General features: G+C 35.7%; 1 protein-coding gene across 1 annotated transcript; it reads right to left on the reverse strand.

Moving 5' to 3' along the window:
• Positions 1-37,305: 37,305 nt before the first annotated feature.
• On the reverse strand, positions 37,306-38,546 carry LOC131601437 (metallothionein-like protein 1). The gene is made up of 2 exons (XM_058873244.1): positions 38,389-38,546; positions 37,306-37,782 (listed from the first exon to the last, which is right to left on the reverse strand). The coding sequence occupies exons 1-2, from the start codon at positions 38,436-38,438 to the stop codon at positions 37,605-37,607; spliced, it is 228 nt and encodes a 75-aa protein (XP_058729227.1). The 5' UTR covers positions 38,439-38,546; the 3' UTR covers positions 37,306-37,604.
• Between the last annotated feature and the right edge of the window lie 33,543 nt (positions 38,547-72,089).

A 72,089-nucleotide genomic window follows, 5' to 3' on the forward strand; every position in this document is an offset into this window, starting at 1 on the left:
ATGTCCGGAGGAAGAAGAACCGGAGGTACGTCCACCGCGAGACAAAGGAGCCAATCATTGTAAGCTATAGTTTATCATTATCATCTGGGGACGTCATTTCTAAAAAATCAAGATTAAAAATAATAAGATTTTTTTCCCAATTTTTTGTAATGACGTCCCCTGATGATAATGATAAATTATAGCTTACATTGATTGGCTCCTTTGTCTCGCGGTGGACGTACCTCCGATTCTTCTTCCTCCGGACATCCACCTCCTCCGTCATATGTTCCGGCCCCGGTTACACCTCCTCCGTCATTTGTTACTTACAGTAGTACACCTTTTGAAATTTGGAAGCCTTTTTTTCTCCCCACCACTCTCTCATCCCCACCTACCCGTGTTCAACAATATGTAACTTTAATTTTATGTAATATTATCGTTGTAATCTTCACCCGATTAAATAAAGCGAATTGTTGTTGTTTTTCATTTTATTCTGTCCAGACATATTTTCGGAGGTTCATTTCCGAATTCTCCAAGGGGGGTGCGTTCGGAGATGAACTTCCGAAACACCACATTTTCTGAAAAGTAAATTTATTTCGGAGATGCATCTCCGAAATCAATATTTTATATTAAAAAAAACACGTTTTCGGAGATACATTTCCGAAAACACATTTTTTAAGAAAAAAAGTACAGTTTCAGAAATGAACTTCCGAAACAACGGGTATTGTGGTAAATTCACCAGGGGTGGGCAAGAAGGTTAGGAGGTGGGTGAAGAAAAATTCTATATTTTATACTTGATTTTTAAAAAACATGTGTAAAATCAGTTTGTTTGCAAAATCTATTTTACACCTATTTTTTAAAACAGGCGAAAAATCAGAATTTTTTTTAAATCTTTGATTTTATAAAGTTTTTTTCAAAATTTCGATATAAATTCATATTTTTTTAAAATTATTTTTTAATTAGAATAAAGTCTCCAGAATGAGTGTGTCGACCCTAATAAAACATTACAATTAAATATATAAGTTTTTAATAATTATTGTTATTTTAATTACGGATCAAACAAAAGAATTAAAATATTTGTGGCACTGTTTACTGGTAATTTTGGTAAACAAAGACAAATTTGATTTTACCTAAGAGATTGAACTCAAAAATATCTGGGGACGTGTCGTGGGGAAAAATCGATCGTGATGAGACACCAGATGCCTTCTCTGGGCTCGATGCTCAAGAGAATGATTTTTGTTGTTTTTGTCACGACCAAACTTTTTATTGTTTCCAAAGTAGGAAAAGGAAAAAAGTTGCAATAACCTTAAAAGATATGCAAAGCAAATAACACAAAATTAAAAGCAATGCAAAAGTGGGGGAGAGATTCCGGGTAAGAGGGTTGGTTATACGAAGGGAAGGTATTAGCACCCAACGTATCTATAGTACTCTATAGGTTTCTTTGTTATGTTTGTTTCATTCTATGTTATGGTGGAGGTTCTTGTGAGATAGGTGGGACCTAAGGTGTTTGTTCGATTATGCTCGCAAAGATCATCGCAATCTTCTGCATACATATCCCTTAGAGGGAATCAGAGCATCTGTTGCTCGGGGTCTACGGGTGCTAAGGTTTGAGTGGTTTGAGGGAGATAGAAGTTTTGCTCGCCAAGGATACGACCTTGTGCCTATGTATTCTCAAAGGGATGTTGAGAAAGTCAGAGCAATCGTAGTTCCCACTTATGCTAGTGGAAGCAAAGGATAAGAGACAAATGTCATCTTAATGTTCGATGTATCTAATCTATATCATCACATACATCTGTTTGATTTTTGTTTGAAATCTTTTCATTATAAGCCCTGGGCTGTGCCACTTATGGCGCTTAGAATGATAAAGATGTTTTTTTGTTTAGCCAGCCTTGTGGTAAAAACAAGTTTGATTAGCCAGCCTTGTGGCAAAAACTTTTGATAAGTCAGCCTTGTGACAAAAAGTTTTGATTAAGCCAGCCTTGAAGCAAAAGTTTCGACGAAGCCAACCTTGTGGCAAAAACTTTGATTAATCAGCCAGCCTTGTGGCAAAAGGTTTGATTGATTAGTCAGCCTTGTGGCAAAAAGAAGTTTGATTGATTGACTGTGATGATATAGATGAGATACTCCTACCACAGAGATGATAAATGTTTAATCTCCTAGGGTATTTGATTTGGATATTGGGGATGCTTATAAGAAGCCCGTGGGTCCTTGTACGAAGCCCAAGAGGAGGCTATCCGAGGGTCCTTGCATTGTAAGCCCAAGAGGAGGCTATAGGAGGGACAAGTCGTTTGTACAAAGCCCAAGAGGAGGCATGGTATAGTTGGTTTGAGCTCTTAGAGCGATTTCACCGGGAAACCATACTCTATGTCCTAACCTAAACTAAGGAGATTCTTTGCACGAAGCCCAATAGGAGGCTATGGGGAACCTAGTGTTGTACTAAGTTGAACAAGTATATATAACACGATCACAAATATGAACAAGTGCGAACAAATATTAACAAGTACATGAATAAATATGAACAAGTATGAACAGTTATATATGACAAGGTGTGTGTATACAATGGAGTTTATGAAGGAAATATACCTGTAAGGATGATCTGTTTGTATACACGGGGGCTCGGGACTTATACTCGGGGAGAGGCCCATTGAGTTTATTCATGACTATGTAAATGTATATTTACAAGGGAGGTTGGGACTTATACCTACATGGAGGCCCATGGTATTTTTGAGAAGATTTAAAGAAAACCTTCATTTTTGATTTGTTATTCGAGGTCAAAAATCAAATTGATCGAGGTATATACAAAAAGGTGTATGTACGATGAAATACCTAATTTCATGTAAGGGAATGGGACTTATACCTATGTGGAGGCCCATATTTTATTTTATAAAACATGGTTGATTGTTTTGTTAAAAATGCGAGGTTTTGTCGTTTGAAAACAGTTTGAAAGTTTGTTGAAAAATAGTTTGAATTTTGACAAAAGTCAACTTAATTAAGATAAAAACAAATTTTATACTTAATTAAGACCTAAATGATTAGAGTTTGATCACAAAATATTTACAAGTGATTGAGTTTTGAAAATCAAGTGAAAAAACTATTTTTAAAGTATTAAAAAAACATTTAGTAAACAAGTCATAAAACACATCAAATAAATATTTTTTGTGATTTTTTTTTATATTCATAAAATATATATGTTAAATAAGAAGTGTACAAAAAATGAAGTAAAAATGAATTAATTTGATTGGTTAAATCAATTGATGAAGTTGTGTAAAAAATGAAAGAAAAATAGTGCTAAAAAAAGAAGGTTTGGTCCCTAGGAGTGTTGAACTCGTGACCTTGAGGTTACCATTCAAAAACTTAGCCAACTGGACCACGCGCGTGGTCTGTTAATACTTGCAACGAATTAAAATATATTTTGAATCAATTTCCAAACTTCAGTTTCAAAAATATGGCGCCAAGAACATATCCCTATTTTGATTTTGAATTTTCCTAAAACTGAACCAATTTGATCAAGTGAATAGCCTATCTTGCTCAATTTTTCACAAGGAACATGATGGTACCATTTAATTTCATTTATTTTTTCTCTAAGATCATTGATTCTCTGATGAACATGAAGAACCCTAATTCTAGGATTCAATCTGAAATCGTGTATGTGCAAGTTATGATGCAATTGATTGAGGGCTAATGATCCATATGTATGCAGAAACATGATGGTAAACCAATTTTTCATTTATGATGCATGAATGATAGAGTTTGAATTTCATGAAGCTTACCTTGAAAGTTTGCAAAACTGGAAAATGAATTTCGAGCTGGAGGTGTTACAGATGCTTGTAATGATCTGGATAGCTTCAATGATGATTATGGAACATGTTTGAACACTTGAATTGGATTGAGAACTTCTGGATCAAGAGGTGGTACTCGATTTGCAGTAGAGCCAAGTGAGGATCAAATTTTGTGTTGGAGATGTTTCAGATCATGGATGATGATTGGGATAGCTCATATATAGTGTATGGATGGTGTTTGAAGTGCTAGTTTGGACAGATATGGCCTGGTGTGGATTTTGGCATGATAAGGTTCATTTTATGTTCATATGGAGGATGGATAGTGATTCTGAGATTTGGGGTTTTTTGGGGTGTATGAGTGGATCAAACACATCCCATATGATGTTTATGATATGTTAGAATCATTACTTTGGCCAGAACTTCAATGGTTTGGAGGTTGGAAATTCTACCTCTTTAAAACTTAAGAAACTTGCAATTCAAGAAAGAAAGAGAAAACCTATGATTTGTGAGGTTTTGGTGTGATTTTAAATTAGGTTTGGACATCTATTTATAGGCCAAGAGTTCTGAATACAAAGCCTTGCAAGTTGATCTTTCTTTGGTGATTTGGCTTAAGAGATAAAATGAAATCTTTTACATTAAATGCTTAAGGTTAAAAATGGCTAACCATGGTTAAAATCTTCCAAGCTTCTTATCTCTTTCTATTCTGATCACAAACCAGAAATATCTTCCAATTATTGCATGTGTATGTCATTGCTTGTATCATAAGGTAAAATAGTTCATAACTTTGTGAAAATGGCTTGAAATTTCATGCATAATGGTCACTAATGTCAAAATTCAAAACCATAGCTATGCTCCATATTTTTTCATGCTCTTGGACATTTTGGAAAGCTCATGTTATGTACTTCAAAACCCTAGTTGAAAGTTTCTTCAAGACCTTTAAAGAAATGGGTGAAAAAGATCCATGAACTTTGAAGAAAATGAGGTTTTAAGTGAATTTTTCAAAAGATACCAACTTTGAAGCTCCATATCTCTTAAATGGTTGATCTCATGGAAAAAAATTATATGTGACAAAGTTGTTCATTGGATCAAAATCTACAACTTTCATGTTGGAAGTTTTTTTCAGTTTGTATGTGAAATTTTGAGATATTCCCTTCCAAAGTTTGGAAAAAACCATTGAAAACACTTGGAAATTTCTCTAAGTATGGAAAGTCAAACTTTTGACTTTTTGATTCTTGATTAATTTTCTTGATTTTACTTGATCAAATGACTTCAAATATCATATATTGATGATTTAAAACTTCAAAAGTCATGGTTGACCAAAATTTCCAAAAAGTCAATGGTGATCTTGTACAGTTGACTTTTTCAAACGAATCGCGTTTCTGGAGATTTCAAATGAACCAAGCTATCCTCGCCAAATGAATGGTATGAATGGATCACATTGAGTTATTGGAGGACCTTGAGCCATGGTTTAAGTTGTGGCACCATGTTCTGATTAAAAAGTCAGTTGTTCAGGTGAATTAGGTCAAAAACCCTAATTGTCGACCTGATGAAATTGATGACTGTGGATCTTGAATTGAGATACAATTTCCATTGGATATTGTAATAGGAATTATTTGAAGATGATTGAAACCTTTGAGTGATTCCCTGGAGCTTTTTAGGGTTTCCCAAATGTGATCCCTGATTTTAGTCCCTGATAGTTCAAAACCCTAGTCCGATGATTTGAAATTTCACTGTTGATCAATCCTTGTGTAGGAGATGTCTTAAGCCAATAGATTAGGTCAAAATGATGTACTTGGGGTCTTGAGGTCATGTCCCAAGCCATAGGTCAAATTCTGAGCAAAAGTCATGAGTTTGTTGTCTTCAGTCAAAACCCTAATTTAGTTGATTCAAGGCTTTTGAGCTTGTTGAAATGAATCTTTGAGGACCAAATGTTGATTATTGATGAAGATGAGATGAAGGGAGAACAAAACCCTAATTGATTGTTACTTGTACTAATGATTGATTTCTTGATTAAACCTTGCTGAGCACAAGTAGCAAACACAAGCTATGCAATTTGTTAGAGATGCAAATGATGCATATGCTATGATATGAGGTGGTATCTTAGGTCAAAAATTGGGGTATGACAGGACGGATTATGCAAAAATTGTTGGTTTGAAGCAAATTTCACAATGAATGTTTGGAAAATGAAAAATAATTGTAGTAAATGATACAATGAAAATAAAAGGAAATTGAATTTATAAATGGAACGCAAATGCATAATGATTCAAATTAATTGTTTCTCTTTAACACTTGGATACTTTGAGTATACAAAATTTATGTAAAATTGTGGACCTCTAATCCTATAAACACGACTACTTATATACTAGTTCTAATACAATCGCTACCAACAGTCAAGTCAACTTAACAAAGCTTGACATGTCTCCATTTCAATGCATCTTTCGTCTTTGAAAAACTTACACGTGTTTTTTAATAACTGTTTAATCTTATTCGATTACACTTTGCTTCGACAAAAATCTTTTATCTGTAGTAGCGTACAAAATTGAAAGTTCTCCAATTTCTACTAAGTCCCAAAACTTGAGCATATTTTGTCTTCGACACAACTTCTATTGATATTCATATTTTGACCAAAGATCCAAGCATACCTCGACCAATCATAATTTTTGAATAACCAGTTTCAACCCTATGGTTAAAAAATGACCATTTCGACTAGGGCATACCTAAGTCAATTCATCTCGTGACTGTAGGATTGTCTTTTAATCCTCACATTTTTCTTGTGTCGAAAATATAAGGTAACATGCACATCCACTCAACCAAGGAATTAAAATATTTGTGGCACATCGAATTAAAACATTCGTGGCACAACCACTTAAATAGTTATTGTCGTTTGGTTTACGAATCAAACAAAATAATTATCCTTCCTCCGGTCTTGAATATAAGCAACATAAAAATCAATGATCTTAAATATAAGCAAAAGTCACATATAGTTATTATATTAATCTTTTTTTCAAATATATTCCTATTTATTTTCACATTTATATGTTTTTAACGATTTTCAAGATAAAAAGTAGGGGTAGAATTAGAAAAATCCCACATTAATTACCGAAGTAATACAAGAAGAGTTTAAGTAGGATGACATTATTTACTCTAAATAACACTTCTCTAATAGATGACAAAGAATAAAACAAAACAATTTTGTAAAGAGGTTGGTAAGTCTAATTTTTCCTATTTATTTAAATACTTCATTCCTATATTTCTCCGCTCATAAATGATACTTTGTTTGGATAAATAAATATTTTAACGGTGATGGATAAGGATGAATGGTTTCTAATTAAACAAAAAAATATATTTGTCAATGGTGTTTGATATCATATATAATTTATATGAAGAAAGACCGGAACTTGCAAGACGGGGATTTAAATTGTCTTTAGCTAAATTCTCTTTTCAATAACTTTTCAAAACAGTTTCTCTCATAAAAAATTATTTCGATAAAAAATTTTGAAACTAAATTTAAAGCATAAAGGTAACAAGAGAAGGAAAGAAAAACACGCATTAATACTTATATTCTAATTCCCTTCTTTAATAGGAGAGCTACCTCTTGTCTCTTTACAACCCTTAGATTTCACCTTTGCCCATAAGGAATTTAGTCCACAACAACCAAACATGATTGCCAGTATTCTCTACGCCTTTTCAAGCTCTATGCATTGTTTAACCAAACTTATCATACTCTATATATTCTCTATGAATATGCAAGTTGCATGTATTCTTTCACCAAGTTGCATCATACTGCATTATATCTAACGAAGAGTGTTCAAATTCAAACCAATTTAAATAAAAATTATAAATTGATTTAAAAAATTGAGCACTGCAAAAAAATTAAATATTATTAGATATATTTGTCGGATGTGGATTTATAAAAACCACTCGGTTGGGATTAGATTTCGAATTAATTTTTTAAAATCGACCCAAATCGCGTATATATATTTTAATACATATTTATTTTTTATTAATATTTTAAAACTATTTATTAGCTTACTTTAATCTATTTATTTTTATTATTTTATTTGTTCAACCATAATCGATCCTTTTTATTTTGTAATATTAACTTTTTATAGACTATATGTTATATATTATACCAAATCTATTATTTATTAATATTTTTATAATCTTAATATTAAATATAATTTATAATTTGGAGATCCAAAAATTGATCCAAATTAAATCGCATGAAATTAGATCGAATTGGATCGAATTAGGTTTTTTTAATCAATCATCCAAAATCAAACCGAATTACAACTAAATTTATCATTGAATCAGATAATTTTTTACCTTAAAACTAATCTAAATCGAACTGCAAACACCCATAATTATAGCTAAAGAAACAAATGGCAAGCGTGGGGATGAAAATCCTAACAAACAAACTGATGCTAACACTCGTTTATGTTTTGTTTGGAAGTTTAGAGGATAAGGGGGGATATAACTAAAAAAAGAATGATTGAGTGAAAAAAATAATCTCACACAAAGACGAAGATTATGCCCTCTTGTGTCAATGATAAAGATAACAACATACAGTTGAAGGTGAAGATTCTGACAATGATGAAGATAGTGCTTTTAAAAATAAAAGACTATCATCTGATCAAAAACATTATTAGATATTAAATATAGGAATGCTACTTGAAGAAAAAAACATTTAATTATAGATAGATGATAGTTAATATGTGTTTTATCTAAAAAATTGAACCTAAGAATGTGAAAGAAATCCTCCACGATGAATATTGGGTCAATACTATGCAGGAATAACTTGTTCAATTTGAAAGAAATGAGGTATGTGAGCTTGGTCCTAGACCTAACTCTACAAATATCATTGGAACTAAATGGATTTACAAGAATAAGTTTGATGATAATTGAAATGTTACTAGAAATAATACACGTCTTGTTGCATAAGGCTATACTTAAATTGAAGAGGTCGACTTTGATGAAACCTTTGTGGATCTATATACTTGCGGGTAATGAAGATCATCATCTAAAGTTTTGATAACGAAAACACATGAGGATCTATGTGCTTACAGCAGACGACTCAAGACCAAAGTGCATATACAATCAGATACTATCTAGCAAAGTCTTGAAGCTACTCTAATGAAAGGTGTGAAAGGTCTCCAACTCATGTCTGTCGGTCTGTCTGAGTGAATCGAGTACTGTAAAAGTAAGGTAGTAGCTTAAGAGTATTAAGGCAACTCATACACACTTCAAAATATCTTTCTACCTTGAAAATGATTTTCTAAGCTAGAACCAAGTAATTAAGAAGCTATCTAAACAATTTTTTTAACCATCTAATCGATTGGAGAGATGTGCCAATCAATTGGCAAATTTTTTTATCTATCCAATCAATTAGGACACTTGTATAATGGATTATGAGTCTAATAATCGATTATGCAATCAACAAAGATAGCATATTGATAACTTGCAACGAATCTATATCCAAACTTCCTAATTGGGCTTCATAATTGATTATATTTAGACGGTCAATTAGAGAATTTTTCTAATTGATTAGATAATAAATTTGGCCCATCAATCTTCTCCTTTCTTGGTGTTTCCAACTACTATATAAGGGAGGGTGTTCCTCACTTCAAACCACACCATTTTTCAATATTTTCATATTTCTTTGGAATTTATCTCTCTCTCTCTCTCTCTCTCCCTCTTTAGAAAATAATTTATTTCACTTTAAAATTGCCTTAATGCTAGTAAGTGAAGCTTGTCATTTAAAATTGCCTTATGAGGAAGAATTTTTGTAAGTGTAGTGCTTGTCGTTTATATTCTTAAGGGCGTGATACTCTTAAGAGACCGAGTTTGGTTCTTGAGATCAACCTATTATAAAATCTATGTTCTTGGTTTATTAAGCTTTGCCGAAAAAAGACTTATAATAGTTATTGAGATCAACCATAAATCTCTAGACGGTCCGTTAACTTATCCTGGGAGTGAAAGCTATCGCTGGTTGAGGATAAGCATGTTAAAATCTCAAGATCAGATTGTATTAAGATTTGTGGACATAACCTTCAAAAGCTTAAAGTTTTTAGTGAAACTCTCAACAAAAACTCTTGGGGACAAGACTAGGCCAATGTTCGGTCAAACCTGTATAAATATGTGGTGCAATTACTCACCTAAAATTACTAATATGATCTTAAATGAGAAAAGGTTAAAATTAATCACGAATTTTAAATACCACAATTCACCCCCTCTCTTGTGCTTGAAGTCACTTGTCCAACAAGTGGCATTAGAGCCTAACTCCTGTTAATGACTAATCGTCTTAGGAGGAAAAATGACTTCAAGCCACTCACTAAACAAACCTCAATTATTTAATGGAAAAGGGTATTTTTTTGACAAGAGAAAATAAAGTTTTTCATAAAAGGGATGGACCGTGGTATTTAGAAGACTGTGAAGCAAAGTCCATTAGTTCGTACACACATAGTTAATGGTGCTATAGAAAATAAACTTGAAAAAATTGGACAAAAAATGATAAAGCAAATGTGCAGCAGTGTTTGAGAGCGAAATATGTCCTCTTTATGAGTTTTTGTGAGTTTCTCACTACAAAGCTGCAAAATAAATGGGGGACATCCTCCATATTACCCATGAAGGTACTACTGAGATGAAGAAGTCAAGGTCGGGCATATTAACCCATGAGTATGAAATCTTGAGAATGAAACCTAAAGAGAGCATTAATCAGATGCAAACATGATTTATCCATATCATGAGATATATGAGAACTTTGGAAAAATATTTTCAAACGAATAATTGCTTATAAAGATTATTAGATGTATATAATATAGTTGGCAACCTAAAGTCATTGTAACATGTGAATCTAAGAATTTAGCAACCATGGAAACACGCACTCTCTTTGGTAAATGACAGGAACATGGAATGGAACTCAAAAGGCTTGCAGATGATGGAGACGATAACAAAAATAATAGGAAAAGTATTTCACTTAAAGTAACTAACATAGAGGAAATGGAATCAGAAGATGAAGACTGTTAAAGTGAGATTAATAAATTTGTGAATCTCATGTTTCAAAAATTCAAGGAGTTTCGAAGACTCTACAAGAAAACTTCAAGACTCTAGAAGAAAAGTGAAGAAAGTTCATCATCCATTCCTATATGTCGTCAATATGCAGAGAAATGGTATATAGGACCAAACTACCTGCAAAACCTAAGAAGAAACTGAAATCAAAGAAAGTTCTAGAAATATAAAAAGAGAGCATACATATCCTAGGATAATGATGATTAGAATCTTCAGATAAAGAATAAGATCCTCTGTCTCATGACAAATAATGGGGTTATGGTTGAAGCTGAATCCATGCACTTCTCTAGTTCTAAAGATAACAATCTTGTACTAGCATCTAGAGCGTACCTTGGGGTCATTAAGGAGATTTTGGAAGTTGATTATGTTGCTTTTAAAGTGCCTTTATTTAAGTTCAAGTGGATTGACAGTAACACTGGTGTAGAAATCAATGAATTAGAATTCACACCAGTTGATATTTGAAAGGCAACTTATCAAAACGAACCATTTATCATGGCAACGAAAGCAAAACAACTATTTATGTCACCGATTCTTCTAACACTAGATGGTCAATTGTTATTGATGGAAAATGTCTTCCTGATAGTACTGATGAAAATCAAGATTTTATCTATGACACCCCTTGTTTCGTAATCCATATACGTCATTCTTTTGAAGAAAATGATTCAGATGATGTGCACGCTATTCTCCGTGATCATAAAGAGGGGATATGAAAAAACTAGTAAGTAACTGTTTTATATCACTTAGTAATTTATAATTATTCATTTTTTTATTCCTTTTACTAAATATTTAAAGTTGTTGTTGATTATCCTAATTGGTTTTAAATATTTTGCAAATTATAGGTGCTTAACGACCAGTGACAAATCCTAGCATAGAAATTTTGAACATCCTACAAAACTTTCTGTTTTGGTTATTGCTTTTGTTAGTTAATCATTTATTTTATTTTTGTTGTAAAATTATAAAGTGTGTGCCATTTTGAATTTGCATTTGGTGTAAACAATGAATATTTGTGGTACAATGTTTCTGTTTGAGAAAATGGAAAAAAGTATAATGTTTCTGTTTCAAGAATTTGCAAAATATGGTTCTATATTTTGTGATGTGCTTCTGTAATACAGGAACAAACGATGGTAATAAAAAATGTTAGTACCTCAGTTTTACAAAACACCGAGAGTTAATATTGGTCACGCCATCCAATTCTGAAAATAATAAAATGTAGATGTCGGGGTTCGAATCCATGTGCAGATAACTAAACCCCTCCTTTTTTTAATAACCGAAGGGTAAAGTGGTAGCTTTTCATGACACCCTTCAACACCTTGCTTCTATAAACGAGGTCAAATTCATTTCGTGTTAAAGCTTAAATGTGCTATTTGTAGTAGTGTGTCTTTGACTTTGTCTTTAATGAACAAGAAGAAATAAAAATTATTATTGGGTCTCAAGTGTTTAATCAATTTCAAATTTGTGTACCTAGTGATGTTTATTTTATGAAATGGTTTGGGTCACAACACATCTTGTAGTTTGATATTATGATCATGGAGTCCCTCTTGAAATAAGCTTGTTTTCATTTTACTGTGAAAATTATGCGGGAATAACAAAGTATAATTGGTTTTTTTATCAAAAAAAATCCACAAGGGTAGACAAGAGGGATGCAAGAAGAAACAAATGAATTGGTTATAAACTACTATTCTTTACTTTCTCTTTGAACTAAGATTACAAGTGTTACAGAATAAAAAATAACTTCTCTCACTCTAATTAGCATTTACACTACATAATGATGAGAGACTAGTGCGCTATTTATAAGAAAACTAACACATTAAACTAATGGGCTTTTTCAGACAGGTTCATTACACAAGCTAACTTAGGGAACAAGCTAACTTAAACAATTGAACTTCACAAAAAGGGCCAATTTGACTGCTAACAATCCTAGCATACTTCGACTTCGAATACAATATCTGAACAAACTTCGATGACATGCTAAGATCATGTCGAATTGTCGAACCAAGAAGTTACTCTTCAACCATACTAGAGTTTGATCCAATATCTCACAAATATCCACCTAGGAACAAACTCTATAACATCAAAGAACAAACCAGCTTTCTTCATGCCGCCTTGTCAACTGTATGTTGAAAGTCTATTGGAGTACTTTTAGATTATCGTTTCCACAGGGATTGGTGCGATATCACCGCCGTTCTATAGCTTATGTTGTCTTGAGTTAAAATTACTTTGGGTTTGGTTTAGTAAAAGATCATTCACAAGTTTAGTAGCAAAGATTAAAATAAGGAACGTTCCAAGTTTTAAAGAAAAGTATTAAGACTTGATTAAATCGACCTAAAATTGTACGTCTTCCTAAGAACATGCGTATGAATTCGTTATCAATCAATACTTCACGTATCGTTCATCTATACCGTTCGTTTCCGCAACGTTATAGCAAGATTTACTTTATTGTTCAACCAACGATTTCTCAACCGATTGAACAATACAAATAACATTTATAAACCGATACAAAATGATTATCAACCATTAGTTCTATGTCTAGACTTAATGTTTGATAGATGATAGAGTTAGATCAAGATTGAAATATTGTATTTCACAAACATTTAAACCATAGAAAGTTAAGATAAAGCAAACTAGATCATCTATATTGATTAACAACTTGTTCATACACAATATTCATAAGAAAAACATACAAAAAGTAAGGAAGATTACATCAAAGCTTTGACACCAAAGTGTTTAGCTATCCATTGACATGGTAGCTTGCACAAGAAGGAAGGAAGGAAGAACAACAAGCATCAACGGTGATTTCTCGACGATCAATGCTCCAATTCTTCGATTCTATGTTGCTACAGTTGTAATAGGGTTTCTTGGCTCTCAAAATGGTGTAACTCCACCCAATTTCTGTCTAGTTCCTTAAATTGGAAAACAGAAAACGCAGACCGCGCTTAGCGCCATGAAGCCGGCTAAGCGCGCTATCCCAAAATAGTCAAACCGCCCAACCGCGCTAAGCGGGCTCTAGACCGGGCTTAGCGCGGAAGTTTCTTCCAGAACTTCCATCTTTTCTTCAAAACCATGCTTAGCGCGCTACTACCGTGCTTAGCCCGGTACCTTTTTCTAGAATTTGGTGGCTTTTGGTCTTGAAATATCTGCTATTCATTTTCCATGGTTCAAGCTTCCATCTATCTAGCAAAACTACAAATTCCAACACAAGTTGCAAAGATAAGAACTATTCGACAATAAAATAAATATACGAATATATATATATATATATATATATATATATCCCAAATGATAATGAAAAATACTAATACTTTGCACAAAAAGACTTGAAAGTTACCAAAAATTACCCTAAATATTAACACAATTTGGTAACTAACAACTCTCCCCAAACCCTTGTTTGTCCTCAAACAAAAACAATGAAAATCTTCAAGGAACAACAACTTTTAGGGACAAATAGTCACATGAGCACAAATGGATGGTTTAAATTTCAAAAGTACATAAAGATCAATTCTTATCGCTCTCACAAAAATACCATGATTAAGAAGCTAGTTCTATAAACAAATTCTATGTCATAACTTCCTAAAACAAAATAAGTTCAAGAACGAATCACAACCTACACACTTCTCTAGTAAGAGAACCAAAAATGAGGATCCTAACACTCACTCAACAATGACGCCCACATCCAGAATTAATTATGCATTTATCTACAAAACATTTATATAAAAAGCGTAAAAGCATGAATCACAAAGGACTTTTGGGTTGTAGCTTGGCTTGGTTAACAAGGAAGTGTCATTTCTCAAGGCCATTGAAACGAAAGGTTCAATACCTAAGAGAGCATTCAAATCACAATTACATCAACACATCCCTATCAACCGATTATATTCTTTTATTGCTCAAGAGTTCATCCTTTTAATTTCAAGGAAACTAGCTATACACAAAGCTCTTTTCTTTTCTTTTCTTTTTCTTTTCTTTTTCTTTTCTCTCTTGAGCAATCAATTATTTTCTTATCCATACCAATACATCTTTTTTTTATTCTCCCCAACTTGAATATCACCACCACATAATTAAGAATGATCCCTATTCTAAGGCAAAAAGGAATCAATCCTAACCACATTTCATGGTACTCTTCAAGGTTAAAAGAAAGTCATCAAGATTCAAATAAAAAATCGGCAATGATACACAATTGCAAATAAGGAAATGATATTGATTGAATCTTGGCAAAACGGCTCTAAGTGGTTAGCAAATACTCACACACTCGCCGGGTAGGTTATTTTTGGTAGAGAAGTTATACTCGTAATGCAAAATAAAACGCCTTGATCACTTTCATGTTTTACACAATTTAATAAAAACGCAAGATTAAACATAATAAAAAAGAGTTAAGCACATATTATTAGTATCCTGCACAATTATATATATACAACGGAAAGTCTCCTCACACTAAATTAATGCACTAAAGTGATTCATAATTGAACTATTTTTGCAAAAGAAAATATTGACATCTAATGTGTTAAATTAATAGCATCAAGATCATGGTATCTTAAAGAAAGCGATAAAAATGTACCTTGCTTGTACAATTTTCACATTATATCATCACCTCCTCATTTGTTTGTGACTATACTCTTTTCTTTTTTTTCTTTTTCAACAAGGAAGTTCCTTCAAGACAATCACTTAGGACAAACTTAAATTAAACACAATTGCATATATATAAAAATATAAAGAACTTAAACTAAAAACTTAATAAATTAAAACAAACACCAAAAGGTGTTAAAATATCCAAAAGGCATAGATTTGCCTAAGATCCAAAATACCTCATCCTTTAAAAGGATGGAACAAAACATAACATAACTTAAATAAACAAAACTCAAATAACATAAAAAAAAAACTAGTACTAAACATAACTAATAATAATACTCATCAACCACCGACATCAAACTCATCATCATCATCATGAAGATTTTCTTCCACATTTTCATTATCATCCTCGCCATCTACCTCCTCCTCGGGAAATGGCCTGACCTCAGGCCAATTAGCATAATCCACCAAGTCTTGGCGAGAACTCCAAGGATGAGCCACATTGGGCTCCATCATCTGCAATCTCAACTGAGACATAGAGTCATGCAAAAACATGAATGCTCTCTGATGTGCCATATGAAATGCCAAGTTCTCCTCTCTATCAGGATCACTACGGCGACAAGCAGGGCGAGCAGCAGCAACAGGAACAGCAGTCAACCAGGATAAACAGTAACGCTCAATAAAAATATCGTCAATAAAGGTATCAATTGACACAAGACCCTCAGAAAGGAATTTGCACTCTAGCTTTCTTGCACAAATTCATGATAATACCAGGAAAGATCAACTTGCAAGGAGCACGATCACCATGGCGAGTACCACTCAAAGCAACTCTCTTGAGCTCATTCGCAATAATGCAAGTAATATCAATCGGCTCCCGCTCGATCATACGAGCAACCAGTGCAGCAGACTCAGCAGGCAAAGAGGAAGTGTGACTTCTAGGCCTCAAGTTATGAAGGACCACCGACATGAGAATTTGAGCATTAGTAGTCAACACTTTCCTAGAGAATTTATGAGGCTTCCCCGAGGGATTAAGATCATAAGAATGCCCCTCCATGCACAAAATCTCCCTAAGCTGCTCAAAATCAAAATTACCTCGCGCCAATTGCACATGATACCCACACAGCTCACCATCCTCAAAAGGTAAAGGAGTCCCTAAGAATTCCCGGATAGCCTGACGAGAAAAGTCAATCTCCTTTCCACGCACCCAAGTCTTGAACTCATAAGCAACACCTTCAACAGGAAATTCCTAACTTGGCACGACGTTAGCATAAAATTCTCGAACTATCTCCAAGTGAAACTTAGGTGCTGGCTTACAAAGTTTAAGCCAACCATACTCCTCAAGGGTGTTATAACAACACCTATAGCTTCCCTCAGGATTGATTCTTACAATCTGCTCAGGCCACCATGTCCTAACCTCTAATTTCTTGTACCTTTCCTCTTGGACATGTCCCACAAATTGGTTACGGTTATACGGAATAGCCCTAGGTGCTTGAGAAGAGCTGCCACCTTCGGTTCCGGTCTTTCGCTTCTTAGAGCCTAGAAATTTTGGTCCCATCTGAAATAATCAAGAAAACGACACCAGAAAACCAAAATGTTAACACAATAAAAAAAGTTTTATCCTGCCAAATTAAGTGCCAACAGCACCCATCATCACCCTCATTCCAGAACAAAGAAAAAAGTTAAGAAGGAATTTTTCTGAAACTCCCAGACCGCGCTAAGCGGGCTTACCGTGCTAAGCCGGCTCTGCGAATTGCAGAAAAATTCCTCTTCGCAACAGGGGTTCATCCCTACTTAACCACCACCCAAAATCGACTTCAATCACATAGCAAGGCACTAGAAACAGATTCTAATACTAAGTTTTCAAACACAACAACCCTAACCACAATATTCTACTCCTAGTTCTAGATTTAAAAACTAAACCCTAGGAAGATAAAGTATAAATGGAGAAGATGAAGATGCTTACCTTGAAAAAATGAAGAAGTTATCCTTGAGTGAAGCCAAAAGCAAAGGTAAAAGACAAGCAATGGAAGAGAGGAGAAAGATGTGAGAAGAAAATTGACAAAATGAGGCAAAGGCACTCATAACCCTAACTTCTCTTCCTCACTCTCGTTCTGGGCCGGGTCAAGAACATTAGGCCCAAAAATTAAAAAAAAAATTTTGAAAACAAGACTGCGCTAAGCGCGGTGCTAAGCGTGAAAGTTACTGGAACTAAGGCTTGAATTTTCTTCAAAGCGCGCTAAGCCGGCTCATAGCGCGCTTATCGCGTGTGACAGAACACAGAAAAAATTTTCTTCCTTCCAACAAATGTAACTTTACCGGTAGGCTTGTTTTGGCTCGACAAAAACACAAAAAACATAAACGATTAAAAAAACTAAAAACAAGCTGAATACTTACAAATCGGGGTGCCTCCCAATAAGCGCTTTGTTTAACGTCGGTCAGCTCGACGGTCAAAGGTGATATCAAGGATCACCTAGAGCAAGAACACTTGTTTCCCGATTAAATTCACTTCCACAATATACCTCCAACCTCTGACCATTCACCGTCCATTCTTTCTTCGTTTTTGGATCCTCTACCACTATAGCACCATAATTCCTCACCTCTTTGACTAAAAATGGCCCGAACCACTTAGATTTCAACTTTCCCAGAAAAAGCTTCAAACGGGAATTGAAAAGAAGCACAAGCTGACCGACCTTAAAGTCTTTCAATCGAATCTTACTATCATGATAGAATTTGTCTTTTTCCTTGTAAATCGTGTTAGAATGATAGGCATGCAACCTCAACTCATCCAACTCATGGAGTTGAATTTTTCTCTTTTCACCACACGATTTAGGATCAAAATTCTACAGTTTCAAAGCCCAAAAGACTTTATGCTCTAATTCCACCGAAATGTGGCAACTTTTGCCGTACACCATTTGAAACGGTGTGAGACCAATCGGGGCTTTAAAAGCGGTCTGATAAGCCCACAATGCTTCATCAAGCTTAAGCGACCAATCTTTTCTAGAGCTAGAAACTGTTTTCTCGAGAATTCGCTTAATCTCACGATTCGATACCTCGGCCTGACCATTCGTTTGCGGATGGTATGGAGTGGCAACCTTGTGCTTGACTCCGTATTGCTCCAACACTTTTTCAAGTGGAGCATTGCAAAAATGCGATCCGCCATAACTTATCAACACACGAGGCGTACCAAAACACGCAAAAATATTCTTTTTCAAAAATTTTATCACGGTTTTACCGTCGGCTTTAGGTGAAGCAATCGCTTCCACCCACTTTAACACATACTCGACCGCGACCAAAATGTACTCATTAGACAAAGATGATGGAAATGGCCCGACAAAGTCAATACCCCAACAATCAAACACTTCCACCTCTAGGAAGCTTTGTAGGGGCATTTCTTCTCATCGACCAATTCCACCACTCCGTTAACAACTATCACAACTCGATACACGACGATAAGCGTCTTTAAACAACGTAGGCCACCAAAAACCCGCCTGAAGGGCTTTGGTTGCCGTATGCAATCCATTATAGTGGCCACCATATGGAGAATTGTGACAATGCCACAAAATACTTTTAGATTCCTCACTTGTAACACATCTCCTGAAGAGATTGTCACTACTCAACTTGAATAGATAAGGCTCATCCCACACATAAAAGTTTGCATCGGATAAGAACTTCTGTTTTTGGTTCCAAGTAAGATATTCCGGTATCAACCCGGTAGCTTTATGGTTAGCCATGTCAGCAAACCAAGGTCTTACTTGGACCATAAACAGTTTCTCATCCGGAAATTCCTCTTTCACCTCAGTTTCAAATTGTGTTACCTCGGTATTCACTAACCGAGATAAGTGATCAGCTACCACATTTCGGACCCTTTTTTGTCTCTTACTTCAAGATCAAACTCTTGAAGCAAGAGAATCCACCTAATTAGCCTTTGTTTCGAGTCTGGCTTTGTGCGCAAGTATTTGATAGTTGCTGGTCAGTATAACACACAATTTTGGAACCAATCAAGTAAGAACGAAATTTCTCCAATGCAAACACAATAGCGAGCAATTCTTTTTCGGTAGTTGCGTAATTGACTTGCGCTTCATTTAAAACCTTGCTCGCATAATGAATAGCATGAAAAATTTTGTTCTTTCTTTGTCCTAAAACGGCACCCACCGTATAATCACTCACATCGCACATGAGTTCAAAATCAAGGGACTAATTAGGAGCGACGATTATGGGTGCGATGACCAATTTTTCTTTAAGCTCTAGGAATGCTTTTAAACAAAATTCATCGAAAAGAAATTCCGTACCTTTGTTGAGTAGATTACTCAAGGGCTTTGCAACTTTGGAAAAATCTTTGATTAATCTTCGATAAAACCCGACTTGTCCTAGAAAGCTTCGGATTCCCTTCACATTCAAGGGAGGAGGCAACTTCTCTATCACTTCAATTTTTGCTTTATCCACCTCAAGGCCTCTTGAAGAAACCTTGTGGCCGAGCACAGTTCGTTCGGTAACCATAAAGTTGCACTTCTCCCAATTTAAAACCAAATTTGACTCCACACATCGACTTAGCACAGTATCAAGATTTTTCAAACATAGATCAAAAGAAGGACCAAAAACCGAGAAGTCATCCATAAACACTTTGACGCACTTCTCAATAAAGTCGAAAAAGATAGCTTGCATACACCGTTGAAATGTTGTCGGTGCATTACACAACCCGAAAGGAATTCGCCGGTATGCGAAAATACCGAAAGGGCATGTGAAAGCGGTCTTCTCATGATCCTCGGGATTGACTACAATTTGATTGTATCCCGAATACCCGTCTAAGAAAAAATAAAATTATTGACCGGATAATCTCTCAAGCATTTGATCCATAAACGGTAAGGGAAAGTGATTTTTTCTCGTAGCTTGATTTAGCCTACGATAATCGATACACATCCTCCATACCGTCACGGTTCGAGTAGGAATTAGCTCATTCTTTTCATTGCGAATCACCGTCATTCCACCCTTCTTGGGAACCACATGGACGGGACTCACCCAAGCACTATCCGAGTTCGGATAAATCATCCCGGCTTCTAACATTTTCACTACTTCCTTTCTCACCACCTCTTTCATTACCGGATTCAATCTTCTTCGTGGTTGAGCCACCGGTTTAAAGTCATCCTCCATCAAAATCTTATGCATACAAAAGGAGGGACTAATTCCTTTGAGATCGGAAATTGTCCATCCCATTGCTTCTTGATTTCTTTCTAAGACCTCAAGTAATTTTTCTTCTTCACCCTTAGAAAGGGCGTTGCTAATGATAACCGACTTGTTTTCATTTTTCTCAAGGAACACATACTTCAAGTGAGACGACAACACTTTCAATTCCAACTTTGGTTCTTCAACTTTAGGCTCATCTTTCAATTCTTCAATTTGAGCTTCAAAAGGATTTATTTCATCACATGCCTCAAGATTTCTCAAGCACTCTTCAATTTCTTTCTCTTGATCTTTATTAAGCATTTCAAGAGCTTCCATCAAAGTTTTCTCAAGAGGATTAGACAAATGCATTTAATTCTCCACTTTCATAATAGCTTTTTTCTGTAGCATCGATTCTAAAACAATCATCTTCATCACTCGGATGCTTGATGGCTTCAACGATATCAAGACATAATTCCTCGTCTTGGTATCGCAATTTCATTAAGCCATCGTCAATGTCTATCATCATTCGGGCCGTCTTCATGAAAGGCCTTCCTAGGATCAACGGTATATCTGGATCTTCTTCCATGTCTATGACAAAAAAATCAACAGGAAACCAATTTGTCTACCTTGACAAGCAAGTCTTCCGCAACTCCATGAGGATGAGCTATGGATTTATCAGCTAAGGATAACGTCATTCGAGTTTCCTTCACAACATCAATTCCTAACCTTCTCACCATAGACAATGGGATCAAATTTATACTAGAAGCGGTATCCACCAAACCTTTGCCTATACGAACATTGCCAATAGACACCGGCAACGTTACCCTTCCAGGATCATTTGATTTAATCTGTGTAGTGCGTTGAATTAACGCATTACAACAAGAGCTCACCGTCACTAACTCAGGATCCAAGAATCTCCTCTTTTTGGTGATGATGTCTTTGATAGATTTAGCATACATTGGCATTTGCTCTAATGCTTCGGAAAAAGGAACATTTATTTGCAATTTACTGAAAATGTCCAAAAATCGAGCATAGTGCTTGGCATCATCTTTCTTTGACTGGCCAGGAGGATAAGGCAATCGTTTCACAGGAATTGAATCCTCTTTCATCTTCCCTTTTTCACTCTCACTCAATTTTTTCTTTTTCTTTTCTAACTCAAGATTTTCTTTCTCAACTAATTCTTTCTCTCTCTCATTTTCAACTAAGTCACCCTCAACATTTTTTCTACTTCAATCACTTTATCTTTTTCAACTTCAACAATCTCTTCCTCAATTTCCTCTCCTACCCCCATATCAATAGTTCTACCTCTACGAGTTAGAATAGACTTACAATGCTCTCGGGGATTTTCTTGTGTATTGGCCAGAAAAGGACCTTTGTGTTGGTCGGCAAGTTGCTTTAATAATTGACCAACTTGAGTTTCAAGATTCTTTATGGCCGCATCCGTACTCTTGTTGTTCGCAATTAACAATTGCATGAATTGGCTAAGAGTGTCCTCCATTGAAGGACCCGAATCCGGCCTCTATCCTTGTTGATAACCTTGATTACCTCTTTGTTGGTAACCTTGGTTATTGTTGTAAGGTTGTTGTTGTCGCCCACCGTATCCTTGATTAGGATTTGAAACATAATTCACTTCTTCACCGGCTGGAGGACAAAAACCAGTTTGATGATCACCCCTACACAATTCACAACACATCACTTGTTGATTTTTAGTAGGGATCTCATGCATCTCTTTAAGTTGTTGAGGGAGTTTCAACATTTGTTGAGTAAGCAATTCTACTTGTTGTGTCAATAACTTGTTTTGAGCAAGTATTGCATCATTCGTGTTCAACTCGAGAACTCCCGGCTTTCTTTGTAATATACTACGGTTGTGTTGCCCTTGATGATCATTCAAGGCCATTCTATCAATAATAGCAATTGCTTCTTCAGCACTTTTTGACATCAAAGACCCACCCGCGGTAGCATCTAAAAGCGTCTTCGGTTGTGGTTGAATTCCATTTCTAAATATATGGATTTTAGTCAATTCATCAAATCCATGCCCTTTGCATTTTTGAACCATAGATTTGAACCTCTCCCACGCTTCATTGAGAGCTTCATTAGGACCTTGTGAGAACACCGAAATGGAAGTTTTCGTTTCCATGAACCTATTGTGTGGAAAGAACCGATCAAGAAATTTCACCTCTAGCTCATTCCAATTAGTCATGACATTTTTTGGTTGATCAAGATACCATTCCTTAGCTTTTCCTATCAAGGAATGAGGAAATAGTCTCTTGAACACCTATTCTTCTTTGGCCTCCGGAGCACCAATGGTTCCGGCTATCTCATAGAACTTCGTGAGATGAGTAAAAGGATCCTCGTGATCTAATCCCGTGAAAGGATTTTGATATAACAATTGAAGTAACCTCGTTTTCATCTCGGAGTTCCTTCCATTGTTTTGATCACAAGCAAATTGTGCATTCAAACGAGGGCTATTAACACACGGCCCTCGAGGTGGAACATTAGGGATCTCTCCTGCCATTTCTCCCTCAAATAAGTTTTCAACCGGAGTTAAAAAAGAAGAAGCTTCTTTTTGTTGTCTTCTTTCCCTAGCTAGTTGTCTCCTTCTACGAGTCTTGCTATTCTGTCTACGCGCAGTCCTTTCAATCTCAGGATCAAAAATGAGTTGATATGCAGGTACACTTCCTCGCATAAACTGTATTCTAAAAAGCTAACCAAGCAAATTAACAAACACAAGGAATAAGAAATTAGAAACAAGAGATTAATTATAAGACTCAATACAAAACAAACTATTGCAATGCTTGCAATATCTAAACAACAATCCCCGGCAACGGCGCCATTTTGTTGAAAGTCTACTGGAGTACTTTTAGATTATCGTTTCCACAGGGATTGGTGCGATATCACCGCCATTCTATAGCTTATGTTTTCTTGAGTTAAAATTACTTTGGGTTTGGTTTGGTAAAAGATCATTCACAAGTTTAGTAGCAAAGATTAAAATAAGGAAAGTTCTAAGTTTTAAAGAAAAGTATCAAGACTTGATTAAATCGACCTAAAATTGTATGTCTTCCTAAGAACATGCGTATGAATTCGTTATCAATCAATACTTTATGTATCGTTCATCTATACCGTTCGTTTCCGCAACGTTATAGAAAGATTTACTTTATTGTTCAACCAACGATTTCTCAACCGATTGAACAATACAAATAATATTTATAAACCGATACAAAGTGATTATCAACCATTAATTCTATGTCTAGACTTAATGTTTGATAGATGATAGAGTTAGATCAAGATTGAAATATTGTAATTCACAAACATTTAAACCATAGAAAGTTAAGATAAAGCAAACTAGATCATCTATATTGATTAACAACTTGTTCATACACAGTATTCATAAGAAAAACATACAAAAAGTAAGGAAGATTACATCAAAGCCTTGACACCAAAATTGTTTAGCTATCCATTGACATGGTAGCTTGCACAAGAAGGAAGGAAGGAAGAAGAGCAAGCATCAACGGTGATTTTTCGACGATCAATGCTCCGATTCTTCGATTCTATGTTGCTACAATTGTAATAGGGTTTCTTGGCTCTCAAAATGGTGTAACTCCACCCAATTTCTGTTCTGTTCCTTAAATATGAAAACAGAAAAACGCAGACCGCGCTTAGCGCCATGAAGCCGGCTAAGCGCGCTATCCCAAAATAGTCAAACCGCCCAACCGCGCTAAGCGGGCTCTAGACCGGGCTTAGCGCGGAAGTTTCTGCCAGAACTTCCATCTTTTCTTCAAAACCGCGCTTAGCGCGCTACTACCGTGCTTAGCACGGTACCTTTTTCCAGAATTCCTTGGGTTTTGGTCTTGAAATATCTGCTATTCATTTTCCATGGTTCAAGCTTCCATCTATCTAGCAAAACTACAAATTCCAACACAAGTTGCAAAGATAAGAACTATTCGACAATAAAATAAATATACGAATATATATATATATATATATATCCCAAATGATAATGAAAAATACTAATACTTTGCACAAAAAGACTTGAAAGTTACCAAAAATTACCCTAAATATTAACACAATTTGGTAACTAACACTGTACACATTGGAAAATTTTGCAACTTGGCAAAGTCTTAGTGATCATATCAACAACATTGTGATTTGTCGAAACCTTCGGCACTTGGACTTTTCCACGTTCGATTACCCCTATGATGAAATGCAGCCTCAAATCGATGTGCCTGGTTCAGTCCTGATAGGCTGAATTCTTCAACAGGTGTATATGACTTTGACTATCACATTTTATAGTTATAACTTGACCTTGAAGTTTCAGGTCCTTAGCAAAACCTTCAAGCCATAATGCTTCTTTTACAGCTTCAGTGATGGAGATATATTCTGCTTCAATGGATGATAAGGCAATAACCTTCTGTAGTGTTGCTTTCCATCTGTCTGTTGTGCCAAATATAGTGAACACATATCCGGATATAGATTTCCTAGAATCCACACAACCTACATAATCAAAGTCAACATACCCTTCGATTACTACTTTAATATCTTCAACACATGCTCCACCATAAATTAGGACTTTGTTCATAGACCCATTTATGTACCTTAGAATCCACTTCAATGCTTGTCAGTGAACCTTTCCAAGATTCACCATATACCTACTTACAAGACTTACTGCATATGCTATATCGAGTATAGTACAGACCATATCGTACATCAAAAAACCTACTATGTTAGCATATGAGAAACTATTCATATAGGTTCTTTCGACCTCAATACTAGGACACTAATCTATACTCAACTTGAATTGAGGGTTTGTCGAAGTTACTGAAGGATAGAAAAACACTTAGAAAGGGGGGGGATTGAATAAGTGTGACTTTAAATCTTGGACGATAAAAATAAATGCACAAATATTTTTATCCTGGTTCGCTGTTAACGAAGCTACTCCAGTCCACCCCCGCAGAGATGATTTACCTCAACTGAGGATTTAATCCACTAATCGCACGGATTACAATGGTTTTCCACTTAGCCGCAACTAAGTCTTCCAGAGTCTTCTGATCACAACCTGATCACTCCAGGAACAACTGCTTAGTTCACTCCTAAGACTTTTTCTAGAGTCTACTGATCAACACGATCACTCTAGGCTTAGTTCACTCCTAAGACTTTCTGCTCAGCCAACTGCCAAGACTTCCTAGAGTATACTGATCAACTGATCACTCTAGTTCCTTACAACTTAATGTAATCAATTCAAGAGTTTACAAATGCTTCTTAAAAGCGATAATCACAACTGTGATATTTCTCTTACAATTTAAGCTTAATCTCACTAAGATATTACAACAGCAATGTAGTGAGCTTTGATGAAGATGAAGATTCTGAGTTTAGATTTGAAGAGCGTTTCAGCAAGTTTGATATAAGTTGATTTTGTGCAGAATCGTTAACCTTGCTTCTCATCAGAACTTCATATTTATAGGCGTTGAGAAGATGACCGTTGAATGCATTTAATGCTTTGCGTGTTCCGTACAGCTTTGCATTTAATGTTATACGCTTTTGTCAACTACCTCGAGCCTTGTTCACGCTGTGTCTACTGACGTAGCCTTTAGTAGCTTTAACGTTCCTTTTGTCAGTCAGCGTAGTCTGCCACGTGTACTTCCTTCTGATCTGATGTTTGTGAATACGACGTTTGAATATCATCAGAGTCAAACAGCTTGGTGCACAGCATCTTCTGATCTTCTGACCTTGAAGTGCTTCTGAGCGTGATACCATCTTCTGATCTTCAGTGCTTCTGATCTCATGTTCTTCTGATGCTTCCATAGACCCATGTTCTGATTCTGCTTCGACCATCTTCTGATGTCTTGCCAGACCATGTTCTGATGTTGCATGCTGAACCATTTGAGACACATCTTCTGAGCGCTGAATTATGCGTACTCTTTATATATATTTCCTGAAAGGGAAATTGCATTGGATTAGAGTACCATATTATCTTAAGCAAAATTCATATTATTGTTATCATCAAAACTAAGATAATTGATAAGAACAAATCTTGTTCTAACAATCTCCCCCTTTTTGATGATGACAAAAACATATATAAATGATATGAATTTGCGATCAGAAAGAGTAGACGGCAAAAGACAAATTACACAGCTATAGCATAAGCATATGAATATGTCTCCCCCTGAGATTAACAATCTCCCCCTGAGATAAATAATCTCCCCCTGAAATAAATACTCGAAGAACTTTGATAAAAGACTTCCCTGATTATTTCGGTAGAGACGATCATATAAGCTTCTGCCTTCAGAGAATTCATAGCTTCTGACTTCTGCTTCCATTGGACAGCTTCAGAACTTGAATTTCTTTGATCTTCAGAACATTCACAGCTTCTGACTTCTGCTTCCATTCAGGACAGCTTCAGAACTTGAATTACTGGATCTTTTAGAACATTCATATCTTCTGATTTCTGCTTCCCTCGGATAGCTTCAGAACTTTGAATGTCTACCAACATCACTTCATGCTAGATTTGTATCAGAACATTGTTGAATGTACCAGAGCATCATCTGAGCATCTCTACATCCTGAAATGTTACAGAACAAAAACTAAACGACAAAAGTCAGCATGAACGAGTTAGAACATAAAATGTATATTCAAATACATGATATGTATCAGAGCCAAATGTATCAGAGCATTTAGGCTAAAAACATGTATCAGAGCAAATAATGTATCAGAGCCATAACATTATATGTATCAGGACAAATAGAATTTTGTCATAACAGGATAGACAATGATATTCAAATTCTATTATCAGTGCTTCTGATTCATTCTTCTTTCTTGCTTCTGATCTCTGAAGCTTGACAGCACTCAGCTTGCTTCAGTTTCCATGGTTTTGCTTCTAGTGTTTGCTTTGAAGATTCACTTCACTTCTCTGTACCTGCAAAACACTTAAACCATATAGAACTTGCAGTTCTTGTTAGTGAATGTGTGGGAGCCTTTACCCAGCAACTGATAGATTTAATCAAATCATTTATCATTTATCTTCTCCCCCTTTTTGTCATAACATCAAAAAGAATATATAAAAAAAATTCAGATGTATAAAACGACAAAAGAAAACATTTACTGGAATGTAAAACACAAAGAAACTTTTTCATTGATCAGCAAAAGATATTACAAAAAGTTCCTATGTTTAACAAGCAGAAAAACATTCCTAGCAAATACAAAAAAAGGATTTCCAAAAAGGAAATCACTACAAAAATTAAAAACAGAACCCTAGCTAGACACGCTCTGTGTCAACCCATCAAGAATCCCGGAGGACTTCTTGTCTTCCAGACTGAAACCTCCACTGTAGGAGAGATCCCAGAACCAAGGAGGAAGTGAGGGACAGTTCACAGACAGAGAGCTAATGTTGCAAACGGGGCTTTCCCTTAACATAGAAGTTAAGAATATCATTCTTAACCTCCTCCCATAACTCAAGAAAGTCTTCTGTCTTTGGGTGAAAGTTGATAACAACATCAAAGAAGAGTCTGACTTGAGAGGTATTAGAAGAGCCATCCCGAGATGCACAGAGATCTGTCGCCTTTGAGTCATGGAGCTTCAACAGGCTTAGGGTGAACGCTAGGTTTTGAGAGAAGAAATGAGAACCGAGAGAGAGAGAGAGAGAAAACTTTTAAGAGGAAAACAAAAAGATAGGAAACCAAAAAACCATTTTGAAGAGTATTTAAAAGAAAATAAAGTGAAACGAATGATGACTAGCATTTAATGTTACGTGACGTGCGGAGAGATAATAAAGACAAATGAAGTGACTGGCACAGTTACCTATGGTCGGCGTCCCTTCAACTGCACGCGCGCTTATCCATGAATAGTAACGACAGGTTTACCATCCCGAGATAAAACGTAACAGCTGTTTTGCTTTAAAAGAGGTTCTAAATCAACTTAGACAATGAAACGTTAGTAATAACCGAATCATAATTTCTAAAAAAATTTCAATCAGAACTTAAAAAAAATTGTTCCACATTTATTTCAGAAGATACTCATACATGAGAACTTCTCATCTTCTCATTCTGGGCATAAATCCATACTGATGTTCTTCAGAATGAACTTAAACCTATCTTCAGCCAGGGGTTTTGTAAAGATATCAGCCCATTGATGGTCTGTATCAACAAAGTTTAAAGAAATAACACCCTTCTGAACATAGTCCCTTATGAAATGATGTTTTATCTCAATATGTTTAGCTTTTGAATGAAGAATAGGATTCTTAGATAAACATATAGCAGAAGTATTATCACAGAATATAGGAATGTTACTCTCAAATATCTGATAATCTTCTAACTGACTCTTCATCCAGAGCATCTGTGTGCTACAACCAGCAGCAGCGACATATTCTGCTTCTGTTGTTGATAGAGCAATAGTTGCTTGCTTCTTGCTGTACCAGGAGATCAAATGACTTCCAAGAAATTGGCAACTTCCTGAAGTACTTTTTCTTTCAATTCTGTCTCCAGCATAGTCAGCATCGCAGAATCCTACTAAGTTGTATTCTTTAGATTTTCTGTAAACTAAACCAACATTAGTAGTACCTTTCAGATACCTTAGAATCCTCTTAACAGCAGTTAAATGAGATTCTCTAGGATCTGATTGGAATCTAGCACACAAACAAACACTGAACAGAATGTCAGGTCTAGAAGCAGTCAGATATAGAAGAGATCCAATCATACCTCTGTATAGCTTCTGATCTACCTTCTTACTTACCTCATCCTTACCTAGGATGCATGTTGGATGCATAGGAGTTTTGGCTTCTTTGCAGTCTAGAAGGTTAAACTTTTTCAGAAGTTCCTTCACATACTTGGTCTGGTGAACATACGTTCCTTCTGATGTTTGATTTATTTGTATTCCAAGGAAATACTTGAGTTCTCCCATCATGCTCATTTCAAACTCAGCCTGCATAGACTTAGCAAACTCCTTTCCAAGTGCAGCATTAGATGTACCAAAAATAATATCATCTACATATATTTGACAAATTAAAATATCCTTTTCAAAGGTTTTACAAAAGAGAGTAGTGTCCACTTTTCCTCTAGTGAAACCATTATCCAGAAGGAAAGAACTTAAGCGTTTGTACCAAGCTCTGGGAGCCTGTTTCAATCCATACAATGATTTCTTAAGTTTAAAAACATGATTAGGAGACATAGAGTCTTCAAAACCAGGAGGTTGATGGACATAAACTTCTTCATCTATATAACCATTTAAGAAGGCACTCTTAACATCCATCTGATAGAGAGTGATGTTATGTTGAGTGGCAAAAGAAATTAATAGACGAATAGATTCTAACCTGGCCACTGGTGCAAAGGTTTCTGTGTAGTCAATCCCTTCTTGCTGACTATAACCCTGAGCCACCAGTCTGGCTTTGTTCCTTACCACTTCGCCTTTCTCACTGAGCTTGTTTCTGAAGACCCATTTTGTACCGATTATATTGAATCCATCTGGTCTAGGAACAAGATCCCAAACATCATTCCTTGTAAACTGATTTAGTTCTTCTTGCATAGCAATTATCCAGTCTGGATCTTCTAGAGCATGATCAACAGAAGTTGGCTCGATCAAAGATACAAGACCTAATTGACAGTCTGCATTGTTTCTAAGGAATGCTCTTGTTCTGATTGGATCATCCTTCTTTCCAAGAATGACATCTTCTGAATGACCAGAGATGAGTCTGGATGATCTTCTGACAGATGGTTCTTCAGAAATACTTAGATCCTCCAGAGAAGCTGATACTTGATCTTCTGGTTCTTTGCTTCTGAGGAGCTCTGCTTCTGATGCGTTGCTTCTTGGCTCAACAACTTCTGATATGTCAATATCACAACCTGCAAAATTATCAACTTGCTTTGGTTTTTCAGAACCAAGCTTATCATCAAACCTGATATTGATTGATTCTTCTACAACCAATGTTTCAGTATTGTATACTCTGTAGCCTTTTGAGCGTTCAGAATATCCAAGAAGGAAACACTTTTGAGCTTTGGAATCAAACTTACCAAGATAATCTTTAGTGTTCAGAATAAAGCACACACATCCAAAAGGATGGAAATATGAAATGTTGGGCTTTTTATTCTTCCACAATTCATAGGGAGTCTTATTAAGAATAGGTCTGATAGAGATTCTATTCTGAATATAACATGCAGTGTTTATTGCTTCTGCCCAGAAATGCTTAGCCATATTGGTTTCATTGATCATGGTTCTGGCCATTTCTTGAAGAGTCCTATTCTTTCGTTCTACAACCCCATTTTGCTGTGGAGTTCTAGGACAAGAGAAATCATGGGCAATACCATTTTCTTTGAAGAATTCTTCAAAGGGTCTGTTCTCAAATTCACCACCATGATCACTTCTGACCTTTATGATTTTACACTCTTTTTCAGATTGAATCTGAATGCAGAAATCAAAGAACACTGAATGAGTCTCATCCTTGTGTTTCAAGAATTTTACCCATGTCCAGCGGCTATAATCATCTACGATGACTAATCCATATTTCTTTCCTCTGACAGATGCTGTTTTGACTGGGCCAAACATATCAATGTGCAAGAGTTCTAATGGCCTTGAGGTAGAAACAACATTCTTGGACTTGAATGCAGGTTTGGAGAACTTGCCCTTCTGACATGCTTCACACAGAGCATCTGATTGGAATTTCAAATTAGGGAGTCCTCTGACAAGATTCAGTTTGTTAATCTGAGAGATCTTTCTCAAACTAGCATGACCTAATCTTCTGTGCCAGACCCACTGCTCTTCAGAAACAGACATAAGACAAGTCACCTTCTGACTCATAAGATCTTGCAGATCTGTCTTATAAATGTTGTTCTTCCTCTTGCCTGTAAATAGGATTGAGCCATCCTTCTGATTTACAGCCTTGCAAGACTTTTGATTGAAGATTATATCATAACCATTGTCACTTAATTGACTGATAGATAAGAGGTTATGAGTTAATCCTTCTACAAGAAGTACATTAGAAATGGAAGGAGAGTTACCAGATTTTATAGTTCCAGAGCCAATTATCTTGCCCTTCTGATCTCCTCCGAACTTGACTTCTCCTCCAGACTTAAGCACCAGGTCTTGGAACATAGACCTTCTTCCTGTCATGTGTCGCGAGCATCCAGAGTCCAGGTACCATGACATGTTGTGCTTTGTCCTTCTTGCAGCCAAGGATATCTGCAATAGGAATAATCTTATCCTTAGGTACCCACATCTTTTTGGGTCCTTTCTTGTTAGATTTTCTCAAGTTCTGATTGAACTTGGGTTTAACATTGTAAGCAATAGGAGGAACAGCATGATAATTCCTAATGTGAGTTTCATGATATTTCCTAGGTTGTGTCACATGCTTCTTAGTGTGTGTTATGTGAAAACTTTGTGCATGTGAGGTGTGCCTAATATCATGAGAGTGGCCATACTTGAACTGATCATACAATGGCTTGTATGTAATTTTCATTTCATCAACAGGTTCAAGTTTGTATGGGGTTTCACCCTCATAACCAATGCCAATTCTTTTGTTTCCAGACACAGCATATATCATAGAAGCTAGCTGACTTCTGCCAATACTTCTAGATAAGAACTTTCTGAAACTTAAATCATATTCTTTCAGAATATGGTTCAGACTAGGAGTGGATTTTTCTGAATCAGAAGGAGATCCAACATTATTGGATAATTTTAAAAGTTTTTCTTTTAATTCAGAATTCTCCAACTCAAGCTTCTTTGTTTCAAATTCAAATTGCTTTTTCAGCTTTTTGTATTTGAGACTAATCTGAGACTTGAGTTCCAGAAGTTCAGTTAGACCGGAAACTAACTCATCTCTAGTAAGTTCAGAAAATACCTCTTCAGAATCTGATTCTGATGTAGATTCTGATCCGTCATCTTCTGTCGCCATCAGCGCACAGTTGGCCTGCTCATCTTCTGAATCATCTTCTGACTCATCCCAGGTTGCCATAAGACCTTTCTTCTTATGAAACTTTTTCTTGGGACTTTCCTTTTGAAGATTTGGACATTCATTCTTGTAGTGTCCAGGCTCATTGCATTCATAGCACATGACCTTCTTCTTGTCAAATCTTCTTTCATCAGAAGATTCTCCACGTTCAAATTTCCTTGAACTTCTGAAGCCTCTGAACTTCCTTTGCTTGGTCTTCCAGAGTTGATTTAGCCTTCTGGAAATCATGGACAGTTCATCTTCTTCTTCAGATTCTGATTCTTCAGGATCTTCTTCTCTGGCCTGAAAAGCGTTAGTGCATTTCTTGATATTTGATTTTAATGCAATAGACTTACCTTTCTTTTGAGGCTCATTTGCGTCCAGCTCTATTTCATGACTTCTCAAGGCGCTGATAAGCTCTTCCAGAGAAACTTCATTCAGATTCTTTGCAATCTTGAATGCAGTCACCATAGGACCCCATCTTCTGGGTAAGCTTCTGATGATCTTCTTCACATGATCAGCCTTGGTGTATCCTTTGTCAAGAACTCTCAATCCAGCAGTAAGAGTTTGAAATCTCGAAAACATCTTTTCAATGTCTTCATCATCCTCCATCTTGAAGGCTTCATACTTCTGGATTAAGGCAAGAGCTTTTGTCTCCTTGACTTGAGCATTTCCTTCATGAGTCATTTTCAAGGACTCATATATGTCATAGGCCGTTTCCCTGTTAGATATCTTCTCATACTCAGCATGAGAGATAGCATTCAGCAAAACAGTTCTACATTTGTGATGATTCCTGAAAAGCTTCTTTTGGTCATCATTCATTTCTTGCCTTGACAGCTTTACGCCTCTGGCATTTACAGGATGTTTGTAACCATCCATCAGAAGATCCCATAGATCACCATCTAGACCCAGAAAGTAACTTTCCAGTTTATCTTTCCAGTATTCAAAGTTTTCACCATCAAATACCGGCGGTCTAGTATAACCATTGTTACCGTTGTATTGCTCAGCAGAGCCAGATGTAGATGCAGGTGTAGGTATAGTCCTTTCACTTTCATCAACCATCTTTTAAATGAAGCGTTTTTCTCTTCCTGAATCTTTTCTAAACACGGTTAAGTGCTTGCACCTTAGAACCAGGCTCTGATACCAATTGAAGGATAGAAAAACACTTAGAAAGGGGGGGATTGAATAAGTGTGACTTTAAATCTTGGACGATAAAAATAAATGCACAAATATTTTTATCCTGGTTCGCTGTTAACGAAGCTACTCCAGTCCACCCCCGCAGAGATGATTTACCTCAACTGAGGATTTAATCCACTAATCGCACGGATTACAATGGTTTTCCACTTAGCCGCAACTAAGTCTTCCAGAGTCTTCTGATCACAACCTGATCACTCCAGGAACAACTGCTTAGTTCACTCCTAAGACTTTTTCTAGAGTCTACTGATCAACACGATCACTCTAGGCTTAGTTCACTCCTAAGACTTTCTGCTCAGCCAACTGCCAAGACTTCCTAGAGTATACTGATCAACTGATCACTCTAGTTTCTTACAACTTAATGTAATCAATTCAAGAGTTTACAAATGCTTCTTAAAAGCGATAATCACAACTGTGATATTTCTCTTACAATTTAAGCTTAATCTCACTAAGATATTACAACAGCAATGTAGTGAGCTTTGATGAAGATGAAGATTCTGAGTTTAGATTTGAAGAGCGTTTCAGCAAGTTTGATATAAGTTGATTTTGTGCAGAATCGTTAACCTTGCTTCTCATCAGAACTTCATATTTATAGGCGTTGAGAAGATGACCGTTGAATGCATTTAATGCTTTGCGTGTTCCGTACAGCTTTGCATTTAATGTTATACGCTTTTGTCAACTACCTCGAGCCTTGTTCACGCTGTGTCTACTGACGTAGCCTTTAGTAGCTTTAACGTTCCTTTTGTCAGTCAGCGTAGTCTGCCACGTGTACTTCCTTCTGATCTGATGTTTGTGAATACGACGTTTGAATATCATCAGAGTCAAACAGCTTGGTGCACAGCATCTTCTGATCTTCTGACCTTGAAGTGCTTCTGAGCGTGATACCATCTTCTGATCTTCAGTGCTTCTGATCTCATGTTCTTCTGATGCTTCCATAGACCCATGTTCTGATTCTGCTTCGACCATCTTCTGATGTCTTGCCAGACCATGTTCTGATGTTGCATGCTGAACCATTTGAGACACATCTTCTGAGCGCTGAATTATGCGTACTCTTTATATATATTTCCTGAAAGGGAAATTGCATTGGATTAGAGTACCATATTATCTTAAGCAAAATTCATATTATTGTTATCATCAAAACTAAGATAATTGATAAGAACAAATCTTGTTCTAACAGTTACAACATGATTTGAATTCGACATACCAAACTTGTTGAGAATCTTCCGTAGGCATGTCTCTTGAGATAAGCATAATTTTGACTGTTTTCTATCTCTTTGGATTTCAATCCCAAGAATCCTGAATGTAGCTCACAAATCCTTCATGTCAAACTCTTTATTGAGTACAACCTTCACCTTCATTATATCCTTGACATTGTTGATTTCTATGAGGATATCATCCATATAAAGCAACAAAATAAAAAATTAATTTCCAGGAAGAAATCTGAAGTAAACACGGTGGTCGAATTGAATTCTAATGAAACTTATGTGTGCCATGAACTTATCGAATCTCCTATTCCATTATCGAGGAGATTGTTTCATTCCATATAAAGACCTATCCAGTTCGCACACATAGTTTTCCTTTCCCTTTTTTGCAATACCCTTCAGGTTGCCTCATCAGCACTGTTTCATCTAGATCTCCATACAAGAAAGCAATATTCACATCCATTTGTTCCAGTTCTAGGCTAAACTGTTCCACCATGGCAAATAACATTCGAATGGACCTGTGCTTCACAACAGGAGAGAACACATCATTGAGGTTGAAACCTTCTTTTGAGTGAAACCCCTTGCGACCAATCTTTCCTTGTATCTCTTTGACATCACTCCTTCGATTCCTTTATTAACTTTGAAAATCCATTTATAGATGACTAACCTGGCTCCAACAGGTTTCTTGATCAGTTCCCAAATTTAGTTATCATGAAGAGATTTCATCTCATTGTTCATGGCCTTCATCCGTTCAGTCTTATTTTGACTCCTCATAAGTTCCTTATAGTCTCTAGGTTCTTCGTCTAGAACCTCACTTGTAGAGATTAAAGCATAAGCTATGCAATTTTCATACCTAAATCTCGGATGTGGCTTGATGACTCTTCTCGGTCTATCTATTGTCAATAGGTGGTCATCGACAATTTCCCCAGCTTCTTCAGTATCTTCAACATCTTGTGTTTTTTCTTCGACTTGATTTGGGATACGCAATTCAACATCGACATGCTCTGCCTCAACGAGAATCTCTTCCTATTATAGTTTTTCTTCAAATATTTCTGCACTATGACCAACATTATCAGTTGTCTTGAAATCCATCTTGTCATACCCTAATTTTTGACCCCCCTGAGATGTCACATCTCAACTACTCCATCAAACTCAAAGCAGACACCCAGAGCAGTCACTTGTTCACCAAGTACTCAAATTAGGGTTTCAGGTCAGGAGTTTCAAGCAATAGATCAATCCAATATGGAAGTGATCCTCAACACAATCATATGGCTCAAGATGTTTCATTCATCCACCTATGATCTTTAATATCAAGGCATTAGGCCTCAAGTCCATCAAAGTCGCCAAATTAGGGTTTTGGGCCTGTTAGGAACTGTTGGAGACCTTTGACTTTATGAATTTTTGGTCAAGTATGGACTTTTAAGGATCAAAATCATTAACATATGATTATTAAAGTCATTTTATCAAAGAAATTCAAAAAAATCAATCAAGAATAAAAAAGTCAACAAAAGTTAAAGTTGGAAATTTCAAATACTTAGAATTTTTAAGTGTTTTAAAGCATTTTTGTCCAAACATCATGGGGGAATAACTTCAAATTTTAAGTACAAACTGAAGAAAACTTACAACATGAAAGTTGTATATATTGATCCAATAAACAACTTTGTCACATACAAAATTTCTTCAAAAAATCAACCATTTGAGAGATATGGGCTCACAAAGTTCCTGAAAAAAAAATACTTAAGTGTAAAAAACCCTAGTTTTTCTCAAACTTCATGGCCAATTTTTTCCATGTTCCCAAATGATTTTGAGGAAACACAAAACAAGTGAATTGAAGTACATCATCTAAGCTTTCCCAAAAGTCTTGATCATCTCTTAATTCAAATTTGGCAAGAAGTTATGCATGATCAAAGTAAGGTACCGCGCAATGATGAGAGACTAGTATGTTATTTATAAGAAAACTAACACACTAAACTAATGAGTTTTTTCACACTGGCTCATTACACAAGCTAACTTGGAGAACACGCTAACTTAAATCATTGGGCTTAACAAACATGCCCTATTCAACATGCTAACAATCCTAGCATACTTAAACTTCAACTACATCATGTAGAACAGACTTCGACGACATGCTAAGATCCTATCGAATTGTCGAACCAAAAAGCTATTCTTTGATTATACTAGAGTTCGATCTAATATCTCACCTTTTTTTTTATTGCTACTTTGTTACTAATTATGTTATGGCATATCTCAATATAGTCTTGTCACTAATTATGTGATAAAAGAATGATTATGAAATGAGAAAATCATATTTTCTTCTTTAAAGAAACTTTCTATAGCCAATTGAGAGAAAGTAATTAAGATACTTTTTACCTTTTAGGTTTCATATTCACACACAAAAAGTTCACTTTAGATCATCAACACAAAAAATTCATATCATAATATATTGTATCAACAATCCTTTCATTCAAATAACACACAATAATGTATTCCATTTATCATATGCAGAGATTTATGATTCAAGCTTTTAGCAATACTTTACACAAGACAACCAAACACAAAGCAACCACAATTCTCACACCCTTTCAACAAAATCAAATAACACTTTTCAATCTGCTGAAGAGATCCATGACCACATTAATTATATTATTCTAAAAAACCAAACACACTTGCTTCTTGTATGTATTATATGTGTACTCATAGACACAATTAAACATATTAGTTCCAGTATCTCTGCTTCACGCTTTTATATGTCACACTTCATTTGCAGTTGCAAGGGTCACATGTGCAGTTATCACCACACTTGCAACCACCATCCTCAGAAGCAACACTCATTTCAGCACCATCAAAGTGGATCTTCGGCGGACCGACGCCAAGAATCACGGTTTCTGTGGTTTCCACTTCGGAGTAGCTCAATCCACTAGACCTCTTGTTGCATCTGCAAAGCAATAAAAATCAATTATAAACATGATTGTCGGAAAAAAAATGTTGCTACAAAAAATGGCCGCAACAAAACGTAATCATCAGAAGGCGTCAATACTAATACTGTTATTAAGTGTTTTTATGATGAAGAATAATCGTGATTAATTCACTCCGTGATTGAAATCGTGAAAACCTTTATGCGACTGCAATCGGCATCTAACTAACTAACATCATGAAAAATTTTACGCGATGCATTTGTTATTTAAAACTCAAAATTAAGTGGTTACACATAAAATCGCCCAATTCCACTAGACAAAAAAGAGTTAACATAAATCATGAACCAGATTTATAGTTAGAATTTAGATTGAGTCTAATTCATCAGATTTATAGTCTTAAATTTAAATTGAACCTAATTCATCACTACAAAATCAAAATTTTAAAATTGTTTTTTTTGATATAAACTATACGTTCAGGTCATATATTATTGGAAGCGATAAAATTGATCAATCTATTAAGAAAAATCTCGAAATAAAATCTATATGATTTAAAATAAACATACAAATATAATCGTAATGAAAAATTATATAGAAAACAACAAAGAATTAAGGTAGTGGATCCTTACTTGCAGCTATCACCACAGTTGCAACTGCTTCCACAACCACAGCCAGACATATTTTCAGAAACAAAGATTTTTCACAAAGAACAATTGATATTTGTTGGTTGATGTTATCTTCACTACAATTGTTATCTTTTAATGATGCTGTTGTGACCCCAATTTATAAGGTGGAAGAGCATAATTGGTGAAATCTCAACCATCCACGTGTTGAAATCTTGTGCTGCATGGGTCCACAAGCCTACCCTTGAATTATTTCCACGTAGGTATCGTTTTCATCACACGTCTTGTTGTGGTGTGCAAATTGGGACGGTGAGAAAATTGTTGCATGCTTAATCCAATATAAGTCAAATGTAGATTGATTACGTCGCTTTCGTTTTAGTAAAGTTAAATACTCCACTCCTCTATTTCTTCGCTAATGGATGATTACTTATTTGAATAAATAATAAAGTATACTTTAATGGTTTAATTGGATAGTGACGAAGGTTTTTTTTTTCTATAGAAAAATATCGTTTCTCAATGATATTTAATTATGTCACGGGATAATTTATTTTAACTAGTTTAGATTAATTAACTAAAATTTGTCATGAACCGATTGTTTGGGCCCGGCCAACAAAACTGGTTCAATTATAAGGGTCCAACCCAAAACATCGTCATGAAAGGTTATTCAACGGGGGGAACCTCACCAAAGAGTTTAATATTTGAGCCAAATTACTAATGCATTAACCAATATCATATCTGATAAGACGATTCTTCGCGACACACACACACTAAATCAAGTTATGACAATTTTAATCATAAATCATATATATGCTCTGTCACGCGTCATTTTAAGAATTATCGCATTCTCACTTTTCCAAGTTACACCGTTTTGACCTCATTGGCTTGAGTATTTTAGTGTTAAGCTTGCAGGTCCACTCCGTTTCACTGCACTGAAGATCTTGCCACTCGTTGCACCCTTGGAGCAAAAGGATTGTTTGTAGGAACGACTTCGTATTCCCGTGAATTTCCACTGAGATCCTCTATCACATTACTGATGCACTAGAAAAAACCATCTTTCTTCCATTCTAATCTTTGAAAAACTCTATATCAACTACGGTGGAGTCTAAATTTGCACGGATAACCGCCCAACGTAACACCAACGGTGGCTTTAGGTGATGACTAATGTTCTTGGTCCCGTAAGAGAAGCCCTGCCTCCTTTGACAGGAGAAGTCGATCCGATCATCGTAACTTCTACCACCATTGCAGCTCATATGGCATCGATATCTCTACTTGTCGGCAAAAGCATATTCCAGATCTTACCGATCTTCCAGCCTTTCCAACAATTACTTAAAGGTCAAACCTCTAAACAGACGCAACCACAACTGCAAGTCCCTAGACTATAGATGCTCTAAAGCCCCCAACAACTCCAAGCCAATTTATGCATGCAACAGACAAATGAACTACTCGCCAACGTCTACAAGTTGGTGCAACATCTGAATGTGCACCTCTAATTAGCCGAAAGACTCGTCAGAATAGAAGAGAACTTGCAATTTGCTCCACCTCGAGACTGCTCGATGCGTGAAGTAGTACTACGTAGGGCCACACCTCATTTGATCCTCGTTAACATTGTATCTTAAAAGTAGGTTGTTCTTAGATCGCTAGATTTTCACTAATACCAGGCACACTACTCTCTTCTACATGACTATAAGGGCAGAGGCAACAACCATACTCCCCCCAAATAATGTCATCCTTTAAGATCTCCACTACACCATCGTTAAAAAGGGGACATACGAGACATCGAAGTACCAATTCTTTATTGAAGAAAAAATCACTTTATAAATGCTTCCTTGAAAACTCGATACACAAATCCCTAGTAAAACCTCAAAAAATGGATAATTACAACGAGACCGGAGATCTAGATGAGCATATTGAACATGTAGACAATATGTTTGATTATCAATAGGAATATGAATAGTCCATGCCTTCCTACAAGGGCCAATAGCCTGACTTATTTAAGCCTTGTTTGGTCGGGCCTATTTAATAAAAAGGGTGGGCTTAGGTATTTGTTAAACGCCAATTTGATTAAATAGGTCATGATTAGACTATTTAAAAAGACTATGAAGCCATATATGTCGGTCTATATATACATATCTATTAGAAAATATACCTTTAAATAAGCTTTCAGGCTAAGTCATGCTTTTAAAAAAGGTAGGCTAGGCCAAAATAAAAATCCTATAATAGGGCATAGGTCAGATAGACTCAGATCTTAAACATGTATCATATTTCTTCCCCTAGTTACCACGATGCCATAAGAGCGGTTAAAACCTTGCATAATGGTTATATCGAATATTGGGAGGGACTATGTAACTTTTTCACCTCAATTTACGACTAGGATGCGACATTAACCGATTTACCCTACTAGGGCTCAAGATAAATAAAACCCCTACGGGAATACATTAACTAATTTACTAATGTAGTCTTCGAAGTAGTTATATTAAATAACGAGTTGAAATTTCATATATTCAAGAAAGGGTGAAGGGAAGACTATATGTTTCACAAGAAGTTATGCTCAGAAGGGGACACAAATATGAGTGACCTCCTTACCTGGACCGAACCGTGTGTTAACTATGAAGAAAAGATCCTAGCATAAGAGGTGGAAAAGGGTTGATGATAAAAAAAACTCAGAAAATAACTAATCGATAGAAAAGACCTTAATTTACGCTACGACGACAAAGATTGAAGCCCCTGGAAAAAATTTCATCCTACACACCTATCAAAATGCCAATAGAAAGATATTGCAAGAATGCTTTAACACCAAATTCAAGGAGGGTGAAGTAAGAAACCCTTACCCAATGAAAGAATCAACAAGGATGAACATGACGGGGTTTTGTCATTTTCACAAGAGCCATGGGCATAACACAAACGAGTGTGTGCACCTAAAGGACACAATTGAGGAACAAACAAAGAAAGGAAGGTTAGCTCGATACATTCATAATGATGGTTAAAAGGATGATCATGGAAGAAAGAGAGACTATATGAGGCGAGAAAAATCATCAAGAAAGAAGCGATCCTCTCATATAGAGAAGACATCCCTCAAAAAGACAATTGAGGTCGTGATAGAAGCCAAAGGAAAGAAAGATAAAAGTGACGAAGAAGAAGAATAACGAAAAGGAAAACATTAATATATATCCTTAATCCTCGAGGTTTTCATCGCCCAAAGACTTCATCTAAAGGAAAAATCAAAAGAAGGATCGACGAGCTGATGGTGGCCAATATTAAAGAAGAAGTGGCCCCCCTAAGGGAAGCCAAAAATATCTATCCTTAGATTCATAGATACAGAGAAAGTGGGTGGTATCCCAAATTAGATTTTTCCTCTGGTTATAACGGAGGCTACGACTAACTTTGAAGTTTCGATAATCCTTATGAATGCGGGAAGCTCATGGGATATCATATAAGCCAAACTCTTAAAAAAGCTAGATTGAAAAGAGAAATGTTATCACCATATACATGATTTGATATACAAGCCCTCAATGAAAAAGAAACCCGCCATTAGGGATTCCTAGAACTCATGGTTACGCTCGGAGAAGAAAGAGACGTAGGAAGGTAAACCTTTATTTCGTGATAGTCCCATGAAAACGTGTGTACAAATGCAATTTGGGTAGAACTTTCATTGTCACGCTTGACATTGTGGCCTCTCTAGTTCATTTGAAGTTGAAATACCACAATATCCATGATGAGTCTGTGGCAATATGCATCAATCTATCAGGAGCCCGACATATACATATAGCCTTGCATGCAACCAAGACACGATGATAGTTATGAAGGATAGAAAACACACTGGAAGTTGACAACTTCAACCTCAACGAGCGCTTAAGGCGATGGCAGCCATTCATCATCGCGGAGGACTGACACTCCTAACAAGAACAATATGAAGTATTATAACTTGATGGATACAGGTGACAACAGCGAGATAATAGCCCAGGGTTTATTCCTATGGAAATAATCAAAAAAAAAAACATTGAAGCAACATAGAGCCCCCTCTAACATCCTACCTAAGAGACTAAATGACAAGTAATTCACTACTAAGGAGACACTTCCTAGTATAATAAGACAATGACTAGGCCATCTTAGTTAAGCATTTTAACGATACATACAAATGCTCATTTTACCATATAATTATTTATATCAATAATGAATAAACTCTTTACAAAAATCCTTTTCTTTATTATCATGTGAAGACATGTACGGATAAGGAGTGTTATTATAAACACCATGAGTGTGACTAAAGCAATCAAAGCCCTACATTGAAAGTCACAAAATCAAAGACTCCAACCCTCAAAATAAAAGGTGGTGATCCGAGCTCACCCCCTCTTGGTAGTTAGTGTTTAACGAGAATATGAGGAATACAATGGTCTAGAGGTGGTGAATAGACCTACCAAATAAAATGACTAGGTGAAAAACTATTTTGAAAAGTTTTTATTAGAGTTTGAAAAACAAAATAGTTTGCACAACGGAAGCAAAGTGCATATAAAGTAACTATGCTTATCGATCAATATATACAGAGAACAACTTAATCGGTATACTATATGACAAAGATCAAATCTAAGAGTTAACCAAAATGAACAAACCAACGTATTGTATTGATTTAATATCAGATTTACACAAGACATGTAAATATACAAAATCAATACAATCGAGAATTCTACGATCACCATTTTTATCCTTAATCAACAACAAGACAAATCAACAGTGATGATTCTAAAAAAATCTACACTTAATTGATAAATTTCTACCACAACAAAGACCTATTGGCATGAAATTTCTAGGAAAGTGTAAAAGTAACCTAACATGCAATTTCTACAAAAATAATATATATACATATATGTGTGTGTGTGTGTGTGTATATATATATATATATATATATATATATATATATACATAGAGAGAGAGAGAGAGAGAGAGAGAGAGAGAGAGAGAAGGAGGGAGAACGAGTGATAGGAAAGAAAGAAAGAAAGATAGATAGATAGATAGATAGATAGATATAGAGATAGAGAGAAGTGTACGTTGGATTTATAGTGGTTCACTATCGTCCTTGCTAAGACTACCCCACTCTCCAATTGTTTCACATTACAAAAATTTAGTCTTCAAATATAGTTTGTGACAAATTACACAAGGTTTAGTACAATCGTAATATCGAAATAATGATGAAAATATAAAAATAAAAAAACAACTTTTTTCAGGATCCCTTGACTTGTACACAATATCCAAACTTAACTCTTGTGAATTCTTTACACGAAGTCACCTTGATTCTTCCAGCCCCAACAATCATGCTCCTAAGTCTCTGTTCAGCAGCAATCTTTCTTTGATCTTATCACTATCTTGATAATTGGTATGAGCAAAGATTGAGAAGAATTCCCATCTTGTCCATGATGGTTCAATGAAACACAAGAAAGGGGTAGTTTGAATTGAGTTTCAAGATTTAATGCGTTTTAGAACACCCAAAAGACAAACTAAAGGATAACATAAAGGATAAAGAACACACATTTTTTTATCCTCGTTCAGTGTTAACTAGGTTACCTCCAGTCCACCCAACCTAGGTGATTTACCTTATCAACAAGTACTTAATCCACTAATAAAAAACCTTTAATTATAACCACAAATACTATTTGTCTAAGTCTTCTCAAGGCTTAGAACTAAATATTTAGTCCCATAAGGAATCTTAACCAACTGTTGAAGCGGTAAAGCGGCGGCAAAAAGCAAGTATTTATTTAGTTTTATCATATCATCTCCATAGGAATTAGTGCTATTGAATTTCCGTTCGACAATTTCTCGCGTTTATGAGTTTAAGTTTGAATGGGTTTAAAGTAAATGCGGGAATTGAACATATAAACAGGAAATAATTCATCTTTTGGAGAAGAGAAACTATCAGACATGAATATACACTACTCGTCACAAACTTAAACCTATCGATTAGTTGCACTCAACCTACAATACTCATAAAAATCAAAACATATCTCTCACATCATTGTCCATTTAAGCAACACCGACGAGACATATCACAACCAAGGTTATGTCTAACGCAAAGTTGCAAGAACATCCGTATTCTCGCGTTGACATCTCTCGCGCGAAACTCAAACATGAAAGCATTAAGCTTCGATACCCACGGTGACTATTAGCTCTAAATATATCTCTAGCTTCTAGAAACTAATAGATATTCATCCTCAATCAAGATTTGTGAGGTATATTTCTATAACAACACAAATCCAAACATAAAGCAAAAAGATTAAGGAAGACATCAAGATTGATTTGTAAAGCAATTTTTATACAACACCATGAGCGATAAATATACATATGTTCAGAGTAAATATAAAAACAAACCCAAAAAATGGAAAATACATAAAGAAGAGAAAAGATAAACCAGAATCTCTCGGGTTGTCAACACTGATTGAAGCAAATTCACCTCCTAAACATCAAGATGCATGATCCATTGTTGTTTTTGAGCTTCTCTCATCAAAAGAATGAAGGTGATGGTGTTGGGACTCTAAAATACCCAATCCATTACCTAAAAATGTGTTTTTTACAAATTTGAAACCCATAGATCCCGATTAGCGGCACAGAGCCCGCTAATTCTGGTCTGCTGCAACTTGAAATCTTGTTTCGGGGATAACTTGAGAACCGTAACTCCGATTTACACCTGGCTCGAAGCATTGGAAAGATTATTCAATGACCTATTTATAAATGCCATAATATCAACCAAATTGATTATTTTTATCAACTTTGTTTTGAGCCTTATTCTTTGATGAATTTCTAAAAATTGCATTCTTGAAGCTTAGCCTTTGGCCTTTATTACTCAATGCTCTAACCATGCATGAATACCTACAAAAATACATAAAAACTATCAAACGGTACATTATATATATATATATATATACATAAACTCGATTAAATAGAATTTATTCATATTTATACACAAATTGGAGGATTATTCAAAGGATATTAATTAAAGAATCGATAAGTGCCTCTAAAATATACACAAATATAACGACTATTTTGCACTTATCAATAACCTGGTTAAACATTACAAAGAGTTGTGCATAAGAAGTGCTTCCTAATAAGAAGATACACATAGTTACAATGCAATGAGATTTTCAACGAATGAAAGTTTTGAAGCTTTCAACAATTATAACACCTTTCTTCTTTGTGTTGATGCTTGACTTTTTCTGTTTCTCTCTTTTGAATGGATTTGACTTGTTGTAATTTATTTCTTCATTTAAATAGATGAAAAATGAATCTGTTGGAGGGTGAAGTTGAAATTTCAAAATTCACAACTTGTATTGGAGACGTTAAGTAGTTCAATAGTAGAATGGCGATATCACCATTGTGGAAGGTGAGGATGTGACATTTTGCAAAAGTTGGTACTGATGCAGTCCTTTTTATCCTCCTTTACAAGTAAATGGAAATGATGATGATTTGAACTTATTTAAATATTTCCACATTAACTTCCTTCGTAGTAATCTCTTTCAAATAGAGGCTTCTGATAGAATTGAGATGAAGCTTGTAGAGAGTCTAGAGTTACTAATTTTCTTCACTTCAAACTGTTTGATTTAGAGGCTTCTGATAGATTTGAGGTGAAGCTTGATCAGAGTAGTCTTCCGTGCTTTGAGAAGCGTCGAGTCTTCAGATTCTTGATTTATTAGAGTCGATCTGGATAAACTTCGCTCAGTAGATGACTTGATACTTTGTAGAAGCACATTTGTCGTTGTAAACACTTCTTTCTTCAACGGTTCGGAATACGTTGGGATAACCCAGATTTCAGAGTTGCTTTAGTTCAGAATCAAAATCTACAGTTGTCTAGAGTCCACAACTTGTATATTGAGAATCCATAATCTATGAAAAATCATTTGAATACTTAAACAAAGTTTCATAGTACAAAAATTTTCTCCATACAAAAGTACTTGTTATCATCAAAACTCTAAGGATTAGTTGACGATTCAAACTTGTTCCAACAATCTCCCCCTTTTGATGATGACAATACTATGTATTTTCATGAATAGTTTTTCTTTGATAAACGCACAATAGTTTAAAACATCAGAGTTAGGTTTGTAAGTTCCCCCTGAGTTTAGAACTTATTACAATTTTCAACTTCAACATAATGAGTTTTGCAAGCTCCCCTTGTGAATAATATTGAAAATTTACATGACTAATTCAAATTTAGGTTGGTACTTGGTGATGTATAATTTTGATTCCAAAAAAACTAAATTATTTATTTAGCGTCCGACTTTATAAAAAAACACGCACGAGACGCGTTATGTAATCTTCTATATATTCAAATGAAATTTACTACAATTTTGATAGTTAAAATCTGAAAGCATGGGAAGAATAGCAATACTTGTTTCCACAATCGTAGCAATGTGGTTATATTCATCCTCTCCTGGTCATCCAACAGTAGCCATTCATTCCACCACCGCCTCCGCTCCAACTCGACACTCTTCACCTCGTCCCACTTCCCAGAAATCGATGTGAACCCCACTGATTGGTTCGTCTCCCTCCATGAATTGACTAAGTGGAATCTTCACCAAGAACAGATGAAGGTTTTGCGTCAAATTGAGAGGGAGATGGATGTTTACAACAAGAATCACAACTGATTTGTTTCATTCTTCGAATAGTCTACTCCTACACAGCTTCAACGTGGAGGTTCTCAAATCTCACTTTTCATACTTAACTTTGAGTTTCCAATACGATCTCATTTTTGTTCAACCTAAATTTGTTGTGTGGTTGACTATAATTTTCAAGTGTTAAACTTCATTAAGATTTGAATATCTAGAACTTGCACTCAATGTAGTTAGTTAGTTGATTAATCATTTATATTGTTTAAATAAATAACCTACTTTGCAATTTTGTTTTGATATGATGGTGACTATGTAGCACCGACACCTCTTAAAGAAGGTGTGCCAGTGTCGGTGTCAGACACATGCACTGACAATTGTGAGATTACGCCTTCATCTTTAAGTAATTGAATTAGTTCGTTCAACTTTTCTATGATTTCATTCTTCTTTGATTTTTTCTAAAATTCATGAAAACTCTCATTTCTTCATTAAAGGATTGAATTAGATTTCTAATTCTTAACTCTTAGATATTTGTTAGTGGCAAACATTCCGATATAATTTCTAACATTTCTAAATTTGGAGAAACATTTATGAATGAAACATTCATCTTCTTCACCTTGTGTGTTCATTTGTTCTTGTCTGACACTTAGAGAAATTCTATATATCATTTCAAGAGTATCCCATATTTCCTTGGTAGATTTACAATTATAAACATAAATGAGTTTAGTATCATCTAAAGACATTACTAGAAAATTCTTAGTTTTGAAATAAATTTTGAATTTTCTCTTTTCCTATATGGTTTAAAGGAAATCAGGTTTATCTACTACTTCCCCATCTATTTGGTGAGTATGAATAAACGGACCATTGATTATTATTTCCCAAAATTCTAAATCAATACTTTGAATAAGATTTTTGAATATAAATTTCCATTGTTCAAGCCTATCACCAATAAATGATGGAGGTGTGTTTAAGAAAGAGCTCTCGTTAGAAAAGGTGTTGGAAATCATCTTCCTCCCGAGACTATTAGTCTTTGAACAAGAGTTAGACTCTAATGCCACTTGTTGGACATATGACTCCACACACAAGACGGGATGAATTGGGGGTGTTACAAAATTTATAGTTTGAAAATATTTTGTTAATATTTTCAGAGTTTAAAACCATTTTGATAAAAATGCTTTAGAAATTAGCAGCGAAAAGTAAATAAGCGAAAAAGTAAAGAGTTAAGGGTAAGATAAATGACATCAGAGATTCATGCAAGTTCAGTCAAGAAGACTTAATCATGTCCCTAAGATTTGTTCTTGAGAATATCTTGTAATGCTTAAGAGCTTTTAGTATGTTAAACTCTTAAACCCCCCAAATACAAGGGAAAATGAAATTTCAAGAAAACTTCCAACCAAATAACAAGCAGTTAGTCTTCCTTTGAAACATGAACTTTTGGAGAGAAGTCATTAGTCTTCATTTCAAACACAAACTAGTACAGTAAAGCAGTTAGTCTTCATTCTAAATAAAAATTTGAAGCAGTTTGTCCCAAATCTAAACTGAGATTTTCTACGAATTCATCTCGAACCAAGATAAACTTTTAACCAGGCTAAACTCACGAACACAATTGAGGTTTTGATCAGAATGACTACAAACCAAGATGAGATTTTAAACCAGGATAGTGTCGAACCAAAGTGATCTTTTAACTGAGTATAACTCACAAACCGAGTTGAGATTTAATATCGGGGTGACCTAGAAATGAAGTAAGCTTTTAACTTAGGCTGAGCTTACGAATCTAACCAATGTCTTAAAAAATAAATCCTCAAACCGAATATTTAAAGGGTTTAGATTTAAATAAAAAACCACTCTCTTAAGGATAAATTATTCAATCAAGAGTAAAATATTCCTTGGTGAATTTACTTTTAAATACTTTCTCGAAGTGTCACAATTAAATTAAATTATGGAAAATGAAGAAATACTTTTAGAGAGAGTGAAGAGTATGATAGAGAGCTCAAGTTTTATGGGTATTAAAATTTGAATGGAGAGACCTCTATTTATTAAATAGAGGTTGACTCAAAAAAAGAAAGATCCACAGGCCAAAATTAATGTGCCAATCATTTAGAAGCCCAAAAGTTACCGATTATAAATGCTTAAAATGAAAAGAATGTATACCGAGAAGTTTCCATTTATTAAGGCGATATATTAATTGTTTATAGACGTCAATTTCACTAACCCAATCGATTGGACAGTTCAAAAAATTGTCCAAAATTATTTTGACAGTTCTTAATTCAACTGACATGATGTTGCACCTCAATTTTTGACCTCTGAGATCACATCATTTTCTAAGTGTTATGATCATTATCATTATCATTTATCATCATGCATATTTTTATTTTACTAACAAAAAAAAAGTTTGTTGCTTGTGTGTTAAAAAAGACAGGAGACTGATCAAGAGAAAGCTGAAGAAATCAGGGTTTTGAGGCCCACAAGAGTTTCAACATTCTCTCAAGATTCAAAGGTTCCTTCAATCAATATTCTAGTCCAAGCATGGCTCAATTTAAGGCAGACAACTCTCAAGATCGCCAGAAGCGCCAAATTAGGGTTTTGACCTAATTTCACCAGAGGATTGACTTTTAATCAGGAGATGATTCCAAGACTCAAAATATGATTCAAATGCCTTAAACTCAACATTATAGTCCATTCATGTCATTCAATTGAGGAGAAGACCTTGATTCATTGAAAGATCGCAAAACTGCAGTTCATTGAAGAAAAGTCAACTGCAGTCAAAAATCAAGATTTTTGGTCAACATCAATTATTTGAAGTAATATTCATCATTTTATCAAGGATTAATCATAATTCATCAAGAAAAGTTCAGAAATCAACAAAATTCAAAATTGCAAAATTAGAGTTTTTTACCTAAAAGTCAACTGAACTTTGACCAGCCATAACTCTCTCCTAATTTATCAGAAAAATTTCAACAAAAGCTTATTCTCAAGGAAATTCAATTATCTACAACTTTGATGTTGGGCCCAAGGTCAAGAAATGCTTCCGCATAAGAGATATAAGCCAAAACATTACAGGTCATTTTGAAAGTCAACGAAAAGCAGTTTTTTGTCAAAGCCCATATCATCAAGATAAGTTCTCCAAATGCAAAACATCTTCCAAAGTGGCTTGTAGAGGACATCTTGGGATTTCCAAAAAGTACAAGAACACTTTCATAGGATCAAAATTGAGGGAGATATGCCTTGATGAAGTTCACCTTTTTTTGGAAAATGCTTGAAACAAGTAATGACCAAAACTTGATTTTTTTTCAAAAAGGCCAATTGTTTTGTGATTCAATCTTGATTCTCATATGTTTAAAGACATTCACAATCTATCCATGGTTCATGACATTTTATTTCATTTTTTGATTAAATTTTATTCATTTACAATTTAATTAAAGTGAGATAATTCAAAGATATTATCAAAGATTCTCATGTGATGCAAGCAATGACATATTCCAAGCATCTAAGATAAGATTTCAAGATTGGAAAGAATAATACTTGAGTGTTTTAACCATGGTTAAGAAATGCACTCATTGAAAATATTCTATTATCATATTTTTTCCACAAAATCAATCATGACAATTTCCACTTGCAAGGCTTTATGATCATATCTTATTGCCTATAAATAGAGCTTCATTTTCTTCATTCAAGAGAGAGGACCATCAAGAAGAAGAAGAACAACAACCACAAACACAAAAAAGCCATAGCTTAAGAACTTTATATTTTCCAAAAGTTTCAATAAACTTGTAAAAATCAAGGCTCATTCAAATAGCCACTTTCAATCAATTTCAATCACTCTATTCCACTCTTGGGACATCATAGAGTAAGCATCATGTAGCCTATAACATGTAGTAGTGTTAGGAGTTCATGAATCAAAAACTCCATATTTATGCATATTTCAAATTTTATCATATTTTTATTATTGTTAAAAAATATATTTTAATTTCAGTTTTAAGTTGATAAAATGTTTATTTTATTTTTAACATAAAAATATTTTATTTTTCTTCATAATTAATTTATTTTTCTTAATTAATTAGTAATTATGTAAATATTGCTTTTTAATTAATTCAACCAATCAAAAAACTCCAAAAAATATTTTCTTTTTAAATTTGGGTTTATATTTTTTTAATCTAATATTTGACATAAAAATATTCTATTTTTATTTATAATTAATTTATTTTGCTTAATTAATTAGTAATTATGTATATATTTGCTTTTTAACTATTTCTAACCTATCAAAAAATTCCAAAAAAATAATTTCTTTTGTTAAATTAGGTTTATATATTATATACTAATTTTATACATAATTAGATTTATTTTTCTCATTAAGTTTAATTATTTGTATAATTATTTGTTTAATTAGCTTGTTAATTAACTTAAAATGAATTCCAAAAAATCACAAAAAAATTAATTAGGTTTAATTTGTTTTATATTTATTTTTGTATATTATTTGATATTATTTCTTATCTTTTTCTTTGTCCCAAATCGGAATAAAAGATCAAATATGGCAGAGATTGTATGCAGTTGATTTAAGACTTTTGGAAATTTATCGTGTAGTCGCTATGATTCTATCAAGCTTCTGATAATTTTTCATTAATTTTAAATCCGAGATCATCATTCACTCACCATCAATCTTCACTAAAATCGTGGATATACTTGACTAGCTTCAAGATGATTCGCGTGCTAACATACTAACAATTGACTTTAATTTCCGCATTTTATGATATTGTTCTTTATATTTCTTGCTTTATGCTTTATTTTATTATTTATCATATTTATGTTTCTGTTATTTTCTCTTTGTCCATTTGGACGTATTGTTTATGTTTCTGCTATTTTCTCTTTGTCCATTTGGACATATTATTTATGTTTCCGCTATTTTCTCTTTGTCCATTTGGACATATTATTTATGTTTCCGCATTTTTTTTCTCTTTGTCTATTTTGCTAACGCACAGGAAAGATCTTATAAATTGAGGGTAGATAACTCCTAAATTGCTTGCTCAAACAAATCCATTTCAATTGGGCCTCTCCCTGAGTATAAGCCCCAACACCTTCATTTTCAAAAAACGTATTTTCAAAACTTCTCATCTATTTTCAAAACTTTCATCTGGTATTTGAAGGGCATTATTCCCGGTGAAACTCTTCAAAGACCTATATGACTTAGTGTCCATCTTCACTTCTTCTATTTTCAAATCAATTTCAAAACGGTTTTCAACCAAACTTTCAATCACTGTTTTCACAAAACAAATTTCAAAAGATAAAAATTTGTAAGCATCTGCCAAGGATCATTACAAGGTTTTTCAAATCAAAAGTTCAAATACTTTTCATAACTCTTTGTCAAAACAACTTCAAAAAATGATATTTGTATACATCCGCCAATGATTATTACAAAGTCAAACCATTCAAAAAAAATGATATTTGTATACATTTGCCAAGAATTATTACAAAGTCAAAACATTTTTCAACACACACCCACACCCACTTTTCAAGCAAACAAAATCAAACAAGACAAAAGTGATCTAAGCAAAATTAAGAGCCCATGGATAACCATGGATACAAAGGGTGCTTAAAACCTTCCCTTTGTATAACCAACCCCCCGAACCCAAAATCTGTCAAAAGGTCTTTCCTGTTCTTTTATGCATTTCCTATTTGGATAAAATAAAAGTCGGTGGCGACTCTTGCAAAACAAAAAAAAACCCGCAAACAAACATTTTTGCTATGCGGAAATCAAAAGAAAGAGTAAGGAGTCAGTTCGCCTCAAAAAACCGAGTTTACACATGAGTCCAATTTTTTTTAATGATGTTTTCATTGAGATATAGAGGCTTAAAAGTTTTTAATGAGTGTGTATGATTTAGCCATATAACTTTACAAAAAAAGCTCTTGTGTTTTTACAAAACACAGTTTACTCAAACGCTAATGAGCGGACTTTCACTTTCACACTTTGAAGCCAATCATATTAAAACTTGCTTGAATCTTTGTAGAGATGAGGATTGAGATAATTTTAGGCCAAATTCCATCATCAGAGGATGTTTGCAGTGATCACCAAATCCTAACTTGTCTGCTTGCATCTTTGACTGCTTTTCATACTTGCTTATCTCAAAGGTTACATCTTTAAGTTTTTATTAAAAGCTTATTTTAGTTATCATCATCAAAAACAGATTATCCAAAGCTTCTTTGATTAGTTCTTTGAGTAACCTACACAATATGGTTACACATTCTCCCCCTTTTTGATGATGACAACACATCTCTTAGAAAGGTAGTAAAAGAAACAAATAGAAATATATTTTGAGTGGTTGAAATCCATCTCAATTAGGTAGAGAGTAGAGTCTACTCCTCCTAAGAGTCTATTTCTCCTCCTTTGCCAAAATCAGAAGGTCGAATAAAAGATTCATTGTGAGAATTTAAATATGCAAACATAAAGACACTTTGTTAATTCTGAGTTCCACCTTCATCAAAAATAATAGTGTTGTCCGCAAAGTGTAAGATATCCACTGAACCTTGATCACAAAAATGAAAGTCTCTATAGTCACCCAACTCCACCGCTCTCTCCATAAGTCTTGTTAAACCTTCAATTACAATAAAAAATAATAAAGGTGAGAGAGGATCTCCTTGCTGTAATCCATGCTCCACGTTGAAATCATCCACATTGCTTCCATTAACAATAAATGCCATCGAACTCACAAATACACTAGCTTCCATCCATTTAATCCACTTTGAACCAAAGCCCATTCTCTTCAACACAAACCTTAAGTAATCCCAACTAACACAATCATATTCTTTCTCGTAATCAACCTTTAAAACAAAGAAACTCCTACGTTCCCTCTTAGCCAAATCAACGAAGTCATTGACCATTAGAATACCATCCAAAATGTTCCTCTTCTTTATGAATGCAGTTTGCTTAATTGAAATCAGATTATCAATGACAGCTTTGAGTCTACCTACTAGAAGCTTAGTCAGAATTTTGTGAAGGCTCCCAACAAGACAAATAGGAAGGTACTCTGATAGGGATTGAGGATTCAAAATCTTCGGAATCAATTAATAAAGGATGATGTACAAGGTTTTATCACAATTGCCTTAGAGTGGAAGTACGAATAGAATTTCATAACATCACCCTTTACCAAGTCGCAATTTTTCTTGAAAAAATCCAGGGAAAAACCATCAGGCCCTGGAGTTTTATTCCCATCACAAATCCCCACCGCTTCTTTAACCTCTTCTTCCATAAAAAGACGCTTCATACCTACAGAGTCTTCCTCCTCCAATCTACTGAAACAAATTCCCTAAGGAATAGGTCTATAATGACATGGTTCCTTGAAGAACTTCTCAAAATGCTCCCTAACATGGAATTTAACATAAGAAACTCCCTCCACCGGTCCATTAGGAGTTTCAAACACACATAAAGCATTTCTTCTCATCCTTTCTTTTAAAAAATTATGAAAGAACTTGGTATTTTGATATTCATTCTTCAGCCAATTTTGGCCTGATTTCAATCTAAGTATAAACTCCTTCAGCTCAAGGTGCTACCAAATTTCCTCACTAGCTAGCCTCCTCTCTTCTATAACCTTATCCATGTCACCTCTAACATTATTTATCAGAAGCTGACCCAACTCGTTCTGTTCTTCAACTTTCTATTCAAGTTTCAAGTCTATCCACCCAAAAATTTCTTTCTTCCACACCTTCAATCTCTTCTTAGGCCTCTTTAATTTTTCATATAAGCAGCAATCCCCTCTCACCACTATTCTTAATATGCTCATCTCATTCTCTACAAAAGAACCGAAATCTTCATGCTTAAACCAGTCGTTATTAAACCTAAAAGGTTTAGGCCCCTAATCACACCGTCATGCGTTCAACCAAACTAGGCAATGGTCTGACAAATCCCCCTTTCCCACAAATTGACTCACTAGCTTCCAATCTGAAACCAAATTGTCTGAGAGTAAAAACCTGTCCAGTATGCTCATTACTAAATTGTTACAACTAAACTAAGTGAACCTCCCTCCCAAACAAGGTAGATCGATTAACTCCGTCTCCTCCATAAATTTACTAAAATCTTCTGAATCCCTACCACTGAAGCCTATGTTCTTCCCAATCCTTTCTTCCTTGTATAAAAAGGCATTGAAGTCTCCTCCAATACACCACTCCTTCCCCATCGTTGAACTCTTCAGCCTTACAAGATTCCTCCAAACATCTCTTATAAGCACCATATTGCAGGGTGCGTAGACATTGATGAAATTTAAGCACACACCTTTATCCAGAGCCTTTAACCCCAAAAACCCAACTCCTCCATAACTTTGCAACAGATTTAACGAATTCTTTATCCACAATATAATCGAGCATCCTAACGCTCCTATGTAATCAAAATGCGTCAACTCCACTTTCCTCGACCCCCAAAAATATTTGGCCAATTTCGAATTAAAAAGAGTTAATTTCTTTTCCCGGAGAAGGCAGACATCGACTTTGCCTGAGTGAATCATAAAGTCAATCCTTTTCCTCTTAATTAAACTTCCCCTCCTCTATTGTTTAGAGTGACAACAATCACCGATTGATTCCTTTTCCTGCCTTCCTTATGACCAATCCCAATTTATCTCTAAGCTTCATTCCTTCTATCACCTTCTATAAAGCTTCCTCAGAACCCACACAAACTAGACCCATGCTGATTAAAAAGTCTTTGACTGTTCTCCCCACCATTAAATCCTGATTAATCCTCAGCCTCACATTGCACTGTACAACGTCCGAATTAGTCATTGAGTCGTAACACAACATCGAACCACCAGAAAAAGTTTCCTCTTCTTCTCCTAATTTCTTCTTCCCTATTGAGTTCTTTGAAAATTTGGGAGCGGAATTAGGTTTAATACACGCAAAGTACGACTTCCTTATTTCCGAGGGACCCCTAATTCCTTGAATTCACGCCATTTCTTCACTTTTGGCCTAAATTTTTTAGAATTGATGCAAGCCTCATCAAAAGATAGCAAGCCTCAATTATTAAGGCCCACTAACTTTGATCTATCATCAGACTCTAATTCCTCTCTTTCTAAGCTGATACCACACCTCGCCAGGCACGTGACAAACCTAGGACTGGCAGCTTTACCACCCGTTGACTTTATGCCATTGAGACACAAGTCCTTCGAAATGTCCAAAACCTTCTTTCGAACTGTCTCACTCAAACCTTTTTCACACACGCAAAGGTACTGTCAGAAATCATGAATAACTTTTCAGCCACCTTTGCCGACAAAGCCACCTCATTAGACTTCTCGGTTCTACCCTTATCATTTAATTCATCAACCATTAGCGCGCCCCCATCTCTGATGCTACTAACCGATTCCGGGAAATACTCATATTCACTACCTCCTTCTCTATCCTCAGATTCATTTACAGAATCCTCAAAAGAAGAATCATCCATCGCAGAACTAGATTTTGGAATTCTACTTTTAGAACCATAAGCTGCTATCGGACCCCAGGATTCTTCCAAAAGAAGTACCTAAAAAGACCCTGAATGATATTAACCTAGAGTTTTTCATTGATCATTGATGAATTCCTTGTCCGAATCATCAACCTTGCAACATCCATCGTGGTTTTATCCACCGTGTTATCATGCCCACAAATAAAATCTCCCATCAATTTCGAAATGAATTCAAAGAACCCGTGGTTCCAGGCTTGACAGGGGATCCCATAACACCTCAACCACGTGAATCTCTCTGGATCCACATATTTAGGGTTCCATCTCATAACCTCCTTAAACTAGCGTCTAAGCCAAACACCACCGCCTTCCACCAAATCTTCCATTTCACCTTCCACAACGTCCTCAAGGATGCAAAATTCGCTCCTAAATAGGTGACTTTAAAAGAAAAATAACCTTCTACATAAAATAACTCTTGCATGGAGTAAGTTAGACCCAGAGTCTCAAGCACCCCCACGTTAGCCTTCACAAATTTGGATAGCTCATCCCCCTCAACGGAAAACTCAAGTTGTGTAACGGAAGTCACACCCTTAGTCACCTCCGCATAAGTACAACCCTTACGAAACCTCTAAGAACCGTCAAAACACGTATTACTGCCTCTAAACTCCTAACCTTTCCTATAAGTCGGTAAATCCCCCTCTAAAATATGGAATATTCATAAAAATCTTGCCACCATGCAAGAATATGTTGTCCAGCTTCGTTTCCAACAACCTTTTCTCCAATACATTGAAGTACCTAACGAAACCATACTTCTTACCTCTTCTATTTCTCTTGTTAGGTATATAAACCTCATCAATGTCTCCCAACTCTTTGAACTCATGATAGATATCCCTAGCTTCTCAGTTATCAGCAATCTCCATAACAAAAAAGTAGTAATACAAGAGCCTTCAGCGCCACCGCCTGTATCAACCTACCCTAAAAATTAAAGGTTTTAGAGTCGCCAACTATTCTACCAGGGCGAATAGGAAACCCTACGAAGTTAATAAATCTGGGTAAGTTATTATAATCAGGTCAATGGAAGGTGTTAGGCACCCTTAACCCTTTCCTAAGGTTTTGAGTTAAAGGCAAAATGTTTGTGGCTAAAGATTTTAAGGTTTAATAGCTAAGGAAATAAATAGGGTGAAAATCGAGATTTTGGGGAATGGGGACTCGCCTTGTTGCCAAGTGCCTACGTATCTCCTTAGGGAGAATCAGAGTCAACGTAGTTCGGGGCAAGGTTGTACGCCTTAGAATTTGATATGAAGTGGTTTGAAGGTATTTTGAGTTACCTTATCGTAATTTTGAAATTCGAAGTTTGCAAGGTATTTTGAATTACCTTATCGTAGTTTTGAAATGCGAAGTTCGCAAGGTATTTTGAATTACCTTATCGTAGTTTTAAAAATCACAGTATTGAAGAGATGAGTTTTGAGTGTTTTAAATGGCGTACAACGCTGGTTTAATATGTTACCGTTAGTTGCGATGATCAATAGGTTTGATCACCATAGTTAACGGATTGAATGAAGGATTGCTAACCATTCTGATCGACAGATTCGATTATCACAAATAGCAAATGAATGTATTTTAAATAATTATTAATTTATCGTTATCCCTCATAATCAGTAGGTTTGATTATTATACGATAACAAATTTTTAAAGGGAAATATGCTAATCATTGTAACCAATAGATTTGGTTAAAACCATTTAGCAAAATAAATGTATTTTATTATTTTATTTCTCACGAATGCGACTATTAGATATAATCGGATCGAAGAGAAAATTAATTAAGGGTTAACGTTTTCGCCAAATGGCAAGTGGGATTGGACAAACTCTAATGCATTGATAAACTTTCCTAGGGTTTTTGTGATTTTTATAATTAAAATTAATTAAATCAATTAAGTCGAATAATCGAAATAATCGAATAATCGGGAAAAATCCTAACCCTAATCATTAACCTATTCCTAATTTTATATCCTAATCCTAATTAAAATAAATTAGTTAAATTAAAAAATAACTAATATTTAATCTAAATAACTAAAAATAATAAAAATATAGAAAAACCTGGGAAGCAATCCTGTGTTGTTGGCCTTCGAAGCCCCATGGTACGTCTGCACTCTTTGAGCCATCGGATCAATCCTTCTGTACATCCAGTGGTGGTTGCGTGAGGGTGCGTCCCGTGGACATGGGGCCTCAGCGTACTGAATCTGTATGAGCATTGTTATTGAAAAAAAAAGAAACAAACATGTGGAGCGTGTGGATCGAACCCACGTCCCTTTACTCAACAGATATACCTTTACCACTCCAGCTACGCGTTTGTTTTGTTTATCCTTCGCGCTTGATGAGTCATATATGAAACCCTGGGCTATTAGTGGAACGACGCGCGAGAATTTGAATGGACGAGTGGCTGGACGACACGCCATCATCTTCTTCATTTTTCTGAAAAAACACAGGGACCTATACCCACGGTTTATGTGCGTTGCTACAGGTCTGCAAATGTTAAATTCGTCACACAATCCAAATAAATCCCAATTAAATACCAAGATTAACTAAAAGAAACCCTCTGAATGCGATGGAACTATTAATTTTGGCCAATTTTTCTTCGATCCATGGTTCCCAATTTGAAGATCCGAAAACCCTAGTTATGGCAAAGCTCTCTACCTGTGCTTAAGCTTCAATTTAATCATCCAGAAAGCATAACAACAAGATTATAAACACTTATATGCAATCAAATTCGACGACACATGCATCTATATGTAAATCAAAGAAATTAAAGAAAGCTTGAAAACAACAATGGTGATGTTACGATTCTGAGCGTTTGAGATGCTGCGAGTGGCTGGGATTGTTAGAACAAGATTTGTTCTGATCAATATCTTAGTTTTGATGATAACAATAATATGAATTTTGCTTAAGATAATATGGTACTCTAATCCAATGCAATTTCCTTTTCAGGAAATATATAAAGAGTACGCATAATTCAGCGCTCAGAAGCTTTGTCTCAAAAGGTTCAGCATGCAACATCAGAACATGGTCTGGCAAGACATCAGAAGATGGTCGAAGCAGAATCAGAACATGGGTCTATGGAAGCATCAGAAGAACAAGAGAACAGAAGCACTGAAGTTCTGATGGTATCACGCTCAGAAGCACTTCAAGGTCAGAAGATCAGAAGATGCTATGCACCAAGCTGTTTGACTCTGATGATATTCAAACGTTGTATTCACAAACATCAGATCAGAAGGAAGTACAAGTGGCAAGCTACGCTGACTGACAAAAGGAACGTTAAAAGCTACTAAAGGCTACGTCAGTAGACACAGCGTGAACAAGGCTCGAGGTAGTTGACAAAAGCGTATAACATTAAATGCGATGCTGTACGGAACACGCAAAGCATTAAATGCACTCAACGGTCATCTTCTCCAACGCCTATAAATATGAAGTTCTGATGAGAAGCAAGGTTAACGATCCTGAACAAAACAACGTCTATTAACTTGCTGAAACTCTGTTCAAATTCAAAGCTCAGAATCTTCATCTTCATCAAAGCTCACTACATTGCTGTTGTAATATATTAGTGAGATTAAGCTTAAACGTTAAGAGAAATATCACAGTTTGTGATTATCGCTTTTAAGAAGCAATTGTAATACTCTTAGAATTGATTACATTAAGTTGTAAGGAACTAGAGTGATCGTGTGGATCAGAATACTCTAGGAAGTCTTAGAGGTTATCTAAGCAGGTTGTAACTAGAGTGATCGTGTGGATCAGTATACTCTAGAAAAGTCTTAGAGGGTATCTAAGCAGTTGTTCCTGGAGTGATCAGTGTGTGATCAGAAGACTCTGGAAGACTTAGTTGCTGACTAAGTGGAGAACCATTGTAATCCGTGCGATTAGTGGATTAAATCCTCAGTTGAGGTAAATCATCTCTGCGGGGGTGGACTGGAGTAGTTTAGTTAACAACGAACCAGGATAAAAATAACTGTGCAATTTATTTTTATCTGTCAAGTTTTTAAAGCTACACTTATTCAAACCCCCCCCTTTCTAAGTGTTTTTCTATCCTTCAATTGGCATCAGAGCGCCGGTTCTAAGGTGCAAGCACTTAACCGTGTTTAGAAAAGATTCAGGAAGAGAAAAACGCTTCAGTAAAAGATGGTTGATGAAAGTGAAAAGTCTACACCTGCATCTACATCTGGCTCTGCTGAGCAATACAACAGTAACAATGGTTATACTAGACCGCCGGTATTTGATGGTGAAAACTTTGAATACTGGAAAGATAAACTGGAAAGTTACTTTCTTGGTCTAGATGGTGATCTATGGGATCTTCTAATGGATGGTTACAAACATCCAGTAAATGCCAGAGGCGTAAAGCTGACAAGGCAAGAAATGAATGATGATCAGAAGAAGCTCTTCAGGAATCATCATAAATGCAGAACTGTTTTGCTGAATGCTATCTCTCATGCTGAGTATGAGTAGATATCTAACAGGGAAACGGCCTATGACATATATGAGTCCTTGAAAATGACTCATGAAGGAAATGCTCAAGTCAAGGAGACTAAAGCTCTAGCTTTAATCCAGAAGTATGAAGCCTTCAAGATGGAGGATGATGAAGACATTGAAAAGATGTTTTCAAGATTTCAAACTCTTACTGCTGGATTGAGAGTTCTTGACAAGGGATACACCAAGGCTGATCACGTAAAGAAGATCATCAGAAGCTTACCCAGAAGATGGGGTCCTATGGTGACTGCATTCAAGATTGCAAAGAATCTGAATGAAGTTTCTCTGGAAGAGCTTATCAGTGCCTTGAGAAGTCATGAAATAGAGCTGGACGCAAATGAGCCTCAAAAGAAAGGTAAGTCTATTGCACGCTTTTCAGGCTAGAGAAGAAGATCCTGAAGAATCAGAATCTGAAGAAGAAGATGAACTGTCTTTGATCTCCAGAAGGCTAAATCAACTCTGGAAGACCAAGCAAAGGAAGTTCAGAGGCTTCAGAAGTTCAAAGAAATTTGAACGTGGAGAATCTTCTGATGATAGAAGATTTGACAAGAAGAAGATCATGTGCTATGAATGCAATGAGCCTGGACACTTCAAGAATGAATGTCCAAATCTTCAGAAGGAAAATCCCAAGAAGAAGTTTCATAAGAAGAAAGGTCTTATGGCAACCTGGGATGAGTCAGAAGATGAATCAGACTCTGAAGATGAGCAGGCTAACTGTGCGCTGATGGCGACAGAAGATGACGGATCAGAATCTACATCAGAATCAGATTCTGAAGAGGTATTTTCTGAACTTACTAGAGATGAGCTAGTTTCCGGTCTAACTGAACTTCTGGAACTCAAGTCTCAGATCAGTCTCAAATACAAAAAGCTGAAAAAGCTATTTGAATTTGAAACAAAGAAGCTTGAGATGGAGAATTCTGAATTAAAAGAAAAACTTTTAAAATTATCCAATAATGTTGGATCTCCTTCTGATTCAGAAAAATCCACTCCTAGTCTAAACCATATTCTGAAAGAATATGATTTAAGTTTCAGGAAGTTCTTATCTAGAAGTATTGGCAGAAGTCAGCTAGCTTCTATGATATATGCTGTGTCTGGAAACAAAAGAGTTGGCATTGGTTTTGAGGGTGAAACCCCATACAAACTTGAACCTGTTGATGAAATGAAATTCACATACAAGCCATTGTATGATCAGTTCAAGTATGGCCACTCCCATGATATTAGGCACACTTCACATGCTCAAAGTTTTCACATAACACACACCAAAAAGCATGTGACACAACCTAGGAAGTATCATGAAACTCACATTAAAAATTATCATGCTGTTCCTCCTATTGCTTACAATGTTAAACCCAAGTTCAATCATAACTTGAGAAAATCTAACAAGAAAGGACCCAAAAAGATGTGGGTACCTAAGGATAAGATTATTCCTATTGCAGATATCCTTGACTGCAAAAAGGACAAAGCACAACATGTCATGGTACCTGGACTCTGGATGCTCACGACACATGACAGGAAGAAGGTCTATGTTCCAAGACCTGGTGCTTAAGTCTGGAGGAGAAGTCAAGTTTGGAGGAGATCAGAAGGGCAAGATAATTGGCTCTGGAACTATAAAGTCTGGTAACTCTCCTTCCATTTCTAATGTACTTCTTGTAGAAGGATTAACACATAACCTCTTATCTATCAGTCAATTGAGTGACAATGGTTATGATATAATCTTTAATCAAGAGTCTTGCAAGGCTGTAAATCAGAAGGATGGCTCAATCCTATTTACAGGCAAGAGGAAGAACAACATTTATAAGACAGATCTGCAAGATCTTATGAGTCAGAAGGTGACTTGTCTTATGTCTGTTTCTGAAGAGCAGTGGGTCTGGCACAGAAGATTAGGTCATGCTAGTTTGAGAAAGATTTCTCAGATTAACAAACTGAATCTTGTCAGAGGACTCCCTAATCTGAAATTCAAATCAGATGCTCTTTGTGAAGCATGTCAGAAGGGCAAGTTCTCCAAACCTGCATTCAAGTCCAAGAATGTTGTTTCTACCTCAAGGCCATTAGAACTCTTGCACATTGATCTGTTTGGCCCAGTCAAAACAGCATCTGTCAGAGGGAAGAAATATGGATTAGTCATCGTAGATGATTATAGCCGCTGGACATGGGTAAAATTCTTGAAACACAAGGATGAGTCTCATTCAGTGTTCTTTGATTTCTGCATTCAGATTCAATCTGAAAAAGAGTGTAAAATCATAAAGGTCAGAAGTGATCATGGTGGTGAATTTGAGAACAGATCCTTTGAAGAATTCTTCAAAGAAAATGGTATTGCCCATGATTTCTCTTGTCCTAGAACTCCACAGCAAAATGGAGTTGTAGAACGAAAGAATAGGACTCTGCAAGAAATGGCCAGAACCATGATCAATGAAACCAATATGGCTAAGCATTTCTGGGCAGAAGCAATAAACACTGCATGCTATATTCAGAATAGAATCTCTATCAGACCTATTCTAAATAAGACTCCTTATGAATTGTGGAAGAATAGAAAGCCCAACATTTCATATTTCCATCCTTTTGGATGTGTATGCTTTATTCTGAACACTAAAGATCATCTTGGTAAGTTTGATTCCAAAGCACAAAAGTGTTTCCTTCTTGGATATTCTGAACGCTCAAAAGGCTACAGAGTATACAATACTGAAACATTGATTGTAGAAGAATCAATCAATATCAGGTTTGATGATAAGCTTGGTTCTGAAAAACCAAAGCAGTTTGATAATTTTGCAGATTGGGATATTGATATATCAGAAGTTGTTGAGCCAAGAAGCAACGCATCAGAAGCAGAGCTTCTCAGAAGCAAAGAATCTGAAGATCAAGTATCAGCTTCTCTGGAGAATCTAAGCATTTCTGAAGAACCATCTGTCAGAAGATCATCCAGACTCATCTCTGGTCATTCAGAAGATGTCATTCTTGGAAAGAAGGATGATCCAATCAGAACAAGAGCATTCCTTAAGAACAATGCAGACTGTCAATTAGGTCTTGTATCTTTGATCGAGCCAACTTCTGTTGATCATGCTCTAGAAGATCCAGACTGGATAATTGCTATGCAAGAAGGACTGAATCAGTTTACAAGGAATGATGTTTGGGATCTTGTTCCTAGACCAGATGGATTCAATATAATCGGTACAAAATGGGTCTTCAGAAACAAGCTCAGTGAGAAAGGTGAAGTGGTAAGGAACAAAACCAGACTGGTGGCTCAGGGTTATAGTCAGCAAGAAGGGATTGACTATACAGAAACCTTTGCACCAGTGGCCAGGTTAGAATCTATTCGTCTATTAATTTCATTTGCCACTCAACATAACATCACTCTCTATCAAATGGATGTTAAGAGTGCCTTCTTAAATGGTTATATAGATGAAGAAGTTTATGTCCATCAACCTCCTGGTTTTGAAGACTCTATGTCTCCTAATCATGTTTTTAAATTAAAGAAATCGTTATATGGATTGAAACAAGCTCCCAGAGCTTGGTATGAACGCTTAAGTTCTTTCCTTCTGGATAATGGTTTCACTAGAGGAAAAGTGGACACTACTCTCTTTTGTAAAACCTTTAAAAGGGATATTTTAATTTGTCAAATATATGTAGATGATATTATTTTTGGAACATCTAATGCTACACTTGGAAAGGAGTTTGCTGAGTCTATGCAGGCTGAGTTTGAAATGAGCATGATGGGAGAACTCAAGTATTTCCTTGGAATACAAATAAATCAAACATCAGAAGGAACGTATGTTCACCAAACCAAGTATGTGAAGGAACTTCTGAAGAAGTTTAATCTTCTAGACTGCAAAGAAGCCAAAACTCCTATGCATCCAACATGCATCCTAGGTAAGGATGAGGTAAGTAAGAAGGTAGATCAGAAGTTATACAGAGGTATGATTGGATCTCTTCTATATCTGACTGCTTCTAGACCTGACATTCTATTCAGTGTTTGTTTGTGTGCTAGATTCCAATCAGATCCTAGAGAATCTCATTTAACTGCTGTTAAGAGAATTCTAAGGTATCTGAAAGGTACTACTAATGTTGGCTTAGTTTACAGAAAATCTAAAGAATACAACTTAGTAGGATTCTGCGATGCTGACTATGCTGGAGACAGAATTGAAAGAAAGAGTACTTCAGGAAGTTGCCAATTTCTTGGAAGTCATTTGATCTCTTGGTATAGCAAGAAGCAAGCAACTATTGCTCTATCAACAACAGAAGCAGAATATGTCGCTGCTGCTGGTTGCAGTACACAGATGCTCTGGATGAAGAGTCAGTTAGAAGATTATCAGATATATGAGAGTAACATTCCTATATTCTGTGATAATACTTCTGCTATATGTTTATCTAAGAATCCTATTCTTCATTCAAAAGCTAAACATATTGAGATTAAACATCATTTCATAAGGGACTATGTTCAGAAGGGTGTTATATCTTTAAACTTTGTGGATACAGACCATCAATGGGCTGATATCTTTACAAAACCCCTGGCTGAAGATAGGTTTAAGTTCATTCTGAAGAACATCAGTATGGATTTATGCCCAGAATGAGAAGATGAGAAGTTCTCATGTATGAGTATCTTCTGAAATGAAAATGGACTATTTTTTTTAATCAGAAGTTCTGATTGAAATCTTTTAGAAATTATGATTCGGTTATTACTAACGTTTCATTGTCTAAGTTGATTCAGAACCTCTTTTAAAGCAAAACAGCTGTAACGTTTTATCTCGGGATGGTAAACCTGTCGTTACTGTTCATGGATAAGCGCGCGTGCAGTTGAAGGGACGCCGACCATAGGTAACTGTGCTAGTCACCTCATTTGTCTTTATTATCTCTCCTCATGTCACGTAACATTAAATGCTTTTCATCATTTACTCTCTTTCAGTTTTTCTTTATATTCTTCAAACACTTTTCCTTCCCTCTCATATTTTCTCTATTCACTCTATCTTTTTGCATTCATATCAAACCCTAGCTGTTCATTATCTGCAAATCCATCATGAACTCTTCATCAAGCCCAGGAAACCATGGAAAAGATCAAAACAAAAAGAGGAAAGCTGTTGAAACATCTCCCTCCAAACCCAAAAAGATAAAGATCACCTATGACCCTCTCAAGGTGAATCCATTCGAAGCAATGTTATCTGGAAACTATTCTAGACGTGTGTTTCAACCCCCTGGTGAAAGCCCTCCATCATCTCCATCTTCTTCCTCATCTTGTTTCCTTCTAGACTCAACTTCCTCTTCATCTAACCTTTCCTCTCCCTCAACCCATTCCGAAGAAATCTCTTCATCTTCACCCGCTGAGAATGTTGTCTCTGATAAAGATTGTGGAAGATCTGCATCAGAACCAAGTCTCCCTGACCCCTCGCCTGGAAGCCCAAGAAGCAGCCAATGAGGCGTTTCACTCCTTCATGGCATGCTGGCACAGACTCTGTCTTAGCTAGGGTCTTAGGCTTTGGTCTTAGTAGTTTTCTTTCCTTGTTGCATCTGCTTGTTAAACATCTTCTCATGTAATATCTTTTGATTATCAATAAAAAGTTTTCTTGATTTACATTCCAGTAATTTTATTTGTCGTTTTATTCATCTGAATCTTTTGAAATATTCTTTTTGATGTTATGACAAAAAGGGGGAGAAGATAAATGATAAATGATTTGATTAATCTATCAGTTGCTGGGTAAAGTTCCCACACATTTACTAACAAGAACTGCAAGTTCTATATGGTTTAAGTGTTTTGCAGGTATAAAGAAGTGAAGAGAATCTTCAAAGCAAACACAAGAAGCAAAACCATGGAAACTGAAGCAAGCTGAGTGCTGTCAAGCTTCAGAGATCAGAAGCACTGATAATAGAATTTGATCCATATTTGTCTATTTGATCTGACAAAATTCTATTTGCTCTGATACATTATTTTAGCCTATATGGCTCTGATACATATCATGTGTTCTAATATACATTTTATGTTCTGACTCGTTCATGCTGACTTTTGTCGTTTAGTTTTTGTTCTGTAACATTTCAGGATGTAGAGATGCTCAGATGATGCTCTGGTACATTCAACAATGTTCTGATACAAATCTAGCATGAAGTGATGTTGGTAGAAATTCAAAGCTCTGAAGCTATCCGAGGGAAGCAGAAATCAGAAGCTGTAAAGGTTCTAAAGATCCAGAAAACTCAAGTTCTGAAGCTGTCCTAAATGGAAGCAGAAATCAGAAGCTGTGAATGTTCAGAAGATCAAAGAAATTCAAGTTCTGAAGCTGTCCTAGATGGAAGCAGAAGTCAGAAGCTGTGAATGTTCAGAAGATCAAAGAAATTCAAGTTCTGAAGCTGTCCTAGATGGAAGCAGGAATCAGAAGCTGTGAGTGTTCTAGGGATCTAAAGAAATTCTAGTTCTGAAGCTGTCCAATGGAAGCAGAAGTCAGAAGCTATGAATTCTCTAAAGACAGAAGCTTATATGATCGTCTCTACCGAAATAATCAGGGAAGTCTTTTATTAAAGTTCTTCGAGTATTTATTTCAGGGGGAGATTATTTATCTCAGGGGGAGATTGTTAATCTCAGGGGGAGACATATTCATATGCTTATGCTATAGCTGTGTAATTTGTCTTTTGCCGTCTGTTCTTTCTGATCGCAAATTCATATCATTTATATATGTTTTTGTCATCATCAAAAAGGGGGAGATTGTTAGAACAAGATTTGTTCTGATCAATTATCTTAGTTTTGATGATAACAATAATATGAATTTTGCTTAAGATAATATGGTACTCTAATCCAATGCAATTTCTTTTTCAGGAAATATATAAAGAGTACGCATAATTCAGCGCTCAGAAGCTTTGTCTCAAAAGGTTCAGCATGCAACATCAGAACATGGTCTGGCAAGACATCAGAAGATGGTCGAAGCAGAATCAGAACATGGGTCTATGGAAGCATCAGAAGAACAAGAGAACAGAAGCACTGAAGTTCTGATGGTATCACGCTCAGAAGCACTTCAAGGTCAGAAGATCAGAAGATGCTATGCACCAAGCTGTTTGACTCTGATGATATTCAAACGTTGTATTCACAAACATCAGATCAGAAGGAAGTACAAGTGGCAAGCTACGCTGACTGACAAAAGGAACGTTAAAAGCTACTAAAGGCTACGTCAGTAGACACAGCGTGAACAAGGCTCGAGGTAGTTGACAAAAGCGTATAACATTAAATGCGATGCTGTACGGAACACGCAAAGCATTAAATGCACTCAACGGTCATCTTCTCCAACGCCTATAAATATGAAGTTCTGATGAGAAGCAAGGTTAACGATCCTGAACAAAACAACGTCTATTAACTTGCTGAAACTCTGTTCAAATTCAAAGCTCAGAATCTTCATCTTCATCAAAGCTCACTGCATTGCTGTTGTAATATATTAGTGAGATTAAGCTTAAACGTTAAGAGAAATATCACAGTTTGTGATTATCGCTTTTAAGAAGCAATTGTAATACTCTTAGAATTGATTACATTAAGTTGTAAGGAACTAGAGTGATCGTGTGGATCAGAATACTCTAGGAAGTCTTAGAGGTTATCTAAGCAGGTTGTAACTAGAGTGATCGTGTGGATCAGTATACTCTAGAAAAGTCTTAGAGGGTATCTAAGCAGTTGTTCCTGGAGTGATCAGTGTGTGATCAGAAGACTCTGGAAGACTTAGTTGCTGACTAAGTGGAGAACCATTGTAATCCGTGCGATTAGTGGATTAAATCCTCAGTTGAGGTAAATCATCTCTGCGGGGGTGGACTGGAGTAGTTTAGTTAACAACGAACCAGGATAAAAATAACTGTGCAATTTATTTTTATCTGTCAAGTTTTTAAAGCTACACTTATTCAAACCCCCCCCTTTCTAAGTGTTTTTATATCCTTCAGGGATCACTCAGAGTGCTTCAAGGAATAATTTTGCGCGTTTGGTTTGGCATTAACCATATTAAAACATGAACTGCGACCTCCCCTCTCCTTCACGTTTTTTTTAGAGTTTGTATAGGGTTCCCTTACAGCCAAAAAACCCCCTTGCTTCTGAATTCATCCAGGTATTTATGGGGAATGCATTAGGTCTAAGAAATCATATCAAATCTCCTAATTTTCAGAAATTGAGACTTGATTTTGAAGTGATATTGCAACTTTCTATTTTGAATCACCAATCAACCAAACAAATTTTAAATCCCATTTTACACGGTTCTGTTAGTCCTCTAAAAAAAATTCCAAATCTTATTTGTGATTTAATTCCCCTATTTCATATTTATTTATTTATTTATTTAATAATTTATTCAATATTTAAATGAATGAAAATTTCAAATAAATTCAAATAAATATATTTAAAATAATGGACTCAAAAGCCTTCTTCTAATATCATGGGCATGTTTTAGAAACCAAGTGATGGGCCCATTTAGTAAAAAAAAACCCTCCGCATTACTCAAATTAACCCTTGCATTTTTCCACAAATTTTGCCAACTTCAACGAGTCATAACTCTCTCAATTTTTATTGTATGGGAGAGTTCTAGGACTTTTTGGAAATTTCAAAGAGTCCACTAAATAATCCTTTTGGTTTCATCTCCATTGAAGTTTCCATACTCATGTTATGGGCTTTTGAAAAAGATGACCTTTTAATGACCTTTTTGGAGGACCTGTAATGTATTGGACCATATCTCTTGCATGAAGCATTTCTGGCCTTGGCTTGTGAGAGACAAAGTTATAGTAAATTCAATTTTCTTTAAAATAGGATTTGGTTGGGAAATTTTTGATACTCCATGTGAGAGTTATGTCCAGTCAAAGTTGAGTTGACTTTCTCTTATAAAAAACCCTATTTTGAACCTTTTGAATTTGTTCATTTCTGAGTTTTTATTAATGGATCATAATCAACCTTTGATAAAATGATGGATATAACCTCAAATACTTGATGTTAACCAAAAGACTTGAAGTTTGACTGTATTTTGACTATAGTTGACTTTTAGGTCAAACTAGTCGACTGTGGGTCATCTGAGCCATTGAGTGAGCAATCCTTTGAATTGAAGCTTGAATTTTGACATGGAGATGCTTTGAGACATATGAGATACCTTGAGATACATTTGAGGCCTTAGAGATTCAAATTCCTTTGATAAATGCAAACCCTAGTTTTGAATAGGAGAGAGTGCTTTTGAGAAAACCCTTGAACCTTGAGTCATTGAAAATGAAATGAAGAGGGAAAATTTTGGGGTATGACACCTGCCCCTATTCAATCTTCTTAAACCTGAAGAGTCAGATAGGCACGTCTGCCTATCGTGATCTAAAGGTAGAAGATGATTGAACACTGAAATGCCCTGAAATTTGCATTTGTTGGGAAGAAATTCCATGGGAGATGGGCTTAAAGATGCCACCCAGGGTAAATACCCATTTTTGAATGTGAAGCAGGTTCTTTTTGGAAGGAACCACGTGTTCTGATTGTACCATGGCCTGGAAAGGCAACCTTAATTTTATGCGATGTCATGATGCATGTGATGTATGATGCAGTGAGCTTCTCAAAATAAATGAGAGCAATGTATGCATATGCATTATGAATGAAAGAGGTATGCAATTGAATGATGCATGACTGTTAGTTATGTTAGTTGAAGTATGTTAGTAACTTTGGAAAAGAAAAATAAAACCCTTGTATGTTATTGATGAAGTTTTGGAGAAGATCATTGCCGAGGGACTAACGTGATACATAAAACCGATTGAGGAACCCTTTGAAAAACCCTGTTGTAAAACCCTTTGTAGTCTTGAAGAAGATCACTGCCGAGGGACTAACGTGATGAATAAGCGTAGCTGGGAATAGCGAAGGCTCACCGTTTACTGTGTAAAAGATAATCAGCTTGCTATAGCGCTACCAAGCTTTTGCAGTTTGTAGGTAACCCATTTACTATAGTTCTAGTAAGTCGTCGCAGTTGGTATACCCACTCACTATCGTAGTTTGAGTAAGCTTATCGTAGATGGTATGACCCACTTACTATAGTTCTAGTAAGTCGTCGCAGTTAGCCATACCTGCTTACTATCATAGTTTGAGTAATTTTATCGTAGATGGTGTGGCCCACTTACTATAGCTCTAGTAAGTCGTCGCAGTTAGCCATACCTACTTACTATCGTAGTTTAAGTAAGTTTATCGTAGATGGTGTGGCCCACTTACTATAGCTCTAGTAAGTCGTCGCAGTTAGCCATACCTACTTACTATCGTAGTTTCAGTAAGTTTATCGTAGATGGTATGACCCACTTACTATAGTTCTAGTAAGTCGTCGCAGTTAGCCATACCTACTTACTATCGCAGTTTCAGTAAGTTTATCGTAGATGGTATGACCCACTTACTATAGTTCTAGTAAGTCGTCGCAGTTAGCCATACCTACTTACTATCGTAGTTTCAGTAAGTTTATCGTAGATGGTATGACCCACTTACTATAGTTCTAGTAAGTCCCCGCAGTTAGCCAAACCTACTTACTATCGTAGTTTCAGTAATCCCAAAAGGATCACTTGCTATAGCTCTAGAAAGCTCACTTGTACCAATAGGATCCACTTGCCCCGGTTCGGACAAGTTTACCTGCATAGAAGATTGTTTGCTTGGAGACTCACGACTCGAGGGTCGGAGAAAAATAGCATGTCAAGTATTCACGACTCAAGGGTCGGAAAGGAAACCTATCGTAACACGAGGTTTGGAAGCTTGCGACTCGGGGGTCGGAAAACAAACCAATCACAACACGAGGTTTGAAAACTCACGACTCGAGGGTCGGAAAACAAATCTATCACAACACGAGGGTTGGGAACTCACGACTCGAGGGTCAGAAACTGGGCTTTTGTAGTATGTGAATGCGCTAGATGATATGTATATGCTAATGCGTATGTATGTATGCTGGTGCAATCCCGAGATTTTATCTCCTTAAACCCATTGAATCTGTTTAATCCATGTTTGCCCCTATACCATGGCTATGCTTATGCCGCCTTGGTAATGTTTATGTATGCGGATAATGCTTATGCTCATGCATATGTTGACTGATGTAACGAGGGGAGTGAAGTAATGTCTTCTATAAGACTACCTGAAAAGGTTTCCGAAATGGATATGAACATTTGTCTTAAAGAAGACTACCTGACAAGGTTCTTAGAAAGGATAAAATTTGTCTTAACGACTACCTAAAAAGGTTCTTAGAAAAGGATAAAATTTGTCTTAAAGAAGA

The sequence above is a fragment of the Vicia villosa genome, linkage group LG5 (assembly GCF_029867415.1).
Source record: "Vicia villosa cultivar HV-30 ecotype Madison, WI linkage group LG5, Vvil1.0, whole genome shotgun sequence".
Classification (NCBI taxonomy): Eukaryota; Viridiplantae; Streptophyta; class Magnoliopsida; order Fabales; family Fabaceae; genus Vicia; species Vicia villosa.

Excerpts from the sequence above, each read along its gene's own strand:
- LOC131601437 (XM_058873244.1), bottom strand. The coding sequence starts at position 38,438 with ATGTCTGGCTGTGGTTGTGGAAGCAGTTGCAACTGTGGTGATAGCTGC. Across the intron at positions 37,783-38,388 it reads AACTGTGGTGATAGCTGCAA|ATGCAACAAGAGGTCTAGTG; the intron begins GTAAGGATCCAC and ends ATTGCTTTGCAG.